The sequence below is a fragment of the Equus quagga genome, chromosome 12 (assembly GCF_021613505.1).
Source record: "Equus quagga isolate Etosha38 chromosome 12, UCLA_HA_Equagga_1.0, whole genome shotgun sequence".
Lineage (NCBI taxonomy): Eukaryota > Metazoa > Chordata > Mammalia > Perissodactyla > Equidae > Equus > Equus quagga.
In genome coordinates, this window is record NC_060278.1 from 19,458,505 (window position 1) to 19,530,593 (window position 72,089).

A 72,089-nucleotide genomic window follows, 5' to 3' on the forward strand; every position below is an offset into this window, starting at 1 on the left:
ACTTAGCCTGGGGGGAAAAAATCCAGGAAACAATTCCAATTAGCCCTAATAAAGTTAACATCCTAATATGTGAAAATCCTGAGTTTAGCTGCTATCCAGGAGGATCCGATAATGCATGTGAGAACTGTAAACTCACACATAAGTAAGTGATATCAAATGTAAGGTATTAGTGTTTCTGGACAGTTTAATTATTTTCAGTGGAAGGGGAGGGAAATTTCTCCCCATCCCCCATAACCTTTTTTAGATTCCAAGGTTCAGAACTCTGAGTATAACTACTTAGTACAGCCCCAAGTCAGATTTAAATACAAACGTAATAAAATACAGCAATATATAAATATATATAACTTATTTATATTATATATAAAAATTACAATAATATATATAAATTTACTAGATTATAATCAAAGCTTTATTGAACTAGCATTTGTCTCTACGACACTTGAATGATAAAAATCACAGGAAAACAAATACGTATTGGGGATCTAGTATATGTTATCCACACTTGATCATCACTGGTTCATTCTCCCAAACATGCCTCTCGGATATATGGTAGAATCTCAACCCAGAGAAGCCATCAGCAACACGGCTCACTGTTCCTTCCACTGACACCAGCCGAGACTTCGCCCTCCCTGGGGCCTGCGCCTGGAAAGGTTGCCTTTATAACATTACCCGCCATTCCTGCTAAGGTGTTAGTGACTTCATACATTGCTCCTCTCAGGCATATTTAGACGCCAACAGACGATTGTAGAAAGCACATTGCTCACTTTGTTCAAATGAACTTCTAATGGTGGAATTTCAGATGGAATCACACCTGCATGGAGAAGACATTTGGAGCGGGAGGAAACTTCCCCAGCACAGGTTAACTTGCTATGCCAGTAATTCTAATGGGATGACTCTCTTTGTGTGTATACTAATGGATATGTGTTCATGCCAGTGTTCTCGGTAAGGCTGCAGGCCAGGGAACTGATTCATTTGTGTTATTTCCTATTTCTGCTGTCATAAATAAGGCCGATTTTTCTAAGTTTAGCTTTTCTTTAAATTTTGTTATAGAGTGATTTAATTTTCCTTGTTATCCTCTATACTGATTATTGCTGTTTAAACATTTGTTGCTAATTTCCATGAAAGACTTATTTTCTATGTGACTTACTGTATCAAAAGTTTTTGTACGGGCTCTTGAGAAATAGGTTATTCTCTGAAGGACAGAAGGTTAAATGTGCATCTGTTGATATGCCCTGTACTCATTAACTTTGGTCCGTATTATTGTCTGATTCCATCTATTCAATCAGGCAGAGGCTGAAAGATGTGCATTGAAGTCTCTCATAGCAATAACAATATGTTTCTTTCAATTTCTCTTTATAGTTTTTAATGGTGTTTGCTTTACGTATTTTTATGTTAGGTTATTTGGTACATACAATTTCATGACTTTTTTTGTCATTGTGGATTCTGTGTCCTTTTCCAACATGCTTTGACCTTCTTAGTCCTTTGTGAGCCTTGTTTGCCATGAATTCAGGGTACAGCACGCAGATGTAGGCACCACCTCCGAGTCTTTTGAATGCTGGATGTTCCCTGTTCCTTGTTCTTCTGTCTTGTTATGCAGTCCTCTCCTCACTTCCAACACGGACATGTCATTTTTATCCTCCTTACTCAACCTCTCTATCCAGACTCAAAGCATGCTCTTGTTTCGTTAAGAAATAGCGATGCCTACCTAAGCTGGAATCAGCCAGGTTCCTGATCTCAAGGTGCTAAGCCAAGGAAACAGATGTGCACCCATCCACACCCTGAGCACACAGGCAGGCCCCAAGTTACCTCCATCAGAGGAAGGTGTGCGGCTTTGGTCCACTTGTGTGTTTTCGGGGGCCAGTTCCCAATTCTGATCTCCATGAGGAGCAGCAGGTTCAGGCATGGCTTCCTGTCCAATTCCTACTGTGGCTCTACCATACCAAGGTGGGGGTCCTCCTTCTCAGTTGCCCAGGTTTCTGCAACTCTGAATCAGCAGAGTACTTCTGAACATTCTCTCCCCATTATGTACTTTACCGGCCTCTTGCCCATTATGCATCATGTCCAAAGGCTATACCTCCCAGAAGGCACTGAGCTACCACCATCTCCATCCTCATCCCAGTCATCCCTGCCACCCCCTTCCCCAACATACACACATGCCCCACCCTCCTCCACTTCACATTTTCTCATCTGTTGTTTTCTGGAAGTCACAGAAAACAACATTTCTACTTATGCCAAGTAGAATTATGTTAGAAAAGAGAATTGGAGGCTAGGACTCTGGTCACCAGTAACCCTTCCATGTGGCTCTTTTGTGGTTTATTCAGACCCTGAGTCTGTGAGAAGAAGGGGCAATGTGTGTTCTTGTCTTCTTTCATGAGAGCAAGGCTTCTTTGTTTCATTAAATTAAGCGTGGTTAGGCCACTGTTTATTTAACTTTAATTCCAACAGCCTTCCTGATAGTGAAAATTTCTCCCAGATTCTGTTTCTTGATATTTCAGTTCAGGGTACTTGAGTGAGTTCTTTTCATTTTCTGTGACTTAGGTATTTCAGTGGGGAAGTGGGAGAAGCCGCATTGAGGCCTCCACTCGGATGCTGCTTCAAATGAAAACTAGAAAAACAAAGTTGGACTCAATGAGGCAAAGCTACTATTCTCCATTGGACTCCTCCTGCTGTTGGAAGAGTAAAACATCAGCAATGAGTGTGAGCAAAGACCCCATGAGCTAAAAACATGGGTTTAGGGTTCAGCATACTCTCCCCCTCGAATAGGCAGTACCATGAAAATGCTTAAACAAGGTATAGCATTTGATAAACGTGTAGCGGCATCATTATAATATATTATTATCCCCGCAGTTTTGCGTTCTAAAATTGCCTCTGCTGCTGTTTCCATGAATGATCCATTTCCTCAATGTTAAAAATAAGCATCACGTTCTGATTGCTGAAATTCACCAGGAGCACCACGGTAATGAGTACCAACAAAGTGCCTCTAAAAATTCACGCAGAAGAAATCACAATTTCCCAAGAAAAAGCATTTATTGTTTTCCAAAGGCTAAGGACGAGCCTTCCTCTGGGGTGACCATGGCAATGTCGGGTGGAGAAATTAGATACTTGGATGCTGGCTTTCACATGGCACTGTTTTACAATAAGAAATATTTCTGAGACGACTGGACGTGGCCGTAACGACATGTAATTTAAAAGCACTGTGGAAGGAAAAGTGGAGCTGTGGACACATACATTCTTTCAGCGAGGCTGTAGTTAGGGAAAACATCAATATAAAAATAGGCTATTTTTAGGACCTCAATATCTCGTGAATGCTTCTGAGTCATATTTATGAGGACGACACACTTGGCTACTGTTGGGCTGCAGCCCCCATCCAGCTGGGGGGATTAACATTCCACAGCTGAACACTTCCCGACTCGATTGCTAGTGAGCTTCTGATTGCAAAATCTTTACACTTGGTATTGACTTAAGTGGCAGGAAGAACACGACTTGATTTTTCAAATCCCTGGTTGATACACAGCTGCTTTTAAGCTTTTGAGCTGTTCCATGGGCCTCAAAAGTCTCAGGGAAGCTGTAAAATTTCTATTTCAGATTCTTAATTTTCAGTGCGCTTGAAACTCCTGGGGCAATTTTTTAATGACATGTATATAACAAGCAGACTTAATTCTCATGTTTTGACTGCAGTGTCTTTTTGACTGAGGCGGGTCGGAAATCCTAAGGAGATCAGAATGCACCGGCAGGAGAATGCATACCAAGTGGGAGTTAACTAAACCCACATACGAGATTGCGTGGTTTCAAGCAGTGATCCCCCGTCTATTCCAGTTTGATTGGATAATGGCCAGATATTTATTCAGAGATAACTACATGCCCAGCACTCAGTTGAACCCTGGTGCGTTTCAACAGAACAATAAGGAGTTTATCACTAAATTAAGGATATGCAATTAAAGCATATGACACAATTTAAAAAAAAGAAGAAAGGGAGTCTAGTGGAAAGAACTTTGGGTTTTATTATCTTTAGTTTCAAGTATGTTACTTGGACTCTCTCAGCCTCAGTTTCCCTATCTGTAAAATCTCCTGAGTTAATAAAATCAACCTAATGGCATTTTTGAAAGAATGATGACATAATAAATGTAAACAGCACAGCAAATGTCTGGCTCATCATGATGATGCAAATCAGGGCTGAAGCTAGAAGAAGAATCTGGATCTTACCTCTCTTTGAAGAGTCGGAGTTTGACTCTTGTTAACATTCATGGGTAATTCAGGCCGGAAGGATGGATACATGCTAACTAAGCACCCAGGAGACTGAGGTATGCACCAAGATGCTACTAATTTTAATTTATTTTTATAACTTTAGATTTATTACTTGGAATGGAAATATTCATGTCTGCAAAATAAGTACATTCCTTACGAGTAAAGCTCTTACAATAGTGTCTGGTGCATATTAAGTGCTTAATAAATAATAACTAAGCTATAAGTTGTAAGATTAGAGTTATCGTGAGAAGCACTGTCAAAGAAACAGGAAACATGTGGTGTCTGTAGGATCGGCACATATGTCCCTGTAGACAAATCTGGAAATTAAAACAAGGGCATTGAGGGAATAAAATGAGTACCAGCATACAGGATTAGTGGACACTGTAGGGTGCCCACCCACCACCCATGTACCCCCCTAATTCCTTCTTAACATTACTGATTTTCTTCCAACCCACCCATGGGTTGGCTTCAGCTCTAACTTGCCCCATCAAGAATAGCCAGACATTTGCTGTGCCATTTACATTTATTATATTATTCCTTCAATGTTCTGATGGGGTTCTGATGGTAAACCTAGTTGGGCTATGGCAAGACCATCCTTATTTCAAGAGATTAGTTCAAGTCCGACAGAAGGAATAGGCTAATGAGATGAGAAGGAAGTCTATCGGGAGGCTACTGGGAAAGAGCTACAGGAAGAGATGCTCTCCTCTTTCTCTGGACATATCCAGGCTGGATATGACACCCAGAACCTCTGCTGGCCTCTTGCCACAAACCTGAGGAAGGAAACACTGAGGACAGCAGAGTGGAGAGAGGAAGAGAACTGGGTCTTTGATGAATCAATCACACCTTAAGTCCACTCTAACTCAGAACTTGAGTTATGGGAGGTAATAATTTCCTCACTGTTTAAAGTTGGGGATTCTGTAACTTGCAGCTGAAGGTGTCCAAACAGGGACAAATGACACCAACCTAGACTGATGCAATGTTTCACAAGAGGAAGCCTTGCCAGTGAGGCCAGAAATAGTGGAAGTTCATTGGCTACAATGCTTTATTTTTATCCTCATCTTAGAGACAGTCTTGCCATTGGTAAAAATACTTGAATACTCAGCCGTTGGCTGAGACTCCCTTTCCTGTGAGCATTGGCCCCACAGATCTTGCCTGTGTTTGTCTCTAGGAGTCTCTTTTTCTGTGCATCTATGGCCTAGCAACCCCACCCTCACCCTCAATCTGGTTAATATTCTTTCACACATCTCTTTAATCAGATACACATAATTTTACATAAATGAAATATTACTGATATATGCTCTCTTGTGACTTGAATTTCCCCCAGAACAATATGTTCATTTTTTGATAACAGTTTTTGTCTGTAAATATCAATCTGCATCATCATCTTATTAGCTGTGTAAAAGTCAAGTATTTAACCAAGTATTTAACCAATTTCTTTTTTCGTTTTTTGCTGAGGAACACACGCCCTAAGCTAACATCTGTTGCAAATCTTCCTCCTTTTTGTATGTGAGCTGCCGCCACAGCATGGCCGCTGGTGAGTGGTATAGGTCTGCACCCAGGAGCCAAACCCAGGCTGCCCAAGTGGAGCATGACGAACTTAACCACTAAGCCACCATGGCTGGCCCTAGCCAATTTCTTTTTGAAGGGCATTTAAGTGGTCTCTGAGTCTTTCGCTGTTCTGGATAGTATGTTATGTATACATCTCTGTGCACTTGTCTGATTATCTCCTCTGGATGAAGCTCTAGAAATTGCATTTGGGATTCAAAGGATATACACATTTTGAGTTTTGATTCATTTTGTCAGGATTCTTTCAGCTACAAAGAACAAGAGATCCAATTTAAAAAATTGAAAAATGAGTTGATTATGTCACATAACAAGAAGTTTGAAAATTGGGGCATTCTAGGGTTAAGTCAGAAACTAAGTTATGTCATCAAATGCAAGGTTTTTTTCCACCTTGTGCATCTGTTATCTCAATGTATTGGCTCAGTCCTCAGGCTTATCCCTCATGGTCACAGAACGGCGTCAGAGTTCCAGGCATCACATGACAACACCAGTATGAAGAAGAGGGGCATTTCTTCCTATGCCTCTCTTTTTATCATAAGGACAATGTCTCCCAGAGGCAAAATCCCCTCTTGCATCACTTAGCCAGAATTGGCTGGACACCTAAGAGGAACTGGTGATCTGTTAGCTAAGAAGAGTATTGGGGGAAAAAGAATATTGAAAAACTACTCTGCAGAAAGATTGTATCCATGTATATTTTCACCAAAAGCACCTGTTTTTCCACTTTTTGTCAATCTGATAATACATAAAAAATGATACCTTGTTTTTATATTAATTTATTTAATTATCAAATCTCTTTTCTAATCTTTATTAGCTGTTTTTAACTCTCCTTTTATAAAACTGCCCAATTATATCATTTGTCCTTTGTTCAAATTTTTGTTCCTTATTGGTCTCTAAGTGCTCTGGGCACATTAGGAAAAGGACATCTTCTGTATTAGGATCATAGATGTTGCTAATTTTTCTGCTAATTTATCTGTCTATTGATGTTATTTATGGTGAATTTTGCCATACAGAATTTGTAATTTTTATATTGTCAAATTTATCAATTTTTCCTTATGGTTTCTGGCTTTGTTATCATGCTTAGAAGTCCAGGCCAATCCAAAGATCAAAAAACATTCACCTGTGTTTTCTTCTAATGTTTCTCCTTTTAAGTGGCTAGCCATCTGTTCCAGCAAACATCAATTAAATAATCACCTTCTCCCCGCTAATTGGAGAATGTGGTCTTCATCACACACTAATTCCCATATATGGAAGTGATCTGTGTACACCAGTTTAAAAAAGGGAGCATTCAAGAAACATTTACTGATTTTCTCCAATGTTGAAAGCACCTTGCTTATGTTGACAGGAGAAACAGAGATGAATCAGATGCCAGGTTTGTCTTTAATCCTACACGTGCCTCTCAGAAAAAAGTGCAGGCACTGGACCAAGAGAGACTGGTTTGATTCCCACGTTGTCCTTGTATGACCTTAGGCACAATACTTACTCACTGTGCTTCAGTTTTCTCTTATGCAAAATAGGATAATAATAATAGTAGTACTTATTTCATATAGTTAATGTGATAATTAAATGAGTGAATTCATGTAAAATACTTAGAATCTGGCACAGAGGAAGGGCATAATAAATGCTAACAATTGCTTAAACTTAGAGGTCGGGCATCACAATGGTTGAAGATACAGACTCTGTTACCACGCTGCATGGGTTGGTATCTTTCTGCTAACACTTACTAGGTGGCTCATCTTGGGTTAGTTACTTAACCTCGCCATGCCTCACTTCCTCACCTATAAAATGGAGATGGTAATAATAGCACGTTTTTCGTAGGGTTGCTGTAATTATTAAATAAATTGATACATACAAAGCACTTAGAGTAGTACCTGGCGCATAGTAAGTTCGAACGATGTAACAGCTATTTTCATTATCCAAAGGATATTGTCACTTGATTGCAGACAACTTCAGATCCTGACAATAGGATAAAGGAGGGTGGAGAGCAATTTTGGGGTGTTCATGGGAATCTTCCCTTACTGAACCACCCAGCTGAATAGGCAGAAGGATAGTTCCCGAGAAATTCCACCTCCAGCTTCTACATTTTTCTTTGTTTTGGGTTAACAGTGTTGGGAATCCAGAGACAACAGTTAACAGCAGCCACGTGGTTTTCTCTGTACAGTGAGTCTCACAAAACTGAATTTGGTTTCGACCAGGTTTGCTCTCTCTTTCAATCCTGACATGATTTGGAATAAGCTTTTTGCTTTTTAGTTGTTTTTTAACCAAAATTATCAAAGAAAGTAGGTATGCTTTGCATTTCGTTTTTTGTTTTCTCTTCAATTATACCCAAATCTATCATTATTGCCTTGACTACAAGAAACATTTTTAGTTTGACCAGGGCATTTTTTTTCCATGCTCCCACCCACCTTCTAAACCAAGGGTAGACATTATACATCATTATGGCAACCTAAAACTCCACATGTGGCCTCTGAGTTGTGCACGTTGCATTTGCATCTGTGCTTTAGCTGGTGGGTGTGTATAAACATGCACAGCCAGTCCGCTCTCTGGAGACCCTGCAATTGCTGGGAGCTCTGTGGCGTGTTTCTCCACCAAAGGGCTCCGTGCTGACCTTGAAGACAGCCATGCTGGGATGTCTGCAGCATTCCTGCCAGCCTATCCCCTTCTGTCACACAAGTTGGAGAGAAAGGACCCTGAGAATCCAATGTATGCTCACCTAGATTAGGTTCTTAGCCAACAGTGAATGTCTGTATTTATCCTTTTTGTGAAATGTAGTCAATTTTTTCTCTTGTTTCAACCAAAGTATAGAAAATGGAAAGTCCTAGATATGAATAGTAACATAGATGTTTAAAAAAATACCTTTTACATTTCTTCTCTCTCAGACTCTTCCATCCTCTGCCAGTGTTTTATTGATCCAAACTAGACAATGTACCTAAAAGACAAATGGGAAAAAGATTCTGGGATGAGAAATGAAGATTTTGAAAGTATGCATTTCAAACTGTATGTATCTAATTCCAATACGTCCTTAAAAAAAGCAGAAGGTGCGTAAGTTCAAACTTCAGATTGACCCTAAACCAATGACTTCCATGTGATGGATGAATTCAGTATGAAAAGAGCCAAAATCCCCTCCACTTTCTCAGCCCTAAGGGCTTGGGAAAAGAAGAAGGAGAGGAAGCGAGCATTTGGAGATGGACTATATTTGGTAAAGGGAACTTCCCCCACCCTCCACCACCTCCCTCAACCAAGCCTGGATTTTTCTAATCATTTCTCTCCACTTCTAGCCACTGAAGGAACTGGAAAATACACACGTCTATGCCAGGCTCAATTTAAGACCTAGACGCAGGTGAATGAGTTGTTTTATCCTTAGGGAACTAGATATTATTTCCCTGATCAAAATTGTTCTTTTATTTCTGGATGATTTTTACTATTTTTTTAAATGAAGTCCACCTACACAGACAAGCAAACTGGGTTTGGTTCCCAGAGACTCTTATGCATCAAATGAGTGTAAATAAAGACAGTAGATGAGAAAGGGGTCCTTTGGCTTCAAAATTGGCTGCAGCACGCGTTGACTTCGTCTTGTTTGATTCATATTTCCCTTCCCTGGAAATGTCTTGAGTTGAAGCAATAATGCGAAATAGCCATGGATCCTGGTGTTTATTATTTTCTCATATTTGTCAACATGACATATTCTCATAAACCCAGCTCTAGGGTGAAGACGGTGTGTGAAGAAGGTACTATATTCAGATTGTGCCAAGGAGGAAAAAGACTCTCTCTGATTGCTTTCACTTAATTAAGTGTGCTGCTGTATTTATTGGAATTTGAACAGTAAGGTATCAGTGTGTTCTCTGCTTGTGTTGCCACATCCGAGAGGCAAATAACGGAGAGTCTAGAATCTGTCTTGACAATATTCCATTACATTACAACTTCTGCTGACCTAAAAGCAAACTGTCTCAATTGCAAAGCTCTTTGAGGCCTCATCCCATAAGGCAGACTGAAGCAGTTTCTTGCATTTTTATTGTCTGCTGCTTCTCAGATATGACAAGCCAAAAGAGATACAGAACATGTCAGTCCACTTGCTAGGCTTCAGGGTTTTGTGACAAAACATAATCTGCCAGACCAGGCAGGACTAAATATAATCATAAAAAACTCACTTGCTACTTGGGGAGATGTTGAAAACAATGAATTTTCAAAATATCCTATAAGCGATACCTTTTATTTTTCTTTTGAATTTATGAGGAGCAGAGAGCAAGATCTGTAGCACAAGCTCTTTTCTCTCACTAGAAAGAACAATGAAGCAGCAAAGAGCTCACTATGCATTTGAAATGCCCGAGTTTTGCACGTGAATGAACCCGAGCCGATGGTGGGGAGCTCTCCCTAAGGCTGTGGGTCTGGATAGGGTGGAGGCCGTGTGAGTAGCAGTTGGGAAAGCCAATAGCAAATTGATGATGCCATGCACACAACAGGGGACCAGGGAAGTGGTACCTGGGACAGAGACTGGTCCTGGAGAATACTGGGAAAAAATTTTTTTTTTAAATTTTCAATTTACAAAAGGCAATGAAGTGGGTATGTTAAAACCGGAAGGAGCAAATATCTTTAGAATGAAAACAGGCATTATTTACAGTCTTTTTAATCCTTCGGTTGTTTCAGAAGCTTTGTGAGAAAACAAATGTGGTGATCATTCAGTGCTTGCTGTGTATATGCAATTTTATTATTTTAGGTCTTGAGTGTATGTGTGTGCGTTTGTGTGTGTCTGTATGTGTTTGTGTGTACTTGTATATGTCTGGGTATCTCTGTGTTTGCGTGTGTGTGTGTGTGTGCGTGTGTGTGTGTGTGTAGCTGGAACAGCGTAGGGATGGAGGGTACAGAGAAGTCAGAAGAAAGGGAATACAAGCCTTACTCTCTATTACTGAGGATCTTACTGTCTAGATGGGAACACAGATCATACAGACATGAAGACAAACATGGCATCTGGAATGAATAGATCCATTAGTGCATATTCATATAAGGTAACCCAATAACCCAAGCTCCGAGAATCTTCCTGGGAAGAAAGTGAAGCATTGATGTATTAATTAATTTATTAACAGAGTGACCTGGTTGAGTTGCTAGGGACAAAGGACCAGATGATACTTACGTGGTTGAGGTGGGGTTTTCCCTGGAGTGAATCAGTACTCTCACTTCCATCTTCCTGGAAAGAGGCAAAAATTGAAGACACAACAAAATGGACTTGAGATAAGAGTGGGGGAAATATCCCTCTATTGGGATCCAAAAAGGCAGTTTTTTGTGAAACTGAGGCCAGGAGAGACCGGGCCTGGAGTGGTGCTGGGCAGCCTCCCTTGTTCATTAGAAACTGTCCAGGTGCCAGGTGGGTTGCTGGCTAGGTACCAAACTCTAAAACGGGTCTACAGTTGTTGGGCAATTTTAATTTTTCTTTGCCCTACCATTGAATCTTCAAGAAGGTCTTATTAAAGTTTTAGCCTGATCTCAGTTGTGGATTGAGAAATTAGGGCAAGGCTTGTGTCCATTCTTAGAGTTATGGAGGAAGAAAGAGCAGTATCACCTGTCCTGAAGCCAGAATTGGGGTAGCAGTGGCTAGGCCAGGAGAGTAAAACTCTCCAGGGTCATCAGCAACAGAGGAGCTGGCAAGGAGGTAGCGGTAGATGAAAGAGCCAGAGCCAAGGGACCAGAGCTGTTTGTTCCAGAGCATCCTGAAGACAGGGCCTCAGGGAGTGCTCAGAAATAGCAGAGGTCTTTTTGATGGAGGTGAGCTGATGCCATAATAATCTGGGTATAAAAAGCAAGTGTAACGTTGCTTAGACATCAAAGGTGGGTGACTCCTAGGTCGTAGGGATGAAAAATCAACAATTAAAACTAAGCACTCAGTGTAATAGACTGAATGCTCCATCCCCCCAAATTCATATGTTGAAACCCCACCCCCTTACCCCTCATAATGATGGTGTTTGAGAGGTAATTGGGATTAGATGAGGTCATGAGGGTGAGACCATTGTGAATGGGATTAGTGCCCTTATAAGAGTCAAGAGAGGGCCTACTTCCCCTTTCTGCTCTCTGCCATGTGAGGATACAAGGAGACAGCTGCTGTCCGTAACCTGAAAGAGGGTCCCCCAGAAGTCAACCAGGCTGGCCCCCTCATCTCAGACATCCCAGCCTCCAGAGCTGTGAGAAATAGATTCCTGTTGTTTATAAGCCACCCAATCTATGGTATTTTTGATATAGCAACCAGAAGACACTAAGACACTCAGGGAATGAGAAGAAAAGAGTTGCCCAATTGGTTGAGGATAGGGATCTAAGGATCATGGGAAAGGCACATTTGCAGTGGATTTCTAGGGAAATAAGAGACATGGAAAGGAAGAGCATTCCATCTTCCAGCCGGGGGAAATTGGCAGGGTGGGGCTCTGCTGATAACAAAGCCTGTACGATTTACACGATGTTCAGTCTGCACATGGTGCGTCCTGCATACTCTTACCCCAAGGTCCTCACGTTTCACAAGGTAGTTACTTATGCAGGAGCAGAATTAACTCGTGGCAGTCTGATCTTCCTTTGATGCAGCTGATCAGCCATGCTCTGCCTTCACGGATCAGTGGTCATGGGTCCCTGTCAATAAGCCCCCATGTAAAGAGATGCAGTTCTGTAACCTCCTTTCCCTCATAGTTATTATTAGCTTGACAGAGAAAACAAAAATCCAAGAATCAGAAAACAGTGTTTATGTGGTTCTGGCTGGCCCCATAGTCTCTGCAGGAATCCTTCAAGATGCTTCCCCCTGTGCCCAGGAAGATATCAAAGGCGTGTGTATTAGTTTCTCAGAGCTGCCGTAACAGATCACCACAGACTGGGGGCTTGAAACAACAGAAAGATTTCTCTCACAGTTCTGGAGGCTGGAAGTCCAAAACCAGGGTGTCAGCAGGGTTGGTTCCTTCCAGAGGCTCTGAAGGAGAGCCTGTTCCATGCTGCTCTCCTAGCTTCTGGTGGTTGTCAGCCATCCTTGGCATTCCTTGGTTTGTAGATGCATCTCTCCAATCTCAATGGCCGTCACCACATTGCCTTCTCCTCTCTGTGTCTGTCTCTGAGTCTCCTCTCCTTTTCTTATAAGGACACGAGCCATATTGAGTTAAGGGTCCACCCTACTCCAGCACCACCTAATCTTAACTAATTCCATCTGTAATGACCCTATTTCCAAATAAGTTCTCATTCTGAGGTTCCAAGGACATGAATTTGGGGGGATACTATTCAACCCAGTATAGTGTGCAAATGAAATGTCTCTTCTCTCAGCCACTCCCTGATGTTAATTTCCTTCCTGCCCTGCTCAGGGACCTCTCCCTGGAGAGACCTTAGTGCTGAGGCCACTGAGGCTCCACTAAGCTGCCACTGTCCTCCTGTGCAGGCCACCTTGCCCATGTATCTACTGAAAGCTGAGATGCCACCTCCCTCCCACAGTGCCAAGCCCCCTGTGACAGAGCCTGTCACCGCAGCTCCCCAGGCTGGTGTCCCCTTGGAAGTTTGAAGGAAATAGCCCTTTGAGCTCTGACTGTTTCATTTCCAGCTCTTATTCTTGGGATCCAAGCAGGAGTCCTTGGGGGAGAGGCCCGAGGACAAGCAGAGAGGCAGATGTGCTAGCCTCACACTCAGCCCTCCCTCTCAATGCTAGACTGTGGTCTTCTCGTGCAGAACTTGATTCTCTCCTCTTCTAGAATCATTTCCACGGGGCTATATGTACCCTCCCAGGAACACCTGGCAGAGCTATGCCATGGATCCAAACATGCTTAGGTCTAAGTCCTCAGATGAATACATAAGACACAGTTGGAATAATACCACTTCTGACAGGCACACATGACCCGATCACGTGACTGGAGAGATAGGGATACGAGTGGGACGCTCAGCAAGAAGAAGGCTGCCAATGTGGAAGAGATGAAGATTCAACTCAAAAAGAAAGAAAGACAGGACAGCAAGAGGCAAGAGATTTTGGTCAGACTAATACTTCTCAACTCTCCGATTCTCCAACCCCAGCAAGGTGTCCACTGACTCAATTCAGCTCAACACTATCTACCTGGAGTTAGTGTCAGATCCCACAAGTTAAAGGGCTCAGTCCCACAGGATGTCCCCAACTTCAGATACCTGTCACAGGTCCCAGACCTCCCATACATCTGACCAACTGACTATAAATCAAGGGTTCCCATGACCCCTCCTCAGGTTCAGTAATTTGCTAGAACAACTCACAGAACTCAAGAAAACACTTTATTATAACACCTTATTATAAAGGATATAACTCAAGAACAGCCCAATGGAAGAGATACACAGGGCAAGGTTTTGGGAGGCGGGAGTGAAGAGCATCCATGCCCTCTCTTGGGCGTGTCACCTTCCCAGAACCTCGATGTGTCCACCAATCCAGAAGCTCACAGAACTTTGTTGGTAGAGGTTTTAGCAAGGTGTCATTACACAGGCATGATTGACTGAATCATTGGCCACTGGAGATTGAACTCAATCTCCAGCTCCTCTGCCTCCCCAAAGGTCAATGGAGCTGGGGTGGTGGTGAAAGTTCCAACCCTTTCATCATGGTTTGATCTTTCTGGTGACCAGCACCCATCCTTTAACTATCTTCTCCCCCCTCCCCAATGAATCATCCCATTAGCATCAAAAGACAGTAAATTCCAAAAGTTTGAGGAGCTCTGTGACAGGAACCAAGGACAAAGACCAAATATTTATTTTTTACAATATCACAATAGTAATTCATATTTTCTGATGTTATTGATTCCTCTTTTATCATTTCTGTTAGTTTTGATAATAACCAGAGCATCACTTAACTTCTCTAAGCCTTAGTTTCATCATCCCCAAAGGGAGGATAACAGTGGTACCCACCTCCCAGGGCCCCGGTGGGAATTAAATAAATTAATTCATGCAAATCTCTGAGGACATCAACGCAGTTTCTGCAAAGGTGCCGTGGCAACGTGTTCTGAATGCTTTACATGTACTAACTTATTTAATCTTCACAACAACTCTGTGGGATGAGTACCATTCATCCCATTTTACAGATGAGACAACTGAGGCATAGAGGAGCTGAAGAGCTAAAGACACCAGGCAGTTTACAAGTGGTGGAGCCAAAACCTACACTCAAAACCATGACTCTTTTGCCTCCACATAGTAGGTGCGCAGTAAATACCTGTTGACATGAGAATTTGGGCTAGATAGAGGTGTGGTAAGCATGCTGAGGAAGACAACTGTGAAAAGATGGTCAATGCACAAAAGCAAAAATCTTCCTCACACTTAGTAAAATTTTTACTCAGTGAGGTTGAACTTTAAAAAACGTAAAATCCAACAGCCGCTATGGAAATTTGGAAGGAAACAAAATCTACTTTAGATCACTCTGAATTATGAGGACTGGAAGGACACAGTTTGGCTGACCTCTCTCCTAACGCGCCAACAACCACACTGCGGGGATTCCAGTTTTAAAAGGCCAGAATGCACCTTTGGTTCTTGAAGTTCTGGAATGCTTGCCAGCACGTTTCTCCAACTTCCTGTTCTCAACCTATTTTGAAGGCTCCATCTAGTGTGAAACTATATGCTTCAGCATTAATTGCTTATTTATACTGATAATTATCTCCTCACCCCCGAAATCCCCCACCGCGCATTCGTAATTCTAATGGGCTTAATTGCTCTGTTTACTATCTTTAAACCTCTTTATTTGAAAAAGGTATGAGAAAGGTCTCAAGCACAAATTTTTTTTTAAATCAGCACATCGGGAAATCAGGAATGCAGCTCTGAGCAACGCCAACACTTCTTTCCCAGGGTGACTGGCTCCTTAGCCTCTTTTTGCGTGATTCTGTGGGCCCCGGGTTGTTCCTGAACACGTAACTCTGGTGGCCACAATCGTTCCAGAACTAGATGGGAGTTCTCCCTTTTCTGCTAATAACAGATTTTGTTTTCACAGGCCAACTCCCATTGCATTTCTGAGCAAACTTTAGGAGCTCGAGGTATAATCAGTGAATGGAAATCTCCAGATCGAGAAGGAAAGAAATATTTTTGTCTTTGTAACAACCAGGGAGAGCCTCATTCTGTTTACAAAAATTACTATTGTTTTTATTACTGTAAAACTCTTCCATAAAGTAATAAGTGTTTCAAAAAAATCAGTCACGCAAAATGGGGGAATTGTGCTATTAAGAAGCAAATACAATGAATAAGGCAGTCTCAAAGCTCACTGGCCAGAATTTCCTAAGTTCCTGCTTCACCATCCAAATCCATTCCAGTCCCAGCAGTTAGTTGTGTGCTCTGCCTTGAATATCCATGGGGACCATTCTGGGTCCTACAGTTGGCTGGGACTTCAGGGCAGTGGCAGCCATCCTAGCAATATCTTGGCAGGCTGGTTCATTCTCCAACTTGATTTAGGGCCATTGACTACTGCCTCGTGTCTGCCCCCTACATTCCTCCTCTCTTTCCCCTCAACTTCCTCCTCCCCCATAAGAACTCTATCCCCCTCCCCCATTATCTTGGGATCTTACTGATTAACAAAACAGAAATAATGTCTATTATTTATTGAGTGACTATGTGCTAGGCTATGTGCTAAATGCTGTCTCCATTTTTCATTAAATGGTTGAAACAGCTCTATGAGGTGGGTACCCTTGTCCCCATTGGTGGAGAAGGAAGCTGAGACTTGACTTCAATGGTCAGCCACAAACCCCACAGCAGGGCAGTAGCAATGCCACAATTCCGTGTAGCCCCAAAGCCTCTTTCTGTTTCACGCCACTACCTTGCTACTCATTGGTATTAAAACCTGAAGGGTCACATTCTCCCATACTTCTTGGACTTGGAAATCCCTCAACGGGGAAATTTGTAAGATGGAAAGTACTTTTTATCCCTAAAGTTTCACATTTCATTTTAGAGTCAGTTTTGCGTTCTGGATTATTTAGCACAAGTACAGCAGGTTCTCCTTCGGGTTTTCAGAACACAACTGGGAAAGAAATCAACAGGAGTATTTAAATTTTCCTCCCCATCAACTGAGAAACAGCTGGTGAGCATTAATGACTACATAGATTTAAAGATTGCGTAGAGTTCACAGCAACGTCCTTGACCCTCTGGCCTCTGAACTGACTGAAATTAACTATGCTCTGGTTTGAAAAACTGAAATGAACACAATGGCTTCTCTTTCTTCCTTACATATATATTTATTTACATATATTTTCTGTATGATCTTTGAGGTTTCCCAGTCCCCTTGGAGCCAAAGGCACTCAAGATAAGAATCCCTGTAAAGATAATCAACACTGAATCAACAATTTTTAAAAGGAGATGCTCTGAAAGCCATCAGATGCCCAAGTTCAGGCCCAGGCTGTGGGTACAGTGTGACTCTAGCTTTAAGACCCATTTCTTTCCCTCCCAGCCATTTGCAAAAGCAACACGAGGTTAGTCACCTCAGGCCTGGGCTCCAGAAGACAACCTGTCACTCTGTCTTAGGCAGATGGGATGTCAAGCTCTGGGCCACTTTCCAGAGTGGTCTGCAATATTTGAGGCCTATACATTTTGCCCCCCGCAGACCCAATTAGCTGCCACTCCAGAAATCTCCACAAAGGCCAATTCCTACAGAGTTCCTGGGGGGCAAACATTCCCATCAGGGGTCAAGAGGAGAGCAGAGTGCCTAAGGACTACACACTGGTAGGCGGGCGTATGAAGAACTTTCTTGCCATACCCTGGAGCTGGAACTTCCAAGACTGTTATTGTTGCGGGCCTCACTGTGAGATGCTGGTCTGCCACACCGAAAGCATGTCAGAATCCGCGGGCAACCTTCACAGCTAAGGAACCGAGGAGCTGTTCTTCACATAGTTTCCACCAGGCAAGGACAAGAATAAAAGCAAAATTCCAAAGGATAAAGAAATGAATCATAGCAATTTGCATTGGCGTATTTCCGCCATGAAGAATCTATTCTTTACTCAACAAATCTATTGAATGGAAGTAAAATTTTGACACAAAAGCCATCAAAGTTCTGTTCAGATCAGGACAGCACTACACCTCCCAGAGGGTCATTGCACAGTGTTTTGAGAGTGATGCTGGAAACGGAAGCCCAACCGCCGGATCTTCTGATACATCAGAAGGAATGTGGTAGCTGGGCCCCAGGACGTAACTCCACTATAAAGACCTTGCTCTTTCTCTTCTCCAGATAATCTCCAGGGACCGGCCCCCAAGAACGTGCTCTGCAGTAGTGGCAGTTACCACTTGGTGAGAATGTTACCTCTCCACATTTGGACCCATGTGGATTTCCCTCATGAAAGCAGCCACGACAACTTTCCCTTAATCAGTCTTCAGGTTGCTCCAGGGCAAAGCCAGGCAGGACGCTAAATCCCTGCCCATGGAACCATTCTAGCCGGGAACACCAAGGTCAGAACCTGATCATCACCCTGGGCAAGAGAAATGACGTCCTCTATTGAGTCAGGAACCGGAAAGGCTGGAGTCAGGAACAAGATCACCAGAGAAACAGCAAAGCTGAAAATGACCTCCACCATGGCATTGGCGAGTATTAAAATAATTCTGCCATTGGTTTTCTTAAAATATGGCCAAATTCGCCTTTTGGATTCAGATAATCTGGAAAAGACTTTTTCAAAAAAAGTTATAAAACAGTTTTGCGTGTTGCCATGTATCTTTTTAATAATATTTTTAAAAATTTCCACAGCATAATATAGGCGAGGAAAATAGCAGTTCCTCTTATTACACTAACAAGCTCTCGCCTCAGAGTTTTATGCAAAGTGTCTCAAATCCTAATCACTTTAGTCGCTTTACAACAGTAGTGATTATAAAGGTCAGTTGTGTCTTAAGCAAATATTTGCGTGATTTTAACAAATGTGTTGAGGAAAGTAAATTAGACTTTGTATATATGACAGAATACATCAAAGTTGATGATCCAAAAGATCTCCTGTATTTGGTTAGGAAACTTGAAATATATTTCAGTGATCCAATTTACTAAAACAGCATTTATTGACATTTATGCCATAAATATTTCATAATAAATTTGTTTAAAGTATATAAATCACCATAAAACAGGGCAGAATGTGATCGCTTTGACACATAGAGGTGTTAACCACTAAGAGGGCACACACAGGGCCTGGCCAGGTGGCGTAGTGGTTAAGTTCAAGTTCGTGTGCTCTGCTTTGATGGCCCAGGGCTTGTGGGTTCAGACCCCAGATACAACCCTACACACTGCTCAAGCCATACTGTGCCAGTGTCCCACACACAAAATAGAGGGAGATTGGCACAGATGTTAGCTCAGCCACAACCTTCCTCAGCAAAAAAAAAAAAAAAAAGGAAGAAGAAGAGGGCATACACACACCTAGCTGAATTGAGGGTTGCTTCATGAAAACAGTGACTTTTGAACACCTCGAAAAAGTAGTACAATTTCAGCAGGAAGAGATTCACGGGAGAAGTCCCATCAGACTTTGTGCCCATGGGGCGGAGAGGGCAGGTGGATGCTGAAGATCAAGCAAGCAGATTTGTTAGGCTGTAGCATTACTCCCAAGAAGTTATAACAGCAGAAGGATCAGAACATCTAGCAGGACTGATGAAGGTTTCACTTACATTAACCTAGCAGACAAGAGAGAGGCATTGAAGGTCCCTGAGCGGAGAAATATTGTTATTAAAAGCAGCGGTTTATGAAGATTATGGTGCTGGCTCTATTCGCTTCCAAAGGCCACCAGAACAAAGTACTGCAAACCAGATGGCTGAAAACAATAGAAGTTTATTCTTTCTAGTTCTGGAGGGTAAAACTGTCAAATCAGGGTATCAGCAGGGCCGTGCTCCCTCTGAAAGCTCTAGGAGAGAATCTGTTCCATGACTCTCTTCTAGCTTCTGCTGGTTGCCAGCATCCCTTAGCTTGTAGACGCATCACTCTAATCTATCTCTGTCTTCACATGATAACCTCTGTGGATTTGTGCCTCTATGTTCAAATACGCCTCTTCTAATAAGGACAGCAACCATATTGGATTTAGGGGCCACCCTAATCCAGGATGATCTCTTCCTAGCTTGATTACATCTGCAAAGACCCTATTTTTAGATAAGATCGCATTCACAAGTTCCAGATGGACATGAATTTGGGGTTCAAGTGGGGTTGACACTATTCAACCCAGTCAAGTAGCCCAAAGTAGGAAGAGTCAGCATGGGGAAAGACTGGCAACAGAGAGGTCAGTGGGGAGCCCAGTGCAACAAACGAAACAATGACAGCCCACCTGGACCAACAACACTGGGGATGGAGATGAGACAGAACCTAAAAGTCTTCCTCAGCAAAAAGAGGAGGACTGGCAGCAAATGTTAGCTCAGGGCTAATCTTCCTCAAAAAAAAATTAAAAGAAAAAAATATATATATATATATTTATAAGCTCTACCCAGGCTGTTGAATGCCACAGAGGTTCATCCATTTTCATTCCTGTATTTTATTCCCTTATATGATAATTCAATATGAATATGCTACATATTTTATCTGTTCGACCTCTAGGGGGCATTTGGATTGTTTATATTTTGAAGCTGATATGAATAATAGCTGCCATGAAAATCCCATGTTCTTTGGCTCCCATATGGACACAATTCTTTTGGGTATATATATCCAGATATGCAACTTATTTGTAAATGTTTCCTAATTTTAAATCTTATCTAAAAAAACAACTCAAGTATTAGGATTAGAATGTATTTCTCTTTGGGGACAGAAAACTAATTAATTTATAAACAGACAAAAGGACTTTCAATTAGTCAGAATTTTAAGGATGGAAAGTTCATCTGTAAATAAAATGTTAAAATACTGGAAACACTGCAGCACAGCAAGCCTTTTCGAAGAACATCCTAAGAAAGGCTCTTTGAAAAGCATCATGAGAAAGCCGAGTTAGGCTCCCAAAAAAGCGGCTCTGAAGAATTCGAAGGACAGAGGAGCTCTGTTGTATTGGAGAATGCAGAAGTGTTCTAATTGCCCAATTTCAGCAGGAACACTAAAAAACAAAACAAAAGAATCAGACGTAACTCCGTAGACTCCAGGCCCCTTTCAAAGTACCACAAGTCGCTGTTTTAAAAGCTTAATTGTGATAAAAGAAGTCATTTTGCTTTTGCACGAGGGAGTCAGGTATTCTTTTAATTAATAGGAAGTGAAACAGCTACTCCACTCCGAAGGTCTGTGCCTGCCCCTTCGCAGCCCCGAGAAATAGATTTCTATCCGCTTGTTGGTAAGATGTCTTGCCATTGCTTCTCCTTACCCTCTGCATCCTTCTGTTTCAACCACCTTCCCATCAACACTTGATTATATGGAACACCTGTGAGGGAACGCTGACCCATTGTGTCAGTGTAGGGCTGAGCTCTGCCTCCTTCTGACCTTAGTGCCTATGAAGAACACATTTGCAGAGGGGGTCAAGGAGATGCCTGAGCGAATCTGTGGTGTCTGAGGAGTCCACAGCTCTGTTCATAAGGAAAGGAAATGAGAGCTCTGTACCTGCTAATGTAACATCTGGATTCGGGTCGCTGGCTCCCAGCCGGCCTTCCGCATACAGGCCAAATGAGGCCAAAGTCCCTGGGACCTGTTCCCTCATCTCCAAATGCACCGAGTCTCTGATGAATTTTACACTCCTCCCAACTTTCAGAATTGCATCACTCTGTTTTCTGCTCCAACATTAACTTCAATAAATTCCTTTAGTACCATTATTGAATCTCTCCATGACACAATGGAGATGCTATTAAGATTATCTTATAAATGAATACCAGACATTTTCCAGTAACTCTCCCCCCGCCACCACACACACTTTTTAACTAACTTTGCTGCCTCACAAGAACTCTCTCTGTTTCGTTCAACAGAAGAATGATTTTCCCTCGGTGACAGGGAACAAGTGATTGCTCACAAAACTAGATTGTTGGACACACACAAGCCCTGTGTAGCGGCTCTGTCACTGACTCTGGAGCCAGCAGGGTTAGGCTTGTATTCAGGCTCCATCATTGGACTGGCTATGTGACTATAAGTGAGTTAACCTCTCTGTTCCTGAGTCTCCCCACCTATAACATGGAGATGGTAAAAATGATAACCAATTCATGGGGCTCTCATGAGGATTAAACGAATTCATATTTTTAAGGCACTTAAGAACAGTGCCTGGCACAAGGTAAAGGTTAGAAAGATGATAGATAGATAATAGATAGACAGATAATAGATAGATAGATAAGCAAGGAAGTAAACAATAAGATCTTACTTAGAAATAAGAAATGAAGATTCTTAAATGTGAAAGACCTGCCTTACCTATAGCATCTATAACATCTGCTTCGTTGTAAGCAAAGAGAATATTGTTAAACAACAATACAAGTAAATGGTCTATGTACAGGTCATGTTCTATTAAAGAATCTCACACATTCATGAGTCTAAGCATTTCCAGCTGCAGAATTGATAGCTTGGTGCTTGCAATCCGTGACAAAATCACTCCAACCTCAATGCAAATTCAATAGAAAATAACCAGCTCAGTAAATATTTAGTATGTTTAATGAAGTGAAATTAATTATGCAGTTTGTTAGCTGCTGTTCTAGAATGATTTTTTATGTGTCCAAGAAATTAGAGGCGTCTACACCGTCGCTTTCAAAAATGCTCACAAAATGGCATCCTGAAGGTCAATGTTATTATCGTTTTGTCCAAACACAGCTGGTGACCTCGAGAATACGTGGAAACCTAAACAGAGATTAGCAACAGAGTGAAATAGAGGCTCCTCGTAAATTTTAGTGAGGCGGCAGGACCAGCCTTATGATGAAAGTCATTGGTAACGAGTGTTTGCTCAACAAAGTCGCAAGGCAATCTACAGCCGTGCTTAGAGGTGTTGACACTCTTGTAGATCTTGGCACACAGCGGAAACTCTGAGCAACTTTATTTCCTACGCTGCTGATCCTTTATGAGATTAGCTTCTGAGTTAGGAAGATTGGAAACTGAGTAGCTGAAAAATGTTATCAATTTTATACAGTCCACATCTGACCAGGTGTCATGGTCCAAAGTCTTTCAAGCTTCAATCTTTTCGTTGCTTTGATATCTCTTCTCAAGGCTAAAGGGAAATTTTACAAAAGGAATATTTGGATGAATTACCCTTTGTTCTTGATTAGTGTGGTTTTAATTTTCATTCATCCTAACAGGTGTGTTTTGGGATACGTAATACAGAGATGCATAAGGGAACCATTAATAAAGATTCTCCTAAATTACCTTTAAATGCGGACTTCAGTGGGTAGATGGGTCCACCATCTTGTAGCTAATCATTATTTTATGCCCACTATTGGAATGTTTATGAGATACGGCTGGATCCATTTGGATCAGCGACCCTTGGTTTACAAAAGGGGATTTGTATTAGAGAATTTTTGTGAACCAGTATTTTTGCTTATTAAGGGAGATCATAAATTGAAATAAAAATGAGATGCCATTCTTCACCCATCACATTGCCCAAGATTCAAAAGTTGGCTATCACACCATGTGGCTGACTGACGGTGTGGAGGATCAGGCACTCTCTATATTGTGGGGGTGTAAATTGGCACAACCTCTATGGAGAGTAAAGTTTACAATATCTTTTTTTAAAAATATACATGCCCTTTGAGCTGACAATTCCACTTCTAGAAGTCTACTTTATAAATATTTGGCACATACGCAAAATAGATTTTTGTGTTGTGTTAGCGACACATTCAAATACCCATCAGTAGGGGTTGGTTAAATGAAACATTCCAGACAATAAAGTACTATTAACAGTCATAAATTCATTACCATTTGTGATATATATACAAAATACATATCATATATATGTAAATATATACAAACACACACATATATATATAAAATTCACACACCCACGTATATATATATAACACAAATGGTAATATTTTATGCCTGAATCTGATTAGAACATCACAAGGAAGAATAAAGGTGGTTGCCTACAGTGGGAACTGGATGGCTGTAGGTCAAAGATATAAAAGAGATTAACTCTTTACCTGTTCTCTCTTGCTAATTTTTAATTTGTATCATCTGCATAAATTACCAATTCAAAAAACATTAATGAAAAGAGTCTCAGAAGAGAGGGCCTCAGTCTTGTGGACAGAAATCAGGTTGCTCCCTCTCAAGCATGTGCATAGAGAAGACGTTTCATCGTGGTAAGACTTAGTAACTCCCAGAGAACAGTGATGGTTCCAAACCTGCAAGGACTTGGGTTGATCAAGAAGTGAAATGAGCATCACTACGCCCCGCCTTGGTCTGGGTTTTCCTTTCTCCACGCCTCTCCTAGAGAAGGTTCTGCTTTGCCAATGTTCCCTTCCACGGGTTGGCACTGAGCTGGTGAGGGAGGCAAAACACCTGGAGAGGAAGACAAAGGATCTGTTTCCATTGATTCACCTGTTAGCTTGTTTCCATATTGATTGGTCTATGTTTGAGCAGCAATGCAGCAATGTGAGGATGCATTGAAGACTAGAGAGAAAATCACAGATGTGGGAGCTGAATTGAAGCCGAGGATCCTCCAGTTCTCTACCTTCAGACACCAGTCCCTGATCTTCACAGACCTGTGATAAAGTCCTCGCTGGCCTGCAGCATGGAGGACATACAGACAACAGAGGGAGTTCTCCATCCCACTAAATTCCTTCCACTTTAAATTCTGAGATTATATCGCTCCGATTTCTGATGTGTGTTAAAATGTCTTTTCTTTGGTAAAATCAGGTGATGGCAGCTGGTAATGGGCTTGTTTTGCTGTTTGTTCTTAATGTCCTAACTTAGCATATAAGTTATTGGCAACTCTAGATTAGTCCTCCCAGTATTTAATTTGATGTGCCAACGGTACTATTCCATAATGCCCAACACCTGGAAACCCCTGTCTAGCCTCAGCCTGGAATTGCACACATGAGGAAACTGAGCCAGCATTGCTCCTGCCTTGGTCGCACTGGAACAGCCTCCACATATGACGAGAGATGCAGACTTGACATTGAGGGCACTGCCCCACCCACAGTGTGCCCAAGATTTCCAGTTCCAACCCAACCAGCCCACTGGGAGCCGTGTGCAAACCTCATTACAGCAAATCCTGGCTGTTAGTGAAGCCATTCCATGGGAGAAACTCTTGGATCATTCACTCTCCATCTTAAGCCAAAGGTCTTTATGTAAAAAGGGATAAAAGCAATATTAACCATGAAGGATGACCCTAAAAACTTGGAACAAGACACACAGGAAGCGAAAATGTCATATTTGTGCATCATAATGAATGATATAGTGAATAGAGCATCTGCTTCTAAAGTTTCCACACTTTACCATCCTGTTGTCTTGATGTGACCAGCGAATTTCTCCTCCTAGCATATTTAGGAAAAGATTGCCTTTTACTGAAATCACTGCATAGTGCAGCATGAGATGGGATTCAGAAGAGAAGCGCATTCTGAGGTACCTGAATGCTTTGATTCTATTCTAAGTCACAGGAAAATCAGCAAATCAGTGAAGAGTTCCTCTGTGCACCTTCGTTGGCAGTTGCATCTCCCTCTTATAAAGTCAGCCCCAGAATTGTAGTTGCTGTAAAATTTCAGAGAGCCTGGGATGGAATGAACCATTTTCCCATCTAGGAAGATGTACGGGTGTGGTCTCTGGATGAGGGCTGCCAATGTGAGAGAAATTCAAGTCACTTCACGTCCTTCTCTCTCCTGGGTTAGCACTCTAGCTGATATTGACCAGGGAATTGTAAATTGCAGGAGAAGGTCAAGGGTTTGGGGGAGGGATTTTGGTGAGAAAGATTCGCCCTGAGCTAATATCTGTTGTCAATCTCTCTCTTCTTTTTTGCTTGAGGAAGATTAGCCCTGAGCTAACATCTGTGCCAATCTTCCTCCATTTTTTTGTATGTGGGACACCTCCACAGCATGGCTGGTGAGTAGAGCAGGTCCACACCCAGGATCTGAACCTGCAAACCCAGGCTGCCAAAGCAGAGCATGCAGAATTTTAACCACTTGGCCAAGAGGCTGGCCCCAAGGTCAGGTTTTTATATTTGTTAGGACTGTGAGGTATGGTAGAGACCCACCGAAAGCCCAGGATCTGATCAGCCTTCCCCTTCAGAGTAGTTGCTACAAAAATATTTATCTTGTCTTGTGGAAGCTTCATTTTCCTTAGTGATGGAATTACATCAATCTCACAAGGGTTAAAGGTCGAGAGCCATCCTCCCATTGCCATTCTTCAGCCAGCTGTACTCAGAATGCTCTTCCAAGTTCTGGAGATCCAGCATGGAAAACCCAGGGCTCTGCCAACTGACTGATCGAGCAACAGTCAAGACCTATTCTCTGGATGCTGATCACCTGTGAACTCTTAGAGAGCTACACTCATGCAATGCCAGCCCACGACAGCTGACCGACTGTGCCCAGCCAGCTCTCCTGCAGCCTGAGGAGTAAGGCCAAGATAGGCACCACACAACACAGGCATTTTGATGAAAACCCAGGAAACGGCAAGGTGAACAGTGTCTTCGCCTCCTTAGCCTGTCCTTAAGTGGAGGACCTTAGGGACCAAATGGAAAAAGGCTCAAGTTACAATAGATGACTCTTGCTGTCCAGGGACATACTATCTCAAGAATATACTGGAGACCAGTAGCTATCCACTTCCATTCCAGGCCTATCCAGTCAGTATTACAGCCTCCCAATAGCTCCTGAGTTTGTCTGGAACACCAAGCAAAGTTAGCAAGACTGCTCAGAACATGCATGAGTCTGAAACACCATACTTTCCAAACACACACAGCCACATTTCCTTCCTTCCAGGTTCTCCCTTCCCCTTTATCACCGGTCAAGCCCAGGGAGGGTGCCCTCCCAGCAACAGATGAGGTGAGGAGGGATGACAGGAGACAGGACACCATGTTGACATCACAGGGAGCAGGCTGATGTCAGTGTGCGCTTGTATCTGTCGCATTCAGTGACTAAGTGATTCTGGTGAGGTTGCATTATACACAGACATTTACACATAGTAATATGCGTCCTTTGAATATAGACTCCTTTTATCACTTGTTTACTTAACAGAGCACTGTGTTGATATTTTTAAAGTAATTTGTGTAGGTAGGTTACATTATCCATGAATTTCATTTGAGGACAGTAATTTCAGTGAATTTCATTTGCCCCTCATTTGAGGGGCATTATAAAATATTCATTATAACAAAAGGCCTTTGACTCTGAAAGGGTTAAGAGTCACTGATCATCCTAAGGCAATATGAGAAAGGCTTTTGGGAAGAGAAAACGCAATCGAAGTCAGAGTTACTTAGAATGGATGGTGGTTCTCCCTGGGATGTTCTGTTACCACCAGCAGACTTACTCGTTTGGGCAGTGACACAACTGAGCAAACTCCCCCACACAAAGGTCCCCAAAGTAGAGTATTTATAATGATAGTGTCTTAGTCTGTTTGGGCTGCTATGACAAAACACTATAGACTGGGTGGCTTACACGCAACAGAAATTTATTTCTCATAGTTTTGGAGGCTGGACAATCCAAGATCAAGGTGCTGGCAAATTCAGCATCTGGTGAGAAGCCACTTCCTCGTTCATATTTCTATCACTTCCTGGTTCATAGTTCTACCACTTCCTGGTTCATATTTCTATCACTTCCTGGTTCATAGATAACCATCTTCCAACTATAACCTCACATGGTGGAAGGAAGGGGCAAAGGAGATCTGTAGGGTCTCTTTATAAGGGCACTAACCCCATTCATGAGGGCTCCACCTTCATGACCTAATCACCTCCCAAAGGTCCCACTTCCAAATACCTCTACATTGGGGATTAGGTATTCTATTTACGAATTTTGGGGGGACACAAACATTCAGTCCATAGCAAGTAGTAACCACCACATAGTTCACATGCCCGTAACGTCTCATTTTAGACCAGCTGTAAGTGCTTTACCTAGGGTCACCACGTTCATTCTCAAAACAACCCCGGAAAGCATGGCAATCTTTAAATTCTTTGTGACTTTTACAGATGAGAAAAAGTCATCAAAAATGTCTGTAAAAGACCTGGCAGAATGTGGTAAGGATCTGTGCTTCTATAACCTGCATTTGAACTCTAGAAAGCAAGGTGCCTTAGAAAGTGCAGGTGAGGGAGCTGAGATGATTATCCTTGGCACAGCCCCATTGTGCCTGCTGGTGGTGATCTCGGAATCTCTATGAGCATCTTTTACACCAAATGGTAGAGCAGGTGACAGGTGGCAAAATGGAAAGAGGATCAGGCAGGTTATTGTGTGTTTCTCTCCATCATAAGCCTAGACCACCACGGCATGTGCCTGACACGAATTTCACTGCCTGTTCATTTCAAAAGTCTTGAAATTCATCCTTGTGAACAGGCAGGAGACACGCGTCTGGGAGGCAGGGCTGGAGTGGGGTGAGGGGGACAGATGTGGAGGAACAGAGCCGTTGTACTTGTCAGAGAGGCTGTCAAAATTGAAAGTGCATTGTGAGTGCGGAAAACAAGGTTGGTTGTGTAAGCCATCAGACACAAACATGGGAAGAATGAGGCAGACACTGGGAGCATGGTCTGCTGATGCCATTGCCCTGATCCACAGCAGTGCCAGCCTGCCGGGGGCCCTATAGAGGCAGACCTTTAAATTAACATGTCTGTCCTCCGAGAGACAGCCAGAGCAGACAGGCGAGCCTTTATAACTAGTCGCAGACAGGCAGCTGTCTGTAGGGCCATCAAAAGAGCCCGTTTTACTTAAACAAGCATAATGTCTTTAAAAATCTTCTCTCTTTCTAGTTTAAGGTAAGGCAGAAGCTTGACAGACAAGGACATCAATAAGACCTTAATATCAGTCACTTTTGTACATTCATCATTGGGGTTTTTTGCACTATAAGCTGAGTCTATGGGACATAATCGAGTAACGAAGATAAAAGCCAGTGATTTTGCTTTTTTTAAAAAAAAAATCTCAGTAATTATTTTATCATTGGATCAAATTTCTGCTTAGATTCACCAGTGAAGGCACTAAAATGGTTACTAGGTTATCTTGACTAATTCTGATCAACTGGATGGTGGCCTGGTCCATTGCTTTGTACGTGACCTTCAAATAAATGGTTTTGCTGAGTAGAAATCACTGCTCTAGGGCAGACAGACAGACCTTTCCAGAAAAACATTTTTGCATAGTCAATTGCCTCCGCCTTGTGCTTGCTCCCTGTTGTACTTAATAGAGAGGGTTTGATGTGAATTGGACTGCGATCTATTTGAACCAAGGACCTCATCTCTAGAGTGCTCACACTTTTGAGGTGGACGATTTGTTTGCAGGGTTGCAAAATAACAGAGTTCTCACTAGAAGGTTGGTTTGCCCACCGTTTCCTTACAGAGGACTGAGAGGAGACTGGCTTCCTGTCTGTCCAGGGAATTCAGGCAGTCCCCAACGTCCAAAGATTTTCCTTTTATCTGAGTCCTATCACCAAAATCTTGAGCCTGCTGAAGGAGATTTTTCATAAACATAGCAGAAAGAGACGGTCACTCAAGATTCAAACAGAAAGAAAGTTGAAATTTAAAAACATGCCCATAAATGTTATTTAAATGTGCAGGACAGATTCTAGTGTTTGCCTACCACATCAGGTGGTGCGTGTCAGATCCTTCTCAGGAGGCCACTAAGCTTTGATCAATGGCTGAAATGTGTTTCCTTCCAACCGAGATTTATACCATCAAGGTGATGTTTATCAGGATCCTGTGCTGCCAGTATTGAATCCTTGGCTCCTTAAACCCCCAGGATCCATCACCCCTGTCACTTATTGCTGCACATGCCATCCTTGGAAGGTGTACTCTATACCTCACTCATTCTTGCTCACTGCCTGATGGGGTAGGAGTAATGTTTACCTTTCCCCCTTATCAGTGAGCTCCCCCTCATCTCCCAAGTCCCAGAGTGAGCGCTCCCAATAAGAAAGTATACTCTTCTTTCACCTCCTCAAAAAAATGATAGTATAAAATGACCCCAGCGCATCTTGCTACATCTTCTCCAGACTGTAAGGTCTTGAAGAAAGAACCATGTCTTAATCTTCTTAGCAGCACCAGCACCCATCCAGCCATCTGGCCCAATTGCTGAATAAGTATTTGTAGAAGGGATGCGTGAATGAATGAGCAAATAAATCTTGAGATTTGATATTAACATCAATAAAGCTTCTCCATAGTTACCAAATATACGTATCAATTAGACCAAATACCGTTGCTAAAAAAACTTCCATCTTCAATCTGCGCAAGCCATCTTTTACCGGATTCTCATATATTGATAAGCACAGATGACAGTGAAGTTGTCTTATAATAATATATCATCAACAGTTTCCCTGCCTTAAGACTGATGTGGTCCTGCTGCCTCTAGGATACCAACTTACTCCACAGGGCTTATATCATCCACCAACACCAGAACTCATAATAATAAATGTCTTGTATGGTGGCGTCCACACCTCACTGCCAATTCCCTCATTCTCTCTTCATGCTAACTCCCTTCTGGTCAATTTCTTCCTTTGGAAACTGTTAAAGTGATTTTGCTCCTAAAAGTAGGATATCCTTGATCCTCAACAGTCCTAGTGCAAGAATACTAAACACTCACATTGCCCACATTGCCCAAATTATGCACAGTTTCTCATCCCTGAAGTTTGCTGTTTATATTCCAGGAGAAGCCACTGTCTCAGACTACCCTTACAACATGTCAAGTCATTACTAGGACTGGCAGACCAACTGCCTTAAATGAAAAATATTAACTGTTCTCCATCAGCTGATCTCTTGTCCCTCCCAGGAAGAAGGCTAATGAAATAAACAAGTATATCTTTTATGAAATTCCAGATACTGTATTCAAAATACTTTGTCCAAATTTAATTCATTACAAAAGGGACTAGAGAAAACTTGATTTTGAAAGCTCTCCTGAGATTCCCAGACCAGAACAATATTGTATCTATGTATCCACCTATCCTCTCCAATAGTCTCCTGGTCATATGGCTGATTGTTCATCCATCACTCTCTTACCTGATGAGGGAAGGCACCTGGCTTTTGAGTACCTGCAGGGCAGCTATCTAGTCGTGCACTACTTAACAACATTTTGGTCAATGATGGACTGCGTATGCAATGATGATCCCATAAGATTAGGACCATATAGCCTAGGGGTGTAGTAGGCTATACCACCTAGGTTTGTGTCAGTACACTCTATGATGTTTGCACAATGACGAAATCACCTAACGATGCCTTTCTCAGAACATCCTCCCTGTCGTTAATATCCCCCATCATTAAGCAGTGCATGACTGTAGTTTTAACAAAAGATGGCGACTACATGGCAAGAAATCAGCTTGTATTGAGTCTTTGTTGGTAATGTTGTTTGCTGTAGTCATTGCGTCAACTGCAGACATGGCAAACACATTAGCTGATAGGAAGGTCTGTGAAGATGAGTTCACCTATCAGGGAAATATATATTTTCTGTACATTCTGGGCTAGTGGAGCCATTCATCACAGCACTGCCCCCCCTCCCTGGTGCCCTGGCCTAACAAGAGATGCCTGTCATGAAGTCCACTCTAATTCCTCTATTAGAGGCCCGAAAATAGAATCGAAACCATAACTCGAAGAACATTTATGTACAATTTATGACCAACTGTCAAGCTAAGCTACTCTGACAGACTCCAAATCTCCTTTAGAAATAATATGATGCTTTTTATCCATTTTTTTCTTTGGCCTTTATTTTACAGCTGCTGTGTTTAAATGTTAAATGCTGGATTAAGTGGGTCTGTATTTCCTTTGGGAAAACGAAAATTCATGGAAAGATACTAAATTGGAGAGTTTCGCTATTCCCACTTTAGAGAGCTCTGACAAGAAGGGGGGAGGTTTTACTATAGAGCAGAGACTTTTTATATCTAGAGTTCCTTCTCAGTTTTATGTGGGCCACCTTCTCCTTTGACATCAATACTGACCATTAAATGGTCTCACTCTGTTTGGAATCAGAGACTAGAGTTTGCACGGATCGTTCAGCTTGAGAATTGTTTAGGGAACAGGAAATTGTTTAGGTGGCAGAACTCACTTGCAGAACAAGACTGTCATGCTACAACATGGATGAATCTTGAAGACATTATGCTAAAGTGAAATAAGTCAGACACAAAAGGACAAATATTGTATGATTCCACTTACATGCGATGCGATACCAAGAAGAGTTAAACCCGCAGAGACAGGAAGTAGAATGATGGTTGCCAGGGGGTGGGAAGAAGGGGGAATGGGGAGTTAGTATTTAATGGGGGCAAAGTTTCAGTTTCACAAGATGAAAAGAGTTCTGGAGATTAGTTGCCCAATAATGTGAATGGCCTTAACACTACGGAACTGTACACTTACACATAGTGAAGATGGTCAATTTTAGGTTATGTGTCATTACTGCAATTAAAATTTTTTTAGGCAAAAAAAAAAGCAAGAGGCAGAAAAGGAGAAATGACATTTGCAAGATTTAGAGGATAGTCTTTAACTGGCAGAAGCTTGGGGAGTTGACACAAGAGATTAAATTTTTTCCTTGATGTTTATCTACTTTTGCAAAGGAGGGGGCGTGGAGGATGGAGGCTGGGGAAGAGTGTAAGGGATCTAATAATATTCTGAGGAAAAATTTAGTACCCCCACAACTTTCGTTTCCTTGTTTTTCACAAGACTAGGAGCTTTTCTATCATCACGTACAGAACAAGGTCTGATGCACGTTTTACAAAGAGCTATTGATGGCGTGTCTCTGTGAATTACCCCAGCATTGGTCACAGCCAACTTCTGTGGGACCCACTGCCCCCGTCCTACAATACACTCCAGTGTGTTTGGCCATTTATGAAAGGTCAGAAATGAACTGAGAAATGGACTAGAGTCAAAAACATGTGGCCCTATAAATATCAGAGTCAGACGGTTTATTCCATTTTTTTCCCATTCTCCCTTCTCACCCCATCTCACTGTTTCTCTTCCACCCACAGTTGAGGTTTCTTGCTTTTCGCACAGCATCTCAGACTGTGAAGTTATAAAGAGCAGGCAGTGGCTGGATTCTCCACCTGGTGACATCACTTTGTGCCCAATCTGGTTCCATAGCACCATTAACATAGCTTTTTTTTTAATCCTTTAAGATTTCGGGCTACAAAGCTCTAGCCGTACAGTCTGCAATGTTCTATTCTGCTTTAAGGGTTTCCACTTCCCATTAGTGGCATTTCTGCCTTGTGACTAAATTTGACGCCAGCCGTGGTTTCCAAGCTGAGAAGGTCGCAGGTTTGGGCTGTCAGCGGGGCCTAAGAGCACATTGGAACGTTCGTTATGACTTTAGCCGCCAGACTGGAAGACTTTGAGGTGACGCTGGAACACCTGCTCATGGACGTGTTTGTAAGTAACGGCTTTCTTTCGTTTATTCCGTGCACAATAGCTCCTTCTCTGCACCCCCTCCCACGAGTCTTTGCAACTCTGCTCCCGCTATTGAGTCTCATTCTATTCCACAACCGTCCAGTTCCCACTCAGGGTCCTTAGTTGTTACTCATGTGCCTTGGAGGGAGAAAACCATAAAGTCGCTTAACGCCTGAGTGATGTAGAAGGGTCTTTGCAGATTACAGAGCAGAAAAGTGGCTTTTTAAATCAAGCAACTTCCAGAAATCTGAATGAATGGGATGAAGAAACACAAAACATTTGCCTGAGGAGACAAAAGCAGGTCTGATAGGCATTTCCTGGGAAAAATGGATTTGTTTGTGAAGTGAAGAGATCATTCCAGAAAAAAAGATGAGGGTGGACTCGGAATACTGTATTTTCAGATGGATAAAGCTGAGGGCAGGATACAGGGAGAACTCTGCTCTCCACAGAGCCCGGGCACCTCCATCCTTGCCACTTTGGTAGGTGTTAGGTTACAAGACTTCCCAGGAATTGATTTTATGGGATGAAGCTGTTTGAGTTGACTCACTTTTAAAGAAAAAGCAGCTGACAAGGACACTGCCATTCCTATGATGATTTAAGAAACACAGTCTTTGAAAAGCCCTGGCATTCATAGCAACCTAAACATCGTTTCTACCCCCAACCAACCACAATCATTCTTCATCTTTTCTCAGGGTTTTCTGTTGGCGATGGGTCTGTGTGTTTTGTATGATTGACAGAGGTTTGGGGAGCTAGAGACTGTGTGAAACATGCAGGTGGTAACACGGCTGAAAGGTGTTCTCCTTCCAAGAACAACACTGACGCTGCCCCGGGAAAGGCAGCTGTGGTACATTTTGAGGACAAGCCAGGCTGCGTCTGGAATCTGGAAAAGGCTACAGAGGAGGGTTGGCTGTTTCTTCACTATACATCACTGAGTCCCTTTCAGGAACCTTTCAGGGAATGGTGTGTTTTGGCAGACGTGACAGTCTGGGGCTTTTTTTCTTTATTAATTTATAATTTGTCTTCAAATTGAGGCAACATTATGCTGGCAGGAGTCCCAGAGGGAATCACCCTTTCCAGGGCTGGGTACCAGGATCTCAGTGACTCACATTCATTCTGACAGTAGGGTCAGGAAGTTATGCCTTAAGGAGAAATGTGTCAAGAACGGAGAGCATCCTTCTGGATTTCCAACGATGGGAGATTCATGGCCAGGGTCATTACTTTATCTGAAGTATGAATAGAGATTGAGAAGCAGGATTGCCAAATTCCTTTGACAACTGATATCCTCTGCCCAGCCACCACTGCCTGCCATGGTGGGGGCTGCTGGTGGTGGTCTGTGGCATACCAAAGGGTTGATGTGAATTTGGTCATTTCAGGGAAGAAGAATCAGTTAAGGAATTGTTTACTTAAATACCACAAAGCCATTAAATGTAGTCCCCTTCTCTCCTTAACTGCCCCCACCCCTACACTATTCCCTCAATACATCCACCACTATAATCTTATTTGGAAGTTCCCAGATACACTCTCTTCTAGAAGGGAATGCTATCATACACTCCAGCCTTTTCTGTAAAAACAGCCCACAATTTCACGGCCCCAGTTGATGTCCTTACTACCTCTCACTTAGACTAACCATCTAATTATTCTCTTGTGTCCAGTATTTCTCCTCCAATTTATCCTGCCATTATCATTTCCTGATCAACCTCCCCACACTCTATTTTGTAATTAATAAAAAATAATTTTTCAGACTAGTTTTAGGTTCACAGCAAAATTGAGCAGAAAGTACAGAGATTTTCTGTCTATCCCATCCCCACACACTCACAGCCTCCCCCACTATGGACATCTCACACCAGAGTGATGTATTTGTTGCAATCGATGAAACTGCATAGACACATCATCACCCAAAATCAATAGTTTACATTAGGGTTCACTCTTGGTGTTGTACACTCTATGGGTTTTGACAAATGTGTAATGACATGTATCCACCATTTCAGTAGCGAAAAGGATAGTTCCACTGCCCTAAAAATCCTCTGTGCTCCACCTGTTCATCCCTTCCTTCCTCCCCAACCCTTGGCAACCACTGATCTCTTTACTGTCTCCATAATTTTGACTTTTCAAGAATGTCATATAGTCGGAATCACACAGTATGTACCCTTTTCAGATTGGCTTCTTTCACTTAGTAATATGCATTTAACTTCCTAATATGTCTTTTCATGGCTTGATAGCTCATTTCTTTTTAGGACTGAATAATATTCCACTGTCTGGATGTACAAGTTTATCCATTCACCTACTGAAGGAGATCTGGGTTGCCTCCAAGTTTTGGCAATTATGAATAAAGCTGCTATAAACATCTAGTGCAGGTTTTTGTGTGGACATAAGTTTCAATTCATTTTGGTAAATACCAAGGAGTTCCATTGCTGGATTGTATGGTAAGAGTATATTTAGTTTTGCGAGAAATTGCCAGTCTTCCAAAGTGATCGTGCCATTTTGCATTCCCACCAGCAATGACTGAGATCTATCCATATAAACATTTGGTGTTGTCAGTGTTTTGGATTTTGGCCATTCTAATAGGTTTGCAGTGGTGTCTCATTGTTGTCATAATTTGCAATTCCCCAATGATATATGATGTTGAATATCTTTTCATATGCTTCCTTGCCGTCTGCATGTCTTCTTTGGTGAGGTGTCTGTTCAGGTCTTTTGTCCATTTTTTAATCTGGTTGGTTGTTTTCTTATTGTTGAGCTTTAAGAGTTCATCATATATTTTGGATACCACTCATTTGTTAGATATGTCTTTTACAAATTTTCCTCCCAATCTATGGCTTGTCTTATTCTCTTTATAGTGTCTCTTGCAGAGCAGAAATTTTTCAGTTTAATGAATTCTAGCTTAGCAATTATTTCTTTTGTGGATCGTGCCTTGGTCCACATCTAAAAAGGCATGACCATACCCAGGGTCATCTAGTTTTCTCCTATGTTGTCTTCTGGGAGTTTTGTATTTTTGTGCTTCACACTTAACCTTATGATCCATTTTGAGTTAATTTTTGTGAAGGATATAAGGTCTATGTCTCGATTCATTTTTTTTTAAGTTGTGGATGTTCAGTTGTTCCAGCACCATTTGCTGAAAAGACTGTCTTTGTTCCATATACTACCTTTGATCCTTTGCCAAGGATCAGTTGACTGTATTTATGTGGGTATATTTCTGGACACTCTATTCTGTTCCATTAACGTATTTATCTGTTCTTGCACCAACACCACACTGTCTTAATTAGTGCAGCTTTACAGTAAGTCTTGAAGTTGGGTAGTGTCACCTCTTGGACTTGTTCTTTTCCTTCACTACTGAGTTGACTAATCTGGGTCTTTTGCCTCTCCATACAAATTTAAGAATCAGTTTGTTGATATTCACAAAACAATTTGCTTGGATTTTGATTGGGATTATATTGAATCTGTAGATCAGGTAGGGGAAAACTGACATTTTTGACAATATCCAGTCTTCCTATCCACGAACATAGAGTATTTCTCCATTTATTTATTTCTTCCTTGATATCTTTCATGAGAGTTTTCTCATTTTCTTTACATACATTTAGTTAGAATTATACCTAAGCATTTCATTTTGGGGGGGGTGCTAATGTAAATGTGTTTTTAATTTCAAATTCCACTTGTTCATTACTGGTACATAAGAAAGCAATTGACTTCTGCGCATTAACCTTATATCCTATAACCTTGCTAAAATCATTTTTTGGTTCCTGGAGTATGTTTTTTCAGTTCTTTCAGATTTTCTACATGGACAATCATGTCATCTGTGAAAAAAGACAGCTCCATTTTTTTCTTTCCCAATATGTATACCTTTTATTTAATTTTCGTGTCTTATTGCATTCCAATACAATGTTGAAAAGCAGTGGTGAGAGGAACATCCTTGCCTTGTTCTAATATTAGTGGGAAAGCCTCAAGTTTCTCTTCATTAAGGATGATAAAGTTCCCTTCTATTTGTAGTTTACCAAGATGTTTTTTTATTATGAATGGGTGTTGGATTTTATCAAATGCTCCCTGCATCTATTCATGTGATCTTGTGACTTTTCTTTAGCTTTTTGATGTGATTGATTGCATTAGTTAATTTTTGAATGTTGAATCAACCTTGTATACCTGGGATAAATTCCATTTGGTCATGGTGTATAATTCTTTTCATACGTAATTGGATTCAATTTGCTACTATTTTATTGAGGATTTTTACATCTATGTTCATCAGAGATGTTGGTCCATAGTTGTCTTTTTTAGTAATGTCTTTGTCTTGTTTTGGTATTAGAGCAATGCTAGCCTTCTTAAAGGAATTAGAGAGTATTCCCCCTGCTTCTATCTTCTGGAAAAGATAGTAGAGAATTAGTATAATTTCTTCCATAAATGTTTGGTGGAATTCACCAGTGAACCAATCTGGGCCTGATGCTTTCTGTTTGGAAGGTTATTAGTTACTGATTCTATTTCTTCTTCTGCAAGTTTTGGCGGCTTGTCTTTCAAGGAATGGGACCATTTCATCTAGATTATCAATTTGTGGGCACAGATTTGTTCATAGCATTCTTTTATTATCCTTTTAATATCTAAGGGATATGAAGTGATGTCTCTTCTTTCATTTCTGACACTAGTAATTTGTGTCCTCTACCTTTTTTTGTAGTTACCCTGGCTAGAATCTTGTCAATTTTATTGATCTTTTTAAAGAGCCAGCTTTTGGTTTTGTTGATTTTCTCTATTGGTTTCCCGTTTTCAATTTCATTTATTTTTGCTCTAATTTTTATTATGTCTTTTCTTCTGCTTACTTTGGATTTAATTTGCTCTTCCTTTTCTACTTTCCTAAGCAGAAAGTGTATATTATTGATTTTTAGATATTTCTTCTAACAATGCATTCAATGCTATAAATTCCCTCTAAGCACTGCTTTCACTGCATCACACAAATTTTGATAGGTGTTTTTATTTTCATTTCGTTCAAAATAGTTTTTAAATTACTCTGAGACTTTTTCTTTGACATATGTATTATTTAGAAGCGTGGTGTTTAATCTCCAAGTATTTGGGGATTGTCCAGATATCTTTTCGTTATTGATTTCTAGTTTAATTCCACTGTGGTCTGAGAAGGCATTGTATGATTTCTAATCTTTAAAATTTGTTAAGGTGTGTTTCATAGCCCAGAATGTGGTCTATCTTGGCAAATGTTCTATGGGAGCTTGAAAAGCATGCGCATTCTGCTGTTGTTGGATGAAGTAGTCTATAGATGTCCCTTATATCCAGGTGATTAATGGTGTTGTTGAGTTCATCTGTGTCCTTACTGAATTTCTGCCTGCTGGATCTGTCCATTTCTGATAGAGGCATGTTGATGTGTTCAACTATAGTAATGGATTCATCTTTCTCTTCTTGCAACTCTATTAGTTTTTGCCTCATGTATTTTGACATTCTGTTGTTAGGGGCATACATATTAAGAATTATTATGTCTTCTTAGAGAATTGACCTATTTATCATTGTGTAATGCCCCTCTTTATCCCTGATAATTTTACTTGCTCTGAAGTCTGCTAAGTCTGAAATGAAGGTAGTTACTTCCAACTTCTTTTTATTAGCGTGAGCATAGTATCTCTTTCTCTATCCCTTTATTTTCTATCTATATGTGTCTCTATATACAAAGTGGGTTTTTGTAGAAGACATACAGTTGGGTCTTGTTTTTTGACTCATTCTGATAATATCTGTCTATTATTTAATTAGTGTATTTAGATCATTGACATTTAAAGTGATTACATATTGATATAATTGGATTAATATTTACCATATTTGTTACTGTTTTCTGTTTGTTGTCCCTGTTCCTTGTTCCTATTTTCATCATGTACACTTTTTCTGCCTTTTGTAATTTTAATTGAACATTTTATGTGATTCTATTTTCTCTCCTTTTTTAGCACATCAATTATACTATTTTTAAAAAATTTTTAGTGGTTTCCCTAGAGTTTATAATATACATTTACAACTAATTCAAGTCCACTTTCAAATGAAATCATGCCACTTCATGGGAAGAGCAAATACCTTATAATAACAAAATATCCTGATTCCTTCTCCCTCCTGTCCCTTGTATCATTTATTTCACTTATATACAAATATATGTATGTAAATAGTATATATATATTCACATGAGCATCCATAATTGGATATATTGTTGTTATTATTAGTTTGAACAAACTGTTATCTGTTAGATTCAATTAAGAATAAGCAAAATAAAAATTTTTTATTTTACCATCATTTATTCATTCTCTGATGCTCTTCCTTCCCTTATGTAGGTCTGGGTTTCTGACCCATCTCATTTTCCTTCTCTCTGAAGACCTTCTTTTAACATTTCCCACAAAGCAACAAATTCCCTCAATTTTTCTTTGTCTGAGAAAGTCTTTATTTCGCCTTCACTTTTGAAGGATGATTTCTCAGCGTCCAGAATTCTAGATTAGTGGGGTTTTTGTCTCAACACTTGAAATATTTCACTCCTTGCTTGCTCGGTTACATGGTTTCTGAGGAGAAGTAAAATGTAATTCTTATCTTTGCTCCGAGGTGAGGTGGTTTTTTCCTCTGGCTTCTTTCGAGATTGTCTTTCATCTTCTGAAGTCTGACTATGACATGTCTAGGTGCTGGGGAGTGCTTTTGGCATTTATCCTGCTTGGTGCTCGCTGAGCTTTCTATTTCTGTGATTTGGTGTCTGACATTAATTTGGGGAAATGATCAATCGTTTTTGCTTCAAATATTGCTTCTGTTCCTTTCTCTCTTTCCCATGTCGCATATGTTACACATTCTGCAGTTGTCCCACGGTTCTTGGATATTCTATTCTTTTTTTATCAGCTTTTTTCCTCTTTGCTTTTCAATTTTAGGAATTCCTATTGTCATATTCTCAAGCTCAGAGATTCTTTCCTCCGCCTTGTCCAATCTACTAATGAACCCGTCAAAGGCAACCTTCATTTCTCTTACAGTGTTTTTGATCTCTAGCATTTCTTTTTGATTCTTTCTTAGAATTTTCATCTCTCTGTTTACACTATCCATCTGTTCTTCCGTATTGTCTACTTTTTCCATTAAAGCCCTTAGGATATTAGCTATAGTTTTTTTTTAAAATCCTGGTCTGATCATTTCAACATTCCTGCCACATCTGACTCTGGTCCTGATACTTATTCAGTCTCTTCAAACTGTGATTTTTGCCTTCCAGTATACCTTGTAATTTCTTGTTGACAGGTGGACATGATGTACTGTGTCAAAGGAACTGTGGTCAATAGGCCTTTGGGGATATGGTGGGAAGGCGTGGGGGGGAGGGGAAGCGTTCCATTGTCCTCTGCTAGGTCTCAGTCTTTTAGTGAGAACCGTGTTCTTCAACTGTGAACTTCAACAGTGCTTCTCAGATTCTTTCCTCCCTTCGATAAGACAGGATGGGTGGAGAAGGCTGGAGTTGGGTATTTCTCTTCCACCAGGAGCTTAGCCTCTGCTAAAACTCCATTTGTTTCGGCTCTGGTAAAGGGAAAGCCTTGTTAAGAACAGAATGCTCTGACATATTTCCATGTACACATCTCTAAAGAATACTGAGAATGAGTTTTAAAGTCACATGGACTTGGATCTCAATCCCAGCTCAGCTGGTCTCCGCTTCCTAGTCATGTGACTGTTGGCAAGCGTTGAATCTTTCCGACCTCTCTGAGCTTTTATTTGCTCATCAATAAAGTGTCCCTAATATTACCCAGCTAACAGGATCATAGGGAAGATTTAAAAGAGGTCATTTAGAGCAAGTACCCAGGGCCGTGCCTGACGCAAACGAGGCACTCGGTGAGTTAGTCTCTTCTTCCCTTTGCCTTTCCCTGGAAAGTGCATCTGTTTTAAGTTCCTGACTGACAAAAGTTCTTTGCCCCTAACACTCTCTCATTATTACCACCTAAACTTCCCCCTTGAAGTATCAGGGGTTTTGTTTCTGCCGAAGCATAGCTTTCACTCCCTGCCTCACCTACATCAATTCGGGGCTATTTCTCCTGCTGGCTAATGGCAGGAGGTGACAGGAGGCACCTGGTTCCAAGCTCTGCAGTCAACAGGGTATGGAGCCCTGGGGGGCAGGCCGGTGCTTGGCCTCTTCTGCTCTCCAGCTGGGCTTCCCTGGTGGGATGGCTGAGCAAGGTGACTTTGGATGCCTTTCCAGCCCCCCCACCCAGGAGAAAGCCAGGGGGAGTGTCCAACATCCCACAGGGCTTGGGAGGATAAAAACCCACAGAAGAATGAAAGGAGACTTGACACCATCTACAGGCCAGTGTTTCCACTCTCAGCTTGCCAGGGACCACAGGCTTTCTCACACGAGTCTAATTGTCTAGAAAGAATATTTGCTTCAGAGTCCCATTAGCCTTGGGTTTCCTCTATAGCTCATAGCATGCTCATTAGGATGTCATCCCACTATCTCAAGAACAGCTGTTTCCATATTGACACTTCTTTTCCAGGATTACAAAGGGCCACTGGGGGTTTTGTGGGAATGCAAGGCTTCTGCAAGATGAGATAAAAGGGATGTGTCAGACCTGGTGTTTCATAATTAGTTGTCACCACTCTGGTACTCCCGTAGCTTCTGCAACACTGCTGGGTCCACAAGAAGAAGTAACATACATGTGTGGGTTTGTGTGTGTGTGTGGATGCACTCATGCATCCACACACACACACACATATGCACACAATGTTGCACCAAAGTAAAGACCACAAAAGGTGAGATCAGTCAAAGGACATGAATGACCATTCAGGACTAGCTCCAGAATTGTCGGCAATGCCCTTGCTGATGTATTTGTCTTGTTTCCTTTTGTCTGTCAATTCTTACCCTGTTTCAAAGGATTTAAGGTGCTCTTTTCCCAGGTATAGCTTGGAAGTTTTGCATTTTGCAGCCACATCAACAGCACATCCAGAGACTAAGAGCCTTGTAACACACAATGAAGGAAAAGAAGACAGGAAATCAAGCAGGTCGTCAAAAACATGACTTCTTGGATTAAATAACCCAATATCTAGACTCAAATCTCTCTAAAGAGCCTGGGCAGCTGCAGATCTCCCTTCCACAGCTGGCTTCTCCTGCCAGCAGGCAATGTGCACCTTCTCAAGGCCATCGGTGACTTCAAATTACCGCCCGCTGCTCTCTGTCCTTATCTGGCTCAAACCGCCTGTAACATTGCTCCTTCTGTTTACAATTTAATTCTCATTTTCATCAAAATAACCCATGTGCATGGGAAGATTCATAATATTTCAAAGTTGAAGAGTACTAGAAGGCTTATAAAGAAAAACACTAGGTTTCAGACCCTTTGTCTCAATCTCTGAGGCACCCGTGGACATCTCTTTCAGCTGTTGCTTCTGCTGGGGAACTCCAGGTTTCTCAACAATATGTTTATATGGCGATTTCTTAATTACTCAATTTTTTGGCATTTTATGCTGCCACCTTGAAAGATGAGGTTTTAAATTACTTAAAGCCTTACTCCTCATTCTTAGAAACATGCCCGCACGTCTTCCCCTCTCTCTTCTCAATATATCTATCAGTTTAAATCAAAATTCAGTTTCATTATGACTACCAATATATTGTTTACACCTGAGAAATATCGTATATTATGATTACATATCCTGGATTTTATAAGCTTATGGTGCCTTGTTATTATTATAAAATAGTAATTTCCCTGTTTCATTGGTGTCTTAATATTCTGTGTACCCATTAGTCATTTTTCTCTAAGATCTTCAATAGAGCTGTATATCTCCTCTCAATTTGGTAATCTCATCAGATGCTTAACCTATTCTCCTTTTTTTTTAGACATCCTTCCTGGGTCCCTCCATCCTCCCATATCAATTGCCCTAGCTCCTCTCTACGTCTTTTGCATGACTGTCTTCTTGAGTCTCCTCTTTTCCATTATTCTGGGAACTCCCTTTGCACCTTTCCTGTGATCAGTTCTCCTTTTCTTGGAACTCATATCCCCCTCTTTGTAGATTTAACTTTCTTTTACTGGACACTATCTTCCGGTAAACTCCTGAGAAAATGTGTAGGAGAAGCATATTTTTGTGTTCTTGAATGTCTACCCTCACACACTCAACTAATAACTTGTCTAGTGGTTACTTGTTTGCTGCTGGAATCCAGAGTTCCATTTCCAGGCTTGACTACCCTCTTAAGTTTTGGGTCACAGTGTTCAGACACCAGAAGGTCTGCATGTCCACAGCTACTCATTATCTTCTCCTCAAACCTTCCCCTCCTCCTGTGAACTTACCTTAACTAATAGGACCATTCTTCCGCTAGTTGTTCAGTACAGAGGAGCACTGTATACCTCCCTGCATCACTTATAACTCCCCAACATCTCGTATTCAACCTTTCACCACTGTCTGAGTTCTGGACTTACTCATTGCTTACTTGGACAATTGCAATAACCTTGTACCTGCTCTCTTGCCTCTAACACATCTTGGCTCTCCATTTTCCCACTCATCCTTCATCACTCAAGTTCAAAAAATTCAGGTTAGATGCTATCACTTCCTTCCAAAAAGTAACTTTTAATGACTCCCTCTTGCTCGCAGAATAAGGTCTGAAATATACCCTTTTTATCATATACAAGCCAGAATCAGGTCCCAAAGTCATTTCTTACTGCCCGTATTCCCACACATGTGATTCTACCATCTCGTTTAATTTCACAAGTCTATTATCTGCATTCACGGTATCGAGATTTAAAATTCAAATAAAATGGAGTACCCCCAAGCAATAGTAATAGTTTGAATGCCCTACTCATCCTCATTTACATCCAAGGATTTGTCCATTGAAGATATTTTGCCCCTTCTAGACATGATCCTCTACTGGGGAACCCCTTGGCATTTTGACTTATGGGATGTTGGGAGCCTTATGTATGGTGTCAAGATAAACCATATTTCCATGACGTGAGACTTCTAGGCATCCATCTTTCTAACAGATCAAATGCTTTCTTTCCTCACCTTGGGGAAATACAGACCATGTGGCTTATCCCAGGGACCCCTGGGCAATGGGCAGTTGCCCTTGGGAGTGACACATTCCTGGGCCTAAGAAAGAAAGCAATCTGATGGCCCAAGGGAAAGCCATCCCCCTTTGAGCACCAGCGGGATTATTTACACCAAGATGGACCATTCTCCTATTGAAGAAAATTGCATGTTAAACTTTTTCTCCTGGAAAAAGGAAGCACAGAAATTAGAAGCAGATTTAAAAGTTGACCATTTACTACCCAATGCTTATCTAACATGCCTGAAATTTGAGAGCTAAGCCTAGGAAAAATCAAAAGTCAACATCCATTGACTCTGTTTGGAGGTGACTATATACATATTCAGCTAATCCTAGGTCGTCAATAGCACAGATAAGGACATTATTTATTTTACCATTCTAGGTGCAATTGCACAGTTTACCCTGTGCAAACTGCACTTTACAAATATGGCAAATCAATGCGAGTTATCAAAATCCATCCACATGGATGGATAGCACGTGAAAAAAGGCTTTGCAAAATGGTCTCGAAAGCCAATCTACACAGCCAGCCCCACACAGGTCAGCTTATTACCTGCTTAATCACACAGGCATCCTGGCAATCTTATTGATTCCTCAGGACCTGGACATGACATCACTCCTAATAGCGTGTGCAATAAGCCATTACCCCCATGCAGAATAGCCATTAGCCCAGGCTTCAGCCATTGACTGCCTGATCCAGCCTCACGCTGGGAAGAGCAAGTAGAGCTCTGATGGGGGCACATCAGATCCAGGCCAGATGTGAAAGAACTTTGTGCAGAGGAATAATATCTGTCTGCTGCTTGCAAGCAAGGTCTCTACCTGCTCCCTCGTGCTGAGGGTGAAGAGTTGAATAATCCTGCCAGCATGCTGCTGAGTGCGGTGTTTGATGGCCATGAAGCAAGGGATGCTAAGACAGGTAGAGACTAATCCTCCACATGGGCCATTAATATTTCCCACTTGACATCCTCTACAGCTTGATCATTGCCACAAAGGTTGAATGAGATTCCGGGATGCATGATTAGCAGATAAGGTTTCCGTCCAGCAAATGCTGCGTTTTCTTCCCTATCCTGGAAGGATGTAAGGTCTGGTTTCCTTTGTGGTGGGAAGTGTGTTTTCTGAGTTGATGGGGATACGGGGTCTTATTCTGGGCTAATTAATTCTATATTCCTAGTTACTCAAATGAAACATAGTAAACAAGGAGTTCTCAAAAGTCCAAGAAGAAACCTCTTTTATCACCCCAAATATGTGGCTAAGCTGAATGACCTTTAAGGAATTCAGACAGATGAAACATGGACATCATAGCAGAACATGTATGAAGAGGTAGAAGGCTGTTGTGTCAACACAGGCAACAGGAAAACAGTGTGCAGAATTGAGAGTGGAGACAGATTGTGTGTGTGTGTGTGTGTGTGCGTGTGTGCCATTTGCAAAGAAATTTCACAAACATTATTTCATTTCATCCTGTGGGCTGGGTGTTCAGTTACCCTCCAGGTACAAACTCAGGCATAAGATTCTTTCATTTCACTACGGACACGGCATCACAGAGAGGAGCTAAGTTTGAGGAACAAAAGAAAACTTTTCCAATCTTCGAAAGTTCCCTTGTATCCTCAGTTCTTGGCACAGCACCTGATACATAGGAGCCATACAGGAGAGTTCAGCAGTTAATGGACTCTGAAGCCACCTACAGTGTGGCCCTGGGCAGGCTCCTTCACTTCTGTCTGCCTCAGCTTCTCCACCTTCCTCCAGGGGAAATAAAAGAACCTATTTGATAAGGTGTTGGGAGAATTAAATGAATCAACATATTTTAAAAACTTTAGAATAGTGCCTGCAATGGAATGTGCCATATAAGGAGGTTGCCACTATTTTATTAGACATTCAGTAAAATAATTGTTGAAAGAATGATGCAGCATAGCAGTCAAAGGAAATAGCAAAACTGATTTAGACAAGGGCGAGGCCAATATGAGCTTGGTATAGAATACAAGAAGAGCACAGACAACGGAATCTCAGAAGCAAGAAGCAGAGACACCCCAGCCAAGGACCAGCAATGATATTCAGGAGTCAGTCGGAACAATTCAGTGTGAACTTCTTTGTCTGGCTGTCCCTGGAGGAGAACTATTTAATGAAGCCCAGGATGGAGTCAATGTTGCCCAAGGGAAGTTTGAAAGAAAGAGAGACAGGAAGAGAGAAAAAGGAAGAAGATGAGGAGTGGGAGGAGGAGGAAGAGGAGAGGGAGGAAGAGAGGAAGAAAGGAAGGAAGGGAGAGGAGAAAGGAGGTAAGGAAGAGAAAGATAAAGAGGAAGGGCAGAGAAGGAAGGAAAAATGTCTCTGCCCACCCAAGCTAGCTACAGCTCTACCCACAGTTTCTTCCAAATGCCATTGGAGGAAGAAAAGTCTGTCCAAAGATGGATAGTGCCAACAGTGTGCCACATCAATGCAAACCTTACTTGAAACCAAGAGAAACCTGAACCCTCCTGTGGACTGCATATAAGCTCGCAGGCCCTGGGCATTTGAGGTCTGGTGATAACGCCATTTCTTGATCTCTTCATCCTGCCCTTAGGGATATTGGGTTTCATGTTTGGTCTAAATTCCAGCCACTTTTCAAACACAAAATTATGGATGTAAGCAGTATTTCTGTTTGCATAACCTCAGTCACAGCTCACTCTAATGAGCCGTGACATGAATCACCCAGGTTAGCTGAGTTAGGAGCTAATGGAAATGGGGACAGAACATTGAAGAAAGACAGGGTGTCTCTTGAGGACTTCCCTCCTTTCTACTCTAGGAATTTTCCAAGTTGGTTCAAAATATGTTTTCTTCATGCGTGGTTTGGTTTGATTCAGCCTATTTAGCCTCTCACCTGTTTCGCGTAATGATAATTAACAACTGGAGACTTCGCTCAAGCCTACAGCTTCTCCTCTCCCCCAGCTCAGGGCGGGTGTGGGGTGATGGCCGCCCTGGGAAGGGTGGGTGTGTGGGCTCCATCTCCACTCCCCTCCTCTCCCACCCCTGCTCAGTGAGCGGCCTCTAGCACGTCCAGGGCTGAGATGGGTGGGAGAGATCAGGGCGGGGACCGACGGGTGTTTGAACCCAGCTCCTGTCTTTGCTGAGCGTCTTGTGGGCTCTTTGAAGCCCCGCCCACCCTTCCCCGTTGCTGGGGGTTTCTCACTGCCTTTCCCGGGCACGAGGCACGCCTCTCTTCAGTTAGTCATTTAGCATTCCTGTCTTTGCTCTGGGCCCCACACCCTGCCTCTTTCCCTTGGGGTCCTTCACACAGGCACTGAGACCAAAGACGAGCCAAGACTGGCTCCCTCGGGCAGCCCACATCTGACCCAAGAGGATGGGATGGAAGTTACTCCCGATAAGCCACTGCTTCCCTTTGCTGCCACCAGCTGCTTCAGCCACCTCTTCGCCTTTAAGAAGCTCACTCTGCCCTCTCACCAGGCCTGAGGTGAGGGGACATCGTCTTCCCCCCTCCTCTTTCTTCCTCCTCCTCCTCTGACAGCAGGGCAAGGGTAACTCAGGGCTTCAACCCTGCTCTCAGACCCCTCCTTCACAAGCCCTCGTGTGGATGTGGGGAGAGTGGGAATGATTGCACCTGTTGTCTTGAGACCCCAATAAAACTGAGAAAGAGCCCCTTTTTAACATTCTGCTAAATTTACAAGAAATAATGGCTTGAGATGGATGTAGAAGAGACATCTATACCATCAGCTTTCCATGTATGGTCTTCGTTTCCTTAATGTAAGCAATATTTCATCCTTTACACGGAAAGAATGAAAATGAACCCAAAGACAAGGGACACCATTTTTCGAAATGATTCTGTGCTTATTTTCGGGAAGGACACTTCAGCTCACCCTCCCAACGCTTCTCAGCTCTCTGCCCTTTGCCCCAGACTCCAGGCTCACAGTGGCTTCAGGCTGCCCTCTGACCCGGAACTTCACCATGGCCCTTCACCGTGCAGTGCACCCTCAGTTACCTACCCCCCCCGAAATCCCTCTGTCCTGTTATCCCTTCTTTTCATATTCTGCCCAATGAACAAAATAGTGTGAATGGGATCACTCAGCGCCAGCGGGTCCCAAGTCTGAGGTAAGGTCCCGTAGGGTTCATTGACACCCTGTCCCCATAGCATCTTCCCCATCCGTCCTGTGGCCATGACACTGTTCCCTGGATGGACAGCAACCCCATCATCCACCTCCCTGGCGAGAACACTCTCTCTCTAAGTACTACTCTGTTCCAGCTGGTCCCTCTTGTCCAGCTACTCCTAGTTCACTGTCTCCCAGTCCTTTGTTCCTGTGCCCCTGGTCCCGCAGGGCTGGTCCTGGGCTGTCTACCCTCAGATCGATTCCTCTCTCTTTCCCTCCCCTGCCTGTGTGGCTGTATCCATGGCTCCGTGTCCGTTGGCTGGCTTCAGTGCATGGAAGATGCTGGTGGGAGACTGGAAGGGAACACGAAGAGAGAAGCGGGGCATCCCCCACCTCCCGACTCAGCCTTGGCAGACGGCTTCAGTGGAGGTTGGGTCCGACCCGATGGGTCCACAGGGTTCCAGCCTCTGCCAGGTGACCCAGGCCCTAGGATCTAGGAACTGGCTCCTCCCTCTACCCCTCAGGCCAGGGGTTATGTTGCCTCCCCAGCTCCCGTGGGCTTCTTTCCTCTGCCATCACTCATCCTTAGCTCCAAAGGACATCAAAGCAGAAGTTCCAGAGACCCTAGAACTGCTCAATCTGACACCATTCCTATATTTAAATTCTCTCTTTCTCAAAAACAGAGATATTTTTCATTTCCCTTGGGGCCCAGGGATACACCTCCTTTCTGGATTTCCAAACTGCCACACTCTGATAAAGTCCTCTGTGACAGGGGAGAATGTGATGGACCAAGTTATGCCCTGAAATCAACCAAATTGACTTTGATTTTCATCTTAGCTCTGCCACTTCTAGCTGTGCTACCTCAGTCACCTTACTCAACTTCTCTGACCCCCAGTTTCATCACCTATAGAATATGGATAATGAGACATTTTTGCCATAGAGGTAGCCTTTTGGTGACCTTCCGGCACGTTTTCTGGCAGCTGCTGGGTACTCAATAAACATTAGTCCCCCTCACCTCTCCTACAGTGGTCATATCTGCAAAGGTATGAGTGCATATCCCCTCCCAGGAAACACATTCGTACGATAACAATTGTCTTCTTCTGGAAATAAACACTTTAGATTCAATAATTATTGTTAAATGTAAATCTCAAACACCCACAGCAAGACTATCAGAAAGATAATTTTGGACAAGCTTTGAGAGCCTGCAAATCTGAGGAGGTAGCCAGCTACCCTGTGGGGACTGGGGAGGACTCCTGAGCCACCTCCTTCTCTCCATTAGCTGTGAGGAGGCGCCTGTGCTGATATGAGAAAGACTCTGCTCCCCACCCCCCAGGGGAGGTAGAATGTGTGGGAGTCTGGCCCAGGGCTATTTTCGTTTCCATGAACGTTCTCTTCTATATGTATTTTAACCTTAATCAAGTGCATATGTTCTTGTTTTATTTGCACTTAGTTCATCAAAGTGTCCCTCATGATCTGAACTGTGCCAGGAAGCCTTAAGCCCTTCAGTGGAAGGCTCATTAATACCCCTGGGAAACAGGAAGTTACATCTAGTCAAATATAAATAAATTCGGCTCCCAGGGGCTTTGCCCTGGCCTGGGTCAAGAAAGAGACAGTGACTTCTCGGTTGATCTGATCCATTGCCCCCTCTCAAAGTGCACTGGAAGGAAGAAATCCCAGGACTCTGGAGAGAGAAGCGTTTTGAAAATGTGCCTCTCCTTTGTTCAAAACTGTTATGGAATCCAGAGAGGTTTTCTCAAGGAGAGAGACTCTATTGATTGGGCTAAATAATTGGGTATCGTTCCAGATTTATTTCCACCCCCAAAGTAGTTTGAAAGCAGGCAGTGCAGGAAGGAAGTGGGAAAGAAGAAACAAGCTATGTAAGCCAAAACCACCTCGCCAAAGATGCTCTGCGAGTCGTGCCGGAGAACTTTCCATCCTTCCCTGTCTCTCGCCTTCTCTCTCACCCTCTCACTGACTCTCCGACTGCACATATGGAACCAATTACAAACAAAGCCCGATTGTTGTATATTTGGAATTTCCCACATCAACTTGATGCTTTCTTTAACTGCCTCTTAATGTGTGTCTGCGTTGGGGGACCAGGCTCACATTTCCAGCCCTCCCACCCCCCCCCACCCCAGGAGCACCCCCTTCTAAGAGTCTTTTTCCTTGTTCATTTTCTAGCAATGCAAAAACTCCACATCTTCCCTCTGCGCCCCACCCCCACTTCCTATTAGATTCTTTGAATAAACAGAACTTTCTTTTCCATAGTTTTCAATAAACTGGTCTGCAGGGAGTAAATAAAAGCTGGTTCCCAAAGCAGATGAGTGATACCAGGCTCCTGTAATAATCTCAAAAAGCATGAGATTATTGCAAAAGGAAATGGCACCCCTTTCACAAAACCCAGGACGGAGAGGAGCAGCGGATGTAGAAATACACTAAAAAGAAGAAAACTAAAGTACCTCCAATCCTGGAAGTCCCTTACTTGTTTTTCTTTATAGTAATTTTCTCTGCTATAGAAATAAGCAAATTTAGGGAGGAGCAGAGATGGGGGGGTCATAAACGAACAAGGTATCAGTTACAAAATATTACAGAAAAGTTAAAATTTTAGACCATGTGTACCTACAGTCCAAGAAGGGTGCCTGACATGGAATTATACAATAAGATTTACAAAGAATAAGCAAATGCGATGGATGAATTTGAGCTGCGACAGTTCTTTTCAGAGCCTTGTAAAATCAAACATAACTCCTTCATGTTTACTGGCACACATAAAAATAAATGCTCTCTAACACAAACATTTAAATGAGGACGCGCCAAATGCAATTCCGTCTGGTATATTTGATTTCATTCATCTGAACCATATGATACAAACATTTTTCCCTCCCTTCTCTCACACTTTCTCTTTGCAGACTGCATTCACATATATAATTAATTGTATGCCCACATTTATTTTCTATGCCTTGGAAAGCAGGAGGGAAAATAGCAGATACGCGGGTCCGGTGCTCGGGGTCACACATATAATTTACAGCTGTGAAGATGCGCCCCCCCCCCCCAACCACCAGCCTCGCCGTCCTCAGTACGCTATATCATGGGTCTTCAATATAATATTTTTCCTGTGTTCAGAAGAAAGTGAAATCCGAACGCAGTATTTCGCATTAATCTCCACGCCAGATGGTGATGTTGCAAATAGTCTTTTTAAGGTGAGCATGTGACCTACTGTATGTACGGCCGCCGGGCTTTGGCGTCACGTGACGGGCTGAATAATTCGTCTGATAGAGCTTTGATTAGGACAACTGACCTGGTTACCATCTGTAGCCGGCAGAAGCAAAGTTGACATATCTGGATCACCCTTCCCAGAAGCTTCACTTGCCGACTTCTGGGACATGCCGTCTCACTGACGACTGACGGACAGGGACAGACAGGAGGGGGCTGAGGCTAGGCTGCTGATCGCTAGCTCGCTGAAGTTGCAGACCTTGGGCTGTTTCTCTTCCTCCCCATCCCCCCACCTCCTGACAAACCACATCTTGACTCATATGGTCCAAAAAAAAAAAAAAAAAAAAACCTCTTCCAGTTATTTGATATTTGGGAAACCTCCAGGAGACCATAACTTAGCTCTGAGGAAGCCTCTGTCTCTTTGCTCGCTTTGCTGGGAGCGCACACACACCCACACGCTCACACCCACGCTCACACTCTCACACACGGCTCTACACCATGGTGGTTCAGGCCGCAGTGGCTCCGAACAGATCCCAGAGACTTTTACTGAAAATTCCGTATGGATCTCTGAGAAGACGCAGCGTGGAGAGGGTAAGCGACGTGGCGGGCTGTTTGTTCGACATGGAGCCCTGGCTCCCAAGAAAGGGAGATGTGTGTTTTCATTGTACACAGCATCCCTTCTGGTCGTCCCGTTTTCCTGAAAAATTGAAATTTCTGAGACTGTACAACACTGGGTCGTCTATAATCTTTGCCTTAACAGATAATGTTGAGAAATTTGAAACAAGTTTTTGTCAGCTGTGCATGCAGGGGCTGTTAGAGACGAAATGTGGGAGAAAGATTGGGGTGGGGGCTGCCCTCTGGAATGGGGTGGAAGATGTGGGTGCTTGTCGGGAACCGGCATGGGGGCTGCGAAGCCTGTTTTCTTCTCCGTTTAGTGAAACAGATCCGTTAGTGCAGCAGGGCTACAATTTGCTCTGCTGGGTGACAGTGTCTTCAAAGGAGGTGATGATGACGTGAAGAAGCTTTGATGCTCGGAGTGTTTAAATCATGCACCCGGTCGATTGAAATCCCCTCTGTTGTTTTGTTGTTGTTGTTTCAAATACCTTGCTATCATTTGGGGTTTTTTTTTTAATACTATGGATTCTGGCTCAAAATCGCTCTGTTGATTTTCTGAAACCTGCTTACTTTACGGTGGCCCCTGGCAGAGGTGACCCTGTAAAACAGAAATAAGTAAGGGTTTGTCCTTCCCTGGAGTGGCCAGTGCTGTTTTGGGAATGACTATAGTTAATGCAAAGCTGTGTTCTCGGGATCTGGGCTCATTGGTGTAGGAACGGCACTGATACCCACTTTTGGGGGGTCTCAGAAACCCCAAAAGCCCCTGTTGGAATCATGGCAGGCCCCTCCGTGAGCTGTGGACGTCTAAACATCTCTGGTTAAGGTGTAATCTAAGACCAAGAAGGGAATAGCATCACAAAGGGCTCTTGATAGATAAGCAACCGGCCGCGTCTTACAAGGGTTAACAGAGTCTGATTCAAAGAACTTTTTCTGGTTTGTGTACTTACTACTCAGTGATTTTTAAATTTAAGGAAAACACAGGTAAATCTTTAAAAATGTGAGGGGCTATCTAGACTTCCAGGCGGGGTTGATTTCTTGACTTTTGATGAGTTATATTTTTTTCTGCCATTGCTTCATAATGAAAAAGACTTCCGGTTCTGGTTGTGTGTAGGTCTTTGTTTGGGGACATATTTCTTGTGCTCAATATCGGGGTCATCAACTAATGTGCAGTAAGACCCTGCTGCATGCTCCCTTTTGTACCCAGAGCTTTAGAGCATAAGACCAACAGTTACAGCAAAGGTTGCACATTTATCAAGCTTATATTGAATGCGATTTTGGGTTCTGGTGAAAATATTTTCACCTTATGATAACTATGTTTATATAATACGTTCTGTTCACGAACACGAACTTGGGAACGTGAATTGTGCACATTGGAGTTGTACAACATGGCGATACTAAAGAGAAAGTTATTCTGTGTATGGGCACAAAAAATCCGTAGTAACTGGCAACCGCTGTTTATACCATTAGAATCTCCAGATGGATGTTTAATAGCTCACGTGCATTTAATAAATCCAGATGTGTGCCGTTACCATTCCTGTTCTTTGTCGTTAACCAACTTAAGAAAAACTGCCTCTATATGAACGTAGTGTTGCATAGAAAACGTGTCTGTTGTTGCCTATGTTGGCATGTACTTACGTGCAAAACACACGCAGACCTAATTTCTGCCCTGCGGTGCACACCAGAGTTGCACAGGCCTTCAGAGTGTCACTGAGAGCTTCTGGGCCCTTAAGAGAAGCACACACATCATCGGAGCGTCAGGCTTGTATTAATCTCCATCACTAGATGTGAAGCGGTGGGGCTGGGACATCCTCACTCCCAAGCGGAGTGTGCTTGCATCCCTGTGAGCCTAGCATCTCACCCCACACTGTCCGGGAGAGAGCAACTAATTGGAATAGATGATGTCATGTCGGTTCCAATCGGACATTTTATACTGTTGTTGATTTTCTGACAATTTTCAGAATCCGAGTCATATATTTATATAAAAGGGGTGCAAGAAAGGTGAGAAATGGCATCTGGTTTCAGGGCAGACGCTGAGCATGGGCGCTCTTTTCTTGGCACTCCCTGAATTAAAAGCAATGACAGCTTTTTCAATTACATCAGCGGCCTAGAGGGTGACCAAGGGTCCGAGTTGGTTTCTGTTGTCTCACGATATTTAATGACAGTGAGGCCTCACATTTGTCTAATGCCTTTAGTCCCAGGCACTTCCATAGCCATTACCTCACTTTACGATCGAGTGGCTAATGAAGGTTATTACCTTTGATGTGTACGAACAGGGAAACCAAGGCACGGAGACGGCTGAGCTTACATCCAGTGCATACGGTCAGTGACAGAGCAGGACCTGAGTCAAAGCACCTGGTATCTTGTCTCCCTGCCATCAAGCCTGTGTTTCATCAGCCTGGCCCTCTGGGGGAGCTTGGCATTGCAGCCTGGCCCTGAGAAATGGGTTATAACCAACTTGTCCCCAGTTCTTCACGTAAAAGGAAATACGGAAGTCTTCCCCAAGGTAGAGATGCTAACAACCAGCGAGAATCACTAATGTCATTTCTAGGGCGTTGGCAGTCAAGTGCTCTCAGGTGTCCACGATTCTGTTTTCCAACCCTCTAGAAGTTGAGTTGAAAGTAAAGAAAGACATCTGTTTAACTATGCTACCGAGACGTCCATCAAATCCTGATTACAAAACACTCACTCGGGCCCAGAGACCAGGCTTAGTTCTCATTCATAGCTTTTCACAGACTACCATCAGCCCGCCACCATGCTCAGCAGGGCAGAAAAAATAAAAGAAAGGTAAGATGCTGTGTTTGGTAAGATAGGAGAGATTAAGAATACAGGGTTTATATGATAAAACAATTGTAAATCAATATAACAGGGTTCTAATTCAGCTACAAAATAAATAATGAAGACCGTGTGGGTGCTACAGGGCGAGGCACGGTGGAGCGGAAAAGCACGTAACGCAATACCTGGCATATAGAAGGCCATCATTAACGACAGGGATGTTTTTAAATATCTTGCCTATTTTTGAGCGGGGGAACACTTGGCATGTATTTTTAGTAATCGATGGCCTTTACACACCCTCTTAGTCACACTTCATGGTCACCAGAGGAACATTAGTCACTTAGGAACATTCACCTGATAGAGCCAAGACAGACAGTGTGTCCTGGTGATAACTGCCCTTTAATCCCAAATTTATCGAAGGCACGTGGAGAACAAAGCGTTCAAGTTCATTGCACATAAACGCCAAGTAACTAAACTTACTCAAGCCCAGATCCTCCATAGGGTCTTTCCTTCTGAAGCTGGACGTCTTTATTCCAGGGGTTAAGTGAACTTCAGGAAACTCAAGTAAATGTAAGAACATTACGTATAAAGGAGTTAAGGAAAGAGGAAATGTGGACATTTTTTCTGGGAGTTTCCCGTGGGGTGGGGGAATGTTTTTATTAAACGGCTATGACCTGACACTATGAGGAAATGGGACCTTCATAGCTCCAACACTTAAGAATAAGTGGGTCAAGCGGCTGGCCTGGTGGCATAGAAGTCAAGTTCACGCACTCTGCTTCCTCGGCCCAGGGTTCGCTGGTTCAGATCCCAGGCACAGACCTCGCATGACTTGTCAAGCCATGCTGTGGTAGGCATCCCACATATAAAGTAGAGGAAGATGGGCACCGATGTTAGCTCAGGGCCAGTCTTCCTCAGCAAAAAGGGGAGGATTGGCTGTGGATGTTAGCTCAGGGCTAATCTTCCTCAAAAAAAAAAAAAAAAGTGGGCAAAGCTTTATGTGGCCCCCTGTGTTGTTTTAGTACGTGCATTTATTAGGGATGCTCATTTCCCCGTTGATTTATCATCTTTACCATCCAGACCACCCACATATCCCCCGGTGATGTGGACATCTCCGTCGTCTTAAGTGTCTTAGCACCTCAAATTCAACATGTCCAAAATAGAATTCGTCCTCTCACCCACAATCCTGCTCCTCCTCCAATACCACCCACTACCTAAACACCCGAACTACAACAGAGGCATTGTCCCTGCCTGCTCCCTTTCCTCAATCTCATCTGATCAGTCACCGCAAGCTGTCACTTCTAGCTCCAGACTATTGCTACATCCATCTGCTCCATGCCATTCCGTGGTTCAGACCATTGTCATCTTTCACTTTCTGATAGTTGCCATTCTTGTTCCCTCCCAGTCCATGCTCCGTGTGGCAGCAATGTGATCTTTCTAAAACATAGGTGAGATCGTGTCACTTGTCTATGTGAAACCTTTAAGTGGTTCCCTGCCTCAAGATAAGTACAAATATCTAAAGTAATTACAAGGCCCTTCATTGTCAAGACCCTGCTATGCTCTCCTGATTCATTTCTCCCTGTGCTTTACACTGGCTGTGTTATACTCCATCCATACTGAACACATCTGCAATTCCTCCAAATTACCACACTCTCCTTGCCTCAGGGCCTTTGCACATGCTTCTGTCTGCCTGACACACACTGCCTCCTCCATCCACCTCCTTAACTTATGTTCATAGCCTTCAGCCTAAAGGTAACATCCTGTGGGAAGCCCTTCTAGGTACCCCATCCCTTCCCCAAGCTTGTAAAAGTGCTCTTCCTTTACAATATCACAAATTACACTCCACTGAATCTGCCTGTTGCCATCCTGTTTTCATCACGTCAGTCCTCCACGTGACGACAAACTCCTTGAGGGCAGGGAACACATCTTGGCCCCTGGTTCATAACAGGAGAGCCATAAATATTTGCTAGATGAGAGAACGAATGAAATCTGAAAGTTCTTATAAACTTCCCTCAGGGAGAATATTTGGGAAGAGGATGAGAATTAAGACATAAACAGGAACAGCCTCGTTTCTTATGTTAAATGACCACAAGCCCCATTATTGCTGGTGGAAAATGTGGTCACTCTTATATGTTAACACGAACCGAAGAGAAGATGCTCTTGTCCCATTTATTCTGAACTCTAAGACCACATCATATATCTTGTAGTAGAACAAAGTGTGTGTAAACAAGTGACCAGACTCAGATTACATGTCTCTTCCCAGACTAATGTAAATTTGACATTTTTATTGAAAAAAAAAGGAAACAAGAAAGCGTTCTCTTTTACCACAATTAGTTGAATATCTTAGTGAAAGGGGTTTTTTGTCTTGGAAAGACTGAAATGGTGTGATATTTCTGGAGCGGTATTTTTAACACAGTATAAATTAAACCTTTTTGCACCCACATTATTCATTATTTGATGTGTTATTCCAGGTTGACGTATTGCCAGTCTATTATTTTGCAAACCATTACATTATCACAGCTGCTAAGCTGCATAATTTAAGAATTCAGAATACAACAGAGCCTCTATAGTCGAGTGTGGGGTGCTTACATTCTGAATGTATTCATGCGAGGAAGTGTGAGACTTTACCAAAAACACGTCCAGCAGACGACTTCTAGTGGATATTTATTACCGTTGAAAGCAGACAGCCAAGAACCGTTCAGACGGATCAGTGTATTCACACGTATTGTTATCTACCCCCCTCATCCTTTATGAGGTTTTGTTCCTTCGATAAATATACGTCTCTCTGGAGAAGAAAGAACATGGACTATGAGGGGCTCCAATCCTCTGGTTCACAGCCTGCATTTCCCCCCACGCTGGTTAGTCCCAAGCGATTTTGTCACCCAAACTTGGTGCACCAACATTTATTTTATTTCTTACAGCAGCTTATGTCAGGTTAAACCAATGGCTCCTCATCTTGGTCAGACTGAGGATTGGGTAGTGGAAAGGCAGTCCCTCCGGGTACCACTCCAGAGTGTTCATTCCTCAGGCTGGCGTGGAAAGCAGGACTGGAAACCTCTCTTCGGATGGTCAGGATCCGAGCTTCCCCAGCCTGCGCCAAATGGCGGCTATGCTTTCTCTCTTTAGATTACTCGTCCCCAAGTTCTGACTCCTTGGGACTCTCACTAGTGTCATGGTCAAATGCATAACTCATCCTATGGCAATGCTTCTCAACCTTGGTTGCACATTGGGGACATCCTAGGAGCTTTGAAAACCCCAAAGCCCAAGGTGTACCCCAAACCAATGCATATCAGAATATCTGGAGAGGGGACCCAGGCATCAGTGTTTATGTCCCCAGGTGGTCCTAATGTGCAGCCACATTGAGAACCACCACCCCAAGGTAAGATTATTGCCAAGAGGTATCACCTGGGCAAGATGCTGGTTTAAGGAAACTAGCTAGTTCCTGTGCTTTCTGGTGTCTCCACATAAAAAAGAAATAAATGAGTTGATTGTAGTGGATTTTTAGTCAAAAGTCATTCTCGACAGAGAAAAAAACGTTTAAGCTCCTTGAGAGTTGGGTCCATCTTTGTAGGATGTCCTATGCAGTGCCCAGTACTTTGAGGCCGCTTTCTGGATAACTGCACACAGACTTCTGAAGTTGTAGAGGCTAGTATCCTGCAGGACTTTCTTCCAAACACTTTGAGATGAGAAACACCCAATCTAGCTACTCCTGCCTAGTTCTCCACTGGAGCATGGACAAGGCCACTTCCGGGTTTTTCAACCCACCATATTGCAGCCATGTTCACAAAATCAATCACGTCTTCTCAGAACACTTTCTATAGGTGTTTGGAAAACATCCCTTTTATAAATTGCTCCAGCAGAGTGAATACTACCCACCTGTGTAACATAAGAGTCTCTTTGAACACATAGTTGAAAACAATCCACTTTTATTTGTATTGATTCATCAATGCATCTCTGAGAACAATATTCTGGGTATAAAACAATATAGAAGAAACTGTGGGCGTGGATCTTTGTTTCCTAACCTGAGAGTGGATAGACCACATCTGTGGATTTTTCATTCTTTTTTTTCTCTTCCCTTTCTAATCACTCAATAACTAACTACTTCAAAGGACTTGGTCCGTTTTTCTCCTAAGCCCCAGAGCCTAGAGCAGTGCCTGGCACAATATAGGGTGAATACGTAAGTATTGAAAGGATGTGAATAGATGAATATAATGAATGTCTTCATGGTCACAAAGTCAAACTTTTAATCGGACAGAATTGTCGCCCACTGCAAAGTGCCTTTCTTACGCAGATAAATATTCGTGTCATTATAAGTCCTAACAAAGTGACTTAGGATGTTACATCTTGTTTAGAGAACTTGCTCGTGAAAGACTTCTTGAAATCCTGCTATGCGATGAACACCTTTGAGCACAGCGACAGTCCTCTTCCTTCCCGATCAGAATCTGTGTGTGTGTATTTTGAGATCATCCGCACATATGCCTCTAATCATTTTCCTCCACGGCTTACCAAGTTTTCTCAAAAACACCAAGGTCATGTTTCCACATGGATGGATTGCTTCCAAATGGTTCCTCCAATACCTCCATTGGAACATTAATCAGGAGAACCAATAAGTCTTGAAGTATGTTGCTCATTTCTGGAAAATGGGGGGTCCTAGTTCACTCCAACAAAATCAGTCTCAGAATATAGAGACCCCAGGGAATGTAATATTTAGGACCCAACACTCTTCATTAATTCCACAGATTTTTATTGAATACCTACTACATACCAAGCAGTGTTCTAGGCTCAGAAGATATAATGAAGTCTGCTTTCATCAATAAATGATATGCTAAGTGGCGATAAGGTCCCTAAAGAAAAATAAAGCAGGATAAGGAGTGGGGGGTGCTGCATGTTTATAGAATGTGGCTCTTTGTTAAGATGATGTTTGAGCAGAAACGTGAAGGAGGAAGGGAGCAAGCCATGCAGCCATCCGGGGAAAGAATGTGGCAGGAAGAGGAAACTACAAGTACAAAAGGTGTGATGCCAGAGTGAACGTGATGGATTTGAGGACTAGCAAGGGGCAGTGGGAGCTGGAGTGGGGTGCAGGGGGTGGCGTACGTGGTAAGGAGCAGCAGTCAGGGAAGTGTTAGGAGCCCAGATGACAGAGGACTCCGTGGGACATCAAAGGAATTTGGAGTTTTACTCTGAATGAGACAGAAGAATATCAGTAGGTTTGGGGACAAAAGGATGACATCAGCTAACATGTTTTAAAGGAGTCACTGTGGCCACTAGGCTGATAGAGAAATGGGCGAAAGCAGAGTGACTCACTAGGTCATTCGTGTAAGAATCTTGATGAGAGATGGTGATGGTTTAGACCAGAGGAGACTCTGGAGGTGGTGAGAAATGAGTGGGTTCTGGATTTATCTAGAAGGTAGAGTTGACAAGCTTGGCTGATGGATTGGGTGAGGAGTGAGAGAGGAAGAGAGGACTCAAGAATGACTCCTGAGCAGCTGTAGAATGGAGTTGACACTTAGTAAGATGGGAAACACTGCAGGAAGAGCTGGTTGGTGAGGACGACAAGGGATGGGGAGATTAAGAGTTCTATTTGGGTGCATTAAACTTGAGATGATGGTTAAAATTTCAAATGGAGGATGTTAAAACCATACGTTTTGTGTTTAGGCGAGAGGTGTGGACTGGAGATACAAATGTGGGTGTTATCAGGGGTGTGATGGCGCTGACTTCTCTAGGCTCTCAAGAGCTGATCATGTGCATCTCTTCCCAACTCCACATACAGTGACCACACGTGGGTAGCTTGAAATGGCCTATGGTGGGAGAACTTGCCCCATGGAAATTGGTAAACATTATAAATCAGGGTTGGTGTGTTTTTTCACTGGAGAGTTGATGGTTGAACATTCACCAGTGCACCCCTGGAGGATGGCACTTGAAGCCACAGGACTAGGTGACATCACCTGGGGAGTATGTGTGGATGGGCACAAGAGATGTCAGAGGACTGGACTGGACTCGAGGCCACTCTGAAGTTTAGAGGTCATTTCCATGAAGGGGAACGAGCAAAGAAGACTTATAAAGAGCAGCTAGTGAGGAAGAAAGAGAATTGAAGAGAAATTCCCAGGAGGGGATGTTGGACTATCAAATGCTGTTGATAGTTAAGTAAGAGAAAGACTAAGAAATCCTCTTACTGCAGTGTTCTCGGAAAGCTGGTGTGCAAACTGCATGCATCAGAATCGCCCAGAGGGCCTCAAAACGCACAGATGCGTGGTCTACACTCCAGACATGCTGAATCTGAACCTCTGAGGCACAGAACATGGACTACAGTTTGAGAAACAGTACCTTAAGTATAGTTTTCCCGAAAAATAGGCACCAGTGAGGTCGAGGAAAGAGCACAGCATAGGGAGGGGGAAATAATGCAGACAGGAAGAGAGAGAAACTCTCAGGATAATTTTTGCTCAACTTAAGGTCAATCTTGGACACAGCAAGTAAGTGGAGGCCATGCTGGGGAACACTATGACAGCCAAGGCCATAAGGCAATTTTCCTCCCAAGAAACACAGTGCCCGTGTTTTAAATAGGCCCCCAACACACACCCTGAAACCACTGTATCAGGAGGGGGGAATGCAATTGTCCCAGAGAGCTTGTCCAGCCAAAAGCAAAAACAAGAGGCAAACGAGAAGATGAAAGATTGCAAACCCTACGTTTGTCCCCTGGGTCAAGAGCCAGCACTCCACTCCTCAGTCCGGCTTTCCTAAGATCCATCAGAGGAAAACCCTCTTCTGTTTTGTTTTGCCTCTGAAAAAAATTTTTAAGTGGGTTGATATAATCACGTGTGAGGGCTTCATAACCCAGCCAAGTCCCAGAATATATTTAGAAAGTATAATTTAGGGTTGAGCCAGCCACTGAGTGCCTGAAATGAGCAAGTCCTAATTTGAACTCTGAATGCTGGGACTCAGACCTATTCTGTAAAAGCAAATGGATTTGAATTGAACTGAATTGAATTAAAATCACGTCCTTGGTATTTGGTTTCTGTTTCATTGGGTCTTCGTGGCGTTCTCATAGAAGAAAAGCTTGCTCTTACCAGCCAATTGGGCTGAAGGAAAGTAACAACCTTTAGCAATTTGAACATAGGCCTTTCTGTACATCCCATCAATGGAAGCTTTTCTATTTGGGAAAATCGAGAATATTCACCCAGGTACAGCAAGCATAGTCCCCTTCCAAACCCCTCTCCTTTTCCTTTTAGGGAAGAAGGGGCCTCTGGCACATCAAATTCAAACTAGTGAGAGAGAAGTTTTGAAAGTAGATGGGTTGTGGGTCCCTCTCACAATTCTGGGCTGATGATGGTGAATGAGCCTATTTCGTTTCTGACACGGAGTCAGATTGCCTGGGTGTGGATCAGCTCCGCCACCAGTGCTCTGAGAAAGCTCTTCTGCACGTGGCAGTAACGCTCTGGCTTTAGCATTGCCTTGTGGCTTGGCAAGGCCCATCCATGTAAGCAGTAATGCGGGTGCCAGGTTCTGGAAGCTCTCTTGGTAAGACGTCAACCCAGTACTTAAAGGGAGGGAGAGGAGAGGGCCCCAGCTCTGGGCTTTCAAGTGTCAGAGCATTTAAGGACAGGAGCCACTAAAGAAAGAAAACAATCCTCTGGAAACACACAAGGGGCACGTGTTGCTTTGAAATCAGCTGCATAGAATGATATGCTCACACTGTGGCCTCTAGTGACAGCACCGTAGTCCCTCCTGAGGACCAACGCCCAACAAGCCAGAGCCAGCTCCCCAAGCCATGCGCCATCCCATTCAATGTCACCTCTGTGAGCAATACTGATGTCCTGTGGCATTTGGTTCAGCCAGAGTCCATTCCCAGACCATCTTAATTGTCCTCATTTCTAGTACTATCCCTGGACGTGTGCTCTGAGGTCTCCTCCGGACAGGACGGGACCAACATGCCCAATAGCAAACAAAAGTATCTCGGGGACTCTGTGACTTCCTCTTTCCTTCAGTCAAATGGCCTTAAGGTGGCATGAGAGAAACATGTATAATGTGTCTTAGAATAGGGCCTGTGCAGGACAAGACTTTTCTTGATCCTTCTGAGACCCACCAACCAGAAATTGGCTACTTTCAAGAGTTTGCATACACCTCCTATGGTGCCCTTAGGACCTAAAGCTTCATCTTAACCCTGAGCTGCCTCTATCCACTCTAGTCATCCCATAAAATCGGGCCCCCCACCGGCGTTATAATTCAAATGCCTATAGGAGCCAGGCAGGTCAAACAAATGGAGGACAATAGGGAAAGAGGCACATTGCAAACTGGAGAATTCGTGCCCTAGCAAATGAGACCAGCTACTCATCTGCTTCGCCATGGGGAAAGTGGGGCTGGCATTCCCAGATCTTTTGACTTTTCAATAGAAAATCTTTGTGCAATTTTCTTATAATTAAGGAAAATATACATGTATATGTGTATGAGAGAGAGAGATGAAATATCTCAATTTTTTTTATGTTGGCAACTAAACCAAGCTTAAAGGAAAACATTACCTGCCAAACAAAACATGTCTGCAGGCTATGTTTGGTCCACAAGATGCCAGTTTTCAACTTCTATAATAAAATGAGCACCGTCCCACCCCAAATATCTATGTATTTTCTCTCCCCAGTCTTGAATTTCGTAAAAAGGAGACATCTCAGTACAAAAAACTAATCTTGGAATATATCCTCAGGCCCTCCAGCTGGCAGCATGATCCTCTTGCTAAATCAGAATTTTTTTAAAATTCTTTTGATAGGTTAAATGCAAATTCTAAAATACATTTAAATAAATTGAATGCATATCCTCCAGCTATAGGAAATAGGAAGACAACATCCTCTTTGCCGACAGCATGGTTAGATTACCTAGCAAGAGGAACAGATCTTAAGAAGCAACTGAAACTACAGCCTAATTACTGTCTGATAAAGTGGCTTAGCATCAACCACATTCTTTTGCTTTTGGCAGATGTTCTCCAGGGTTAAAGTGGACCATATCGAACAATTTCATCCAATGAAGCAATCACCCCGCCATCTAGGGGTATAGTTTGTGGCCAACTCATATTTACAGACCAGCAGTGTGTGGTCCTACTCAAGACCAGAGGCTGCACAAGAGCCAAAAGGAGGTTCTTTTATGATCAAGGTGGTTGGCTGGTAACAGCTGAACTCAAACCTTTTAGTTCTAAATCATCTCTTTCATGCCTGACGGAGGAGAATTCTGGGGTCTCAGCCAAGTCCTTGAGCAAGAACTTGAATGGATTCACAGCTCCCTTTCTGATGAAAGTCTTGACTCTCCCCATAGGAGCTCTTCAACTCACCAGGAGGTCAAGGTGGAAGGGTGCTCCAACTGGGGGACCATGCGAGTCACACTTCTCAACGTCCCTTCTGAGTAGCAGCTCTCCCTTGTCATAGCCACAGCAGAGATTTATCTCTTTGATCTTAATCTCAGAGTATCTTCATTTCCACTTCTTGCTGGATAAGGCAACTCACAATTGACTGCATTCCAGAGCGTAACTGAAGACTTCCTAGGGATGTCTGATGCCCAAGAGAAACAGATCAATGGGCATGTTAGCTACTCATGACTTTAATTCCTTTATACCATTGCCGTTTTATGTTAAATAATCAAATATCAATATATGTAGCCCATATTTTCTCAACTCCTGCTGAGGTTATTTTATTAAGATGTAATTCATCTTCGTTGAGAGCTGATGTTTAGTACCCATTTTTGCAGACATGCGGCAACCCATTCTGGGCCGGAACTGGGGCCAGGCAACCTAGGTGTTAGACAGGGCCTGGAGAGGAGGGGGCACGATTTACACAATTTAAACCAAGGTGAGGTATGAGAGTTTGCTGGTGGCAGTGATTCCTAAAATAAGCCCCACAGACAGGCTAATGGGTCACGAGTCTGAAAGTGTTAGAAGGAGCTGGAGAAATCTGGAAACGGCCAAATGGAGACAAGAGAAATCAGGGGAGAAGAAGTGAATTCAAAGCAGAAGGTAGGAGGAAGAGTCTGTAGGAGTTGCATGAACCACTAACATGGCTATAGGCATGTCTGGGCACAGCCTGGGCTGTGGGCAGGGAGAGAGTGGGTAAGGTACCACCATGCTCAGAAAGTCCACAAAAGAAACATCAGTAAAAATGCTTTTGAGACTTTTTCAGATAGTTAAAGATATTGTTCCTTATGTTATTCAGTATCCCTTACATGAAGTTCCCCCTGTTAATTCCTTTTGGGAGAGAAGACGTATATGATTCAATGAGCTTACCTTTTTTACCTTGGCTGTCAGGAAACTCAGAGCTACTTATTCTAGGTGCTTTTCCACATTTATGGCATCCTTTTAACCTGCTCTTTTCTTTTCCTTTTTCTATTTTATATTACTCAATTTCCAGTTTACTTTATATTCCATGTATCTATTTACATGCATATATTTTGCACTCCCCCGCCAAGTGGCATGGAAACCTATCACTTTCTCTTCTGTTTGTGTTAGTTTCTGTAAGGGAAACCAATACAATGGAGACATGGTGGATTGAGAGTAAAACATAGAATAAAGTATGCTTCATCCCTTCTCTTGGCAGAACTCACGATCCCAATCGAGGGATCAAAAATGCATCAAGGTAAGCTGAGACATGGGAACATGGTGCTCTGAACAGGGCAGTTCTTTTTCCCAGAAGGGAATGAATTCATTCAGAATGTTCAGCCCTGTCAAAATAAAGCCACTCCATTTCACCCCATTGTGTACCGCGCGTACTCGGCAACAGCGCAGCCCGTAGGTGGCGGTTCAGGGGTCCTCTTGGGAAGAACAGAGACTACCCCATAGCGGGGATCCCCAGTGGAGGGTCAGAGGTGCTTACCCTCACTCTGAATCTCCTCGTCTGATGTCCACCTTACACACAAGCTCCAACAATGCCCGAGAATGACTTTTCTACAGAGTCCTCACTCGTGGTGCAGAGGACCAAAAAAAGAGGTGTTTCTGCTTTTCGGTCCCCACCAGGATGTCAAAAGCCTCCGTTTTGTCCTTTTCACCCTACAGTTCTTTTTTCTTTTCCCTTCTAAATGTTGCTCTCAGCATGCTCTGCTGTAAACTATCGGATGCACAAATAACAATAGCTTTCTGGGAAAGATCCGCTGCAGGCGATGGGTTGGTGCCAGGAAGAGCAGGCAAGCCAAGAACACGGCTTTAGGAAAACCGCAGCGTTCCGATAGCAGTTTCGGGGTAATTATTCGATTCCCTTAGGGATTCTGGCTCCAAATGCGCCGTGGAACCTGGCTCCCATGTCTCCTCCGGGGGAACTTCGGGCCCCACTCACCCCCAGATACTTCGGCTTTCTTGTTTTATTTGTTTAATGTTTAAGAACCATCCTTTAAACCGGGATCTAGTCTCTGATCTTGGAGTTGATGGGAACAAAGGCTGAGAAACAACGAGGCTTCAATGGTGGGTCAGCTTTACTCCAAGAGGAAGAAATACCTTCCCAAATGCTGGTTCCGGCTTTGCAGCTTTCTGAGCATCTCTGACCTGGACATGGAAGATGTCACTGTCCTAGGGCTTGTCCCCTTTGCCAGGCTCTTGGAACTCCTGTTTCTCAGCTAAGTGCCAGGAAGGCAGGTTTGGCTCCTGAAGGCTAAGATGTAAGGTCCAGAAGCGCTGGCAAAGGAAGGTCTCAGGATCGTGCTTCCATCCTGGAGTGAATTAACGGGGTCAAGGAGCAAATATCAAGTGACACGTTCCCCTCCCTCCTTCCCTTGCAAATCCCCAGACACAGCCCTCTGGGAATGGGAGGAAGGAAATGCACTGACCGGATGGCCGCCAGGCCAGGACCCTCGAAACAGAGAGGGAAGCACTTCCTTCTCTGGTTTTTCAAGCACCAGATCCTCTTCTCAGTCCATCTACCTCTCCAGATTGATCTCAGGTCTCCAAGAAAATGACTGGGAGCAAATTCAGACAGAAAGGAAGTTGCTGAGCCCAGGGAGCTTGACCTGACGGGCAACCACGTAAAGCACACTTGTTCCATGAGCCCCTGCTTTGTGGCTGACATCATGCTTTAATTTACAGATGTTTTCTCCTCTAATCCCCAGATATCTGTGGGAAGCAGGTTCTCAGGTGCATCCCCAGTTTACGGAGGAGGAAAACAGAACAAAGAGATTAAATCATTTGCCGAGGATCCCACAGCCAGCGTTGGCAGATCCGGGATCTGAACCCAGGCAGTCTGACTCCAGAGAACTCTCTGGTATAGTCTGGGTGGCGTCTAAACTGGAGTGTGACTCCTGGGGCCCAAGCTACTGAGAAAAGTGTTCTTGAGAGAGGAACTGGTGTTGCCGGATGCAGCAAGTGAAAAGACAGGATGCCCAGTTAAATTTGAATTTCAGATACGCAACAGACAGTCCTTTAGTATGAGTACATCTCGTGTCGTTTATCTGAAATCCAAGTTTAACCGCGTGTCCTATATTTGCTCTAACTATAGAGCCACTTCCATTTCTCTGTCTGTGTCTCGTCTTCCTCTCATATTAAGTCTGCTGTCTTCCTGCTTTCTTGGACGTCTCCTCCTATGTTCTGCTGTGGAGCTTCTGAGCTCGGCTTCTGCACCTAATCTTGCTCTAAAACCAAATGTTAGAGATCACCTACTATTGCTTGAACACTCCTAATATGCCGGTGCTTAGATGTTGTTTGAAGACTCAAAGTGGTGGCCTGTGTCCCCTCGGCCAGTCGGTGTTAGGTTTCATGTGCTAGGAATGCTTGCTGCACCCACAGAAGTAGAAACAACTGCTGCAAAGAGGTGGTGGGGTGGGAGGTGCCACCAGGGGGCTGGGGAGATGGATCGCTCGCCTCTGCCTCAACCAGAGCCATTCTGCTTCTAAGATATTTATGTTTCCACCTAAGGTTTCATCAGGGCTAAGATTTCCGTAACTGAAAACTAAAGTCACTGAAGATCATTGTTCCTGGCTGTTATGTTCTAAAGCGGTGCTTCTTGAATGTCATTGTACAAAGGGATCCTCAGAGGGTCATGTCAAAAACAGATTCTGATTAGCAGGTCTAGGGCGGGACCCGGGAATCTGTATTTATAACAAGTTCCCACAGAGTGTGGATGCTGGGGTCCATGGAGGACACTTTGAATAGCAAGACTCTAAAGTGTCTTAACTGAGGCAGATGGACATCATAGATTGGTTTTTTTCTCATCCCTATCTCAGATATCGTGTATCTATATCATCTATCTATATCTATCTCTATGTATTTATGTATATTACCTGTCTATATCTCTATCTATCTCTATATCCATCTATCTAACATCTTTACCATGACTATTTTATATAAATATTTGGGCAAGACCAGGGGGACTGTCCAGCCCACACAATGAGCAATGAAATCCCACAGTGCAGGGAGTCACAAGAGAGAAAGAAAGGGACAGAGCACATTGAGATGTACCCTTCTGAAAAGCATTCTCTCCTTAAAAGAATTTGTGGATACTTGAAATATAATCCACTCTGAAATAGTCTAATAACAGATATTAGCTCAGGGCCAATCTTCCTCACCAAAAAAAAAAAAAAAAAGAGTCCACAATGAGAATTTTATATTTGCCAAATTTGGAAGTCCTACAGACTGAAACAGTCCTGGGCCTTAAAAAGTCTGTAACCCTTGCATGACCAAAGGGGAATCTTTAGGGGTTGTGCATAATCCCAAGTCCACTGCACAGATTAAAAGGAGATCATGGCCTTTAAATATGAAGGAGGTCATTTCTGCATCCCTCTCGTTTGTGTACAAATATTAAATAAGTAGGCCTGAGATGCCAGCCTTTGCCTGTTGCCTGATCAGAGGTTCTTTTCACTTTCTATCATATCTCAGGTATACTTGTTGCTGATGGATTTAATGCTCCTCCTTTTAAAAAAGAAAAACGACATGCTCAGTTTTTTGCCACAGATGCTATCGAATGCTCCAGCCTTGGAGAGATTTAATTTTTTTCCCTCTTCCTTTCCAGCTGTGACCTAGTTAATTGTAGGTGGGACGCAATCTCTGAAATCATTCGACTTTCTGCTTTGCTTAGAAATCTTGCTCCGTTAAATTGTAGGATGTCCTCCTTAATCACAGGAAGTCAGGTTTCCAGATCGGCAACATTTGTGTCCATTGTGCGTTGACATAAAGAAGAGTAAGGGTGTCGCCTGCAGTTTCTCATGGTTAGGGGAGCGGGGAGAGAGAAGGGAGATAGACAAGAAAATGACCCAAAGATGAGTCACTCATTTCTAAAGCAAGGGTCTAAACACTCTTTGTTGACGGCACATTGTAACCTCTGAATGTGCTGGCCTCCCGGCCACGGGGACAAAAGAGTGAGTGATGCGGGGTCTCAGTTCAGCTGCTTCATTCCTGCCTTTGGGGCCTCCAGTACTGAAATATCACATCCTTAAGGAACTGTTTTAATTTAGAAATAAACACGTTACTAAGATTCAGGCTTTTCAATTCAATAAGCGGACCCTCGTGGTAGGAAGAATAATTGCATTCCTTTTAACAAAATATTTCTTTTAACTATTGTATTATTTTTCCCGGGGAGGGAGCAAGGAATACTGGGGTAGATGGTCCTTAAGAGTTGACTTTCCATTCTGCCTATGGGGAAAGGGTCATCTATTAGCCCCCACCATGGACCAGCGACTCTGCTGGGGTGTCCTTTCCTTGATGCTCAGAGGTAAATGGGTGTCATATGAAAAGGGTATCAAAGAATGAGTCTGTAAGCAGTAAATACGGTGACTGACACTGCTCCCTTCCGTTCCTCTCAATCACCCCAAACCCGAGAATTGAGGGGTGTTGTAGTTCTCAAAGCGTGGCCAGGGTTTCAGCCTCAGCTGGAAATGTCATAGAAATGCATGTGACAGAGCCTGACATCTGATCTGCTGAGTGAGAAACCGGGGTGACGCCCGGAGATCTGGGTTGAAGGTGCCCTCCAGTTGATTCTAATGCAGGCTGCAGTGTGAGAACACTGTCCTGGACATTTAGGTGACATCCTGAGTTAGAGGAACTCCTCTCTGTGCAAGACAGAGACCCAGTGCTGGTCCATGGCGGTGGTTCCTTTCCCTCCCTGAAACTTAGAACCCCTGGGATGATTTTTAGAAATAGCAATACCAGCTCCCTCCCCCTGACCAATAAAATCAGAATCCCTATTTGTGAGGCCCAGGTGAAAGCGTTTCATGACAGCTTCCTGGGTGACTTTAACGGACAGCCAGGTTGACAACCAGTGGTCCATGGGACAGGAGGGCCCAGGTCGGGGAGGGCTGCTACCGCGGCTGAAATGCTGATGCCCGGGGAGGAGAGATGACAGTCCCTAGTGCAGGATCCAGGGAGGCCCCCCAAACTTGCCATTCCAGGCAGTGGAGGTGTCCAAAGCTGCTGAGGGCTCCCTGTGATTGGTGGCCTCAAAAGGGGTGGGGAGAAGTTTCATTCAGAACCAGTTGGTGGATCCTGTCAGGCCCCTCCTCGCCAGCCCTTCCCAGCTCCAGGTGTAAGAACGGCCCCACTCCGTTCCCAAATCAGCTTTGGCCAAGGCTGGCAGAGTTGCAGGAGGCTGACCTGCACTAGCGGGAAGTGTCTGTTGGCTCTGAAGCCTCTGGGTGCGCCAGGGACCCTCGTGTCCTGGGTTGTAGTCATTTCTTCCTAAAACTCAGGACAAGCCAGCGGGCTCGTGCCCTTGACCCTGATCCGCGTCCCCTTTCCCATGGAGGCTGGAGCCTGCCCGGCTGCAGACCTGACCCCTGCCTCCCTCTTGCTAATTCTGCTGGAGTTGGGGGCCTTCTTCAGATCAGAAAGGATCCTAGGCCCTCTCTGGTAGCTTTCCACGTCCCCATGCCTGACCCTAGGTCACCCTCACTAACCTCAATCGAGGGTCATTTATATGGGGCCACAGCCTCCTTCAGCCGGAAGCCACCGACCCCTAAACACCCTGGGCCAGCATGATTTGCTCAGAGGGCACCACCTATTCCTGAACTCTGCCCCTTGCCCCCGGCCTTGAGCAGAGGAACCTGACTGTCTTAACCACTAAGCCCCTTTGAGTCGTGACAAGCAGAGTTGCCAGTGCTGAGTATGCAGGAGGAGGGAACTGCCAGGGCCACACAGAGGCCTCGGCACCAGATATATGAGGCGGATCTCAGAGCTGGCCTCCCAGTCCAGCCTGGGAATGAGGGTGCAAGTCAAGCAGGCGTGGAACAGTCAGGGCGAGCTGAGGCTTGTGCGTGCGAAGGAGCGCAGGTTCATCAGCAGCCATGTGTCCATCTGGGAGCCAAGTCCCAGCCTGCCAAGAAGTTGCCCTTGAACTGGACAGGGCAGAAGCAGTAGGTGGAAAATATTACTGTCTAATGGTATGGCAGGTCCTGCAAAATCAAACATAGAGTCATCGTATGCTCCAGCAATCCCACTTCTAGGTCTATACCCAAAGGACGCAAAGGAAATGAAAGCAGGGACTCGAACAGATGTTTGTACACCCATGTGTTCATAATAACATTATTCACACCAGCCAAAAGAGGGAAGCAACCCAAGTGTCCCATGATGGATGAATGGATAAACAAAGTGTGATATGTGCACACAATGGAATATTATTCAGCCTTAAAAAGGAAGCAAATTCTAACACATTCTACAACGTGAATGAGCATTGAAGACATTGTGCTAAATGAAATAAGCCAGTCACAAGAGGACAAATACAGCGTGATGCCACTTCCATGAGGTACCCAGGGGGAGTCAAATCCATGGACACAGAAAGTACAATGGTGGTTACCAAGGGCCATGGGGGGTTCTTTCCGGAGTATGGAATTTCAGTTTTCATTGTGGAGAAGGATGATGATGACGGTTGCACAACAATGGAAATGTGCTTAATACCATTGATTTGCACACTTAAAAGTGGTCAAAATGGTAAATTTTATGTTATGTATATTTTACCACGATTTAAAAAGAAAATCACTATCTGAAGCCCAGAGGGTTGGGGGGTATGAAATCCAACAGGTGAATGTATCCACGCATTGCTCAGGAAATGAGGGCGAGGTTGTCAACCTAGGTCTGGGCTCTGAACACACGTTCAGTTTCATGAAACCCCAGCCACGTGGGCTGCTCTGGTTTTCACATTTTGAAATCCATCCAGAGTTTTGGCGGAGGGGGTGGAGGGCTCCCTGGAGAGAGTGCCTCAGGCCGCTTAATTGTGGTCAAACTCACCAAGCAGAGCTCTGAGTTGCCCATTACCGGTGCTTAATTAACAGGAGCCTGGTCCCAGCTGTGGTACAATGATGCCATTGTGCCCGTTTATTAGAGACAGGAACAGAAGGCACTTAGCTGCTGAGCATCTCCACAGGAGAATCTTAAATCATCACCTTTGTTTCTGCACCAGGGGA